This window comes from Microchirus variegatus, assembly GCF_963457635.1.
Source record: "Microchirus variegatus genome assembly, chromosome: 17".
Lineage (NCBI taxonomy): Eukaryota > Metazoa > Chordata > Actinopteri > Pleuronectiformes > Soleidae > Microchirus > Microchirus variegatus.
In genome coordinates this window covers 12,655,213-12,727,301 of record NC_139818.1, presented here as the reverse complement: position 1 = coordinate 12,727,301, position 72,089 = coordinate 12,655,213, and the positions used below count along the sequence as shown (strand labels likewise).

General features: G+C 40.5%; 1 protein-coding gene across 1 annotated transcript; it reads left to right on the top strand.

The window, feature by feature from the left end:
• The first annotated feature begins 33,145 nt into the window (after positions 1 to 33,145).
• On the top strand, positions 33,146 to 71,790 carry LOC310938922 (carbohydrate sulfotransferase 15-like). The gene is made up of 8 exons (XM_083903556.1): positions 33,146 to 33,341; positions 57,243 to 57,798; positions 58,615 to 58,954; positions 61,982 to 62,113; positions 64,506 to 64,632; positions 65,616 to 65,772; positions 66,879 to 67,026; positions 68,379 to 71,790. The coding sequence occupies exons 2-8, from the start codon at positions 57,367 to 57,369 to the stop codon at positions 68,570 to 68,572; spliced, it is 1,530 nt and encodes a 509-aa protein (XP_083759682.1). The 5' UTR covers positions 33,146 to 33,341; positions 57,243 to 57,366; the 3' UTR covers positions 68,573 to 71,790.
• Positions 71,791 to 72,089: the final 299 nt, after the last annotated feature.

Sequence of the window (72,089 nt, the reverse complement as noted above, 5' to 3'; positions counted from 1 at the left end):
CTGTGGAATATGGCAGCCATTAAAGTGGAAGGGGTATTTTTTTAATTATTATTATTATTATTGGACAAAGCCAGGATGACTGCAGAGGAAAGGGTGCGGCGGTTTTGTTTTCCTTTTTTTTTTTAGGACCAAGCACATGATAAAATGTGAAAGGCTCTTTATATATGAGAGAGTAAAAGTATAACAAAGGCAGTGGGATCATTTACTTGGATATCTCGCATTGCAATCCGAAAATGAAAGTGTGTTTAATTGAATTAGTGAAACGAAACGCCATTGTAATATGCAGCATATTGATTTTTATGCCTGTGTACTCAGCCCGAATGGCTGTTTGTTTCAAAAAAAAAAAAAAAAAAAACAATACTGAGAAAACAGAGCTGGTACTGCCACAACTCACAAAGACAGAGCTGAGCTGTTTGATTACAGCTGCAGGCAAAAAGATAGTTTGTCTGATTGATCTTCAAGCTTTGGATATGGCTGAGTCACATGCAGCGTGCTCTCATTACTTAAAAATGGCATTAACTCACTCATCTGATCGACATCAGAGCACCAATCAGAAGTGGGGAGAATGACAATGAAAGTCATACTGTGAAGAGTGTAGTAGCTGCGTAAGTGATTCGTAAGACTTCACACTTCTGGCCTTTTACGAACAAAAAACGAGTATTGGATTGGACACCAACAGTGCTGACTTCTGTAACATTAACAGACAAGTGTTATTTAATAGGATAACACAGTGAAAAGAGTTACGTCTGAAAGTGCTCTGCACGTCTCAGCTATTTGCACTTTCATGCCACTTATTCTCATCGGCCTTGATGTGCAGAGGCCTTTACTTGTTACTGGGGAAACAAATTATTCCTAAGACATGAGGACGTTTAGTCAAAGTGCAACTCTTAGGCTCAATGTGTTGCCTTCCAGACGCCTCGGGTCATGAATACTGCATTTATTTCAACCTCTGAGGCTGACATTATTTATAAAGGCAATCATCTTCAGCCGTGAAGTGAACCCTGTCTGACTGCACCGTGCAGCCGACCTCCAACGGTCTCCTCCTCTATAAAACAGGGGTTTGTTGTGGGTTTAGTGCAACACAGATCTAATCAAGACATCACTATTTACTTCCAAATTTGTTACAGTGTCAGTTGATCGCACCTCCTCGGGTGTTTTTAACGAGCTGCAAAATATAAACATTTACCCATCATGCACAGCTGTGTTATCGTGTTTCTCTTCCTGCCCTGTCACTTCCCTCAGCGATCTGGCGAATATTTCAACTCTTCCTTCCAGACCGTCCCTGGATTTTTCACGTGGGGTTGAGGAAGCTGTCAGAGGAGCAGTCTGTCGCCAGTATGATGTGATGAGACGAGGGCAATGATTGACAGGTCAGTCAGTCGCACCTGCAAACCAAGATAAAGTGAGAATACTGTATGTGTGAGTGAGACTAAAACTGCAGGTACCCGTCTTTGTCTGAATCCTCATAAATCCTTTCGGAGAACAATTAAAGTCCTTAAAGGTGCATTATGTGATAAATCTAAAGCAACTGGCCATAAAATCCTCCTAATATGTCACAGAGACTCAGGAATAATATTAATATAACAAACTGAACTCACCAACAACAACAGTACAGCCAAAATATTCACATTAAAAAAAATATTTTGCAGACTGCAAAATCATGTTTATGTTTTGAAATCATGTTTTGGCATGTGGCACCACCTACCACCATTTACCAATCATTGCAGTCAGTAGAGTCTCAGCTGCCGAGCAACCACGGGTTACCAGTTACGTCTGAGCTACAATGGCGGAGAAAACGAAACCTAAAAGACCTCGGTATTTTGAAATTGAGTGCAGTAACTGTTTTTGGCCACATTCTTACATATGGCGCCTTTAAACTACATAATTCAAATAATGCACCATCAGTTATGGCTGCAGAGATATTGAAAGTGATTACATACATATCGCGATCATCTATTTTGATAATAATGGTGATGATGATCGTAATAGGACGCAAACAATAGGGCCGTCATTATTAGGGATGTCCTGATACCACTTTTTGTGTCCGATATTATTCCGATACAGTCATTTTAAATGGCTTGTAAGGGAAAATAACAGAGTGGAGCTGAGGACATTGGTTGGTGTGAAACGATGAAAAGAAGAGCGAGTTCAACACAGTGTGACTCATTATGAGTGGTGAGGTGGTCGGCAAACTGGCTTCCTGTGTCAATAATGAAGGAGGGAGGGAATCTGTGAAGAGCTGTCACGAAGAGAACGACGAATTATCACAGTCACAGCAGCTCACGAGGAAACCTAAAGAGAAGGCTCTCCCTTTAACAGAGGTGGGAGCGATGAGCTCGAAGGTTACGATGAATTCCAGTTAATTTCCACATCTTGAAAGCAACACACGCACACTCACAGACACACAAAACATCTGCCTCAACCTTCCGTATTGACTTTAGGCGGTTAAAGTGCCACACTCGCTTTCACTGAGAATAGCCCAGTAGGGCCGAATGCCTTTTCCTAATGAGCTGCTGCACCACCGTCAGCGCCACAGCACATGTTTGATGGCAAACATTGTAATGCATTATTCTGTTCAAGTGAGAAACAACAAACAATATGCAGAAGGGGAGGGCAAAAAAAACAACAACAACAGTGGAGGACACACAATCAGAAGCTGGCAAATCCAAAGCATGAATAAAACATTAACGGAGAAACAGGGAAGCGTTTCTCTGTGGACATTTACAAACTCTGGCTGCCACAAGGTGATAATGCACAATGGGAGACTTTATAGACAGTTTATTTTTTCCTCTGCAGGTATATATCGCGCTATACATGCAGACTCGGCACGTGAGTTTGGAGACCCTAAATATAGAGCATTACAGATTTTATGTCTAAGCTTCACAGCCTACGGTGTGTGTTCTTCCTTTTTCTCCAGGCCCCAGAGAACCAATTTCCTCTGCCAGGGATCCCACGTACATGAAACCAACACATGCTGCCAAAGTTACAACAGTTTAGGTTACATCACATGAGAGATTTCTATATTTATCTGTTTCATCTGTGCTTTTCTCACTGCTTTGGAGAGAGAGAATCGATCTCCTGAAAAATTACACACTTTGTCAGGAAAATTCTATCTCATGGAGAAACGCATCAGTTATTCGGATAAGAAAAATGCAAGCACATTATTTATATTTTATAGAAGTGCAAGTGCAAATTCGGATAAGAAAATCAAAACGTGGTTCTATTGTTTTTTTTCTTATCCGAATATCTGATGCGTTTCTCCATGAGATAGAATTTTCATGACTAAGTGTGTCATTTTTCAGGAAATCAATTCTCTCTCTCCAAAGCAGTGAGAAAAGCCCACTTTTCTACTTTGATCTATTTTTCTTATCCGACTTTGCACTTGCACTTCCATAAAATATATATATGTGCTCGCATTACTTTATTATGGAAGAGAATTAGGGCCACATTTTTTTAAAAATGAAATCGAAAAAAGAAAGAATAAAACAGCATGAATTCTGAGATTACAGAATTATGACTTTTTTCTCAGAATTATGACTTTCATCTCAATACCGACTTTTGTCTCAGAATTCTGAATTTATTCTGAATTTTGCAGACTTTAATTTCAGAATTCTGACTTTTTCTCTAATCTCAGAATTCTACCTTTTACTCAGAATACTGACTTTAATCTTAATTCTGACTTTTTTCTCCGAATTCTGACTTTAATCTTAATACTGACTTTAATTTCAGAATTCTGACACTTTGTTTTTAATCTTAGAATTTTACTTTTTTCCCCTCAGAATTCTACCTTTTTCACCAAACTGAGATTTGGAATTCTACTTTTTTCAACAAATTATGAGATTTGGAATTCTGACTTTTTCTTTAATCTCAGAAATCTACCTTTTACTCAGAATACTGACTTTAATCTCAGAATTCCAACTTTAATCTTAATTCTGACTTTTTTCTCAGAATTTCTCCTAATTCTCTAATTCATTCGTCTGTAACTCGTCCACACTGTGGAATCTCAGCAACCATCATCCAAAAATAAACAGAATGAGAATTTTACATATTTCTGTGCGATATAACCTCTTTTACAAGACACTATGAGATGATAGGAATCCACAACATCCTGATATAACATATGACAGTGTAAACACAGCCTGTGGGGACTTTCTGGACTGTAAAGGTTCCATAATTCTATCAGCGATTTTTCCTCAAGCTCCTGTGAAATCACTGGAGAAGTTTTCTTTTCCACTCAGCTCGCCTGCACTGCGGTGACAGGTCTAACCAGAGTTTACATCCATGAGGGGGCCACAGGTTTTCATATTACAACATCAGAAATTCCTGCGGGCCTGTTGCACAGAGCTCTGACTGTTCGAAGCCCATGCCAAGTCCATAGTAACAGACAAGCCTATATTTAGCAGTGTTTATGGGCTGTTGGAAAGTGCTTAAAATAGTGAGGAGGGAAACATTTCTATAATTCTGCCATCATGGGGGTCCATCAGGCTTAGGAATATCAAAACTGCAAAAACATAGCTCTGATTGTTCACATGAACATGGATGTTGTGAATATATTTTTTTGTGGCTGTTGTGAAAATCAAAAGCCTGTGAATTCTGATTGTATGTAGTCCCTAAAAACGGAATTCTTCTGTTTTGCCGGTGGATACAGAAGCTTTTTAGCCTGTGGCCACGGGCTCCACTTCTGTAAGGAATATTATTCATTTAACTGAAGTACAAGTACTGTGCAGCTCTGCTCACCAGATCCTCAATAGTAAAAGGATTGGTTTGAGGGGCCAAAAAAGCTAATCTGTGACTCTTGTGTGTGATGGTGTGAGCTAGAGACAAAGCCCCAAAGTGAAGCCAGAGCCCTCATTGTCTCTCCCTATACGCCCTTTTGGACCCAAATAGCTGTTCCCGTGACGCACCGAGATGCTGATTATGCTGAGCAACGCGTGCTGGAAGAGCACAGATTACCCTGATGTGCCTTTTCCATGTTTGCACATTGTCGAGCAGCACATCGGGCTGCTGTCCCAGGTGTGCACTGTCTGCAGCATGCACGTCCAGCACCGGTGACATGAGAGGTGACTTTGTGTGAAGGAGAAACGATGGAGGGCATAATTGTGACTGTCACATGGGAACGCCATGAATATGAATATGAATATGAATGAATGCGGAGTAAAATTCCCGGTAATGGGATTCATGCAACGGTTGTTAGCCTTCTCTCAAGTCAAAATAATAATGACAGACAAATATCGTCTAATTTATGAAACCGTTTCAGGACAGCAACTAATCATAATTTTCATTACAGATTAAGGCCTTGATTGTTAATTTAGTTTATTTTGACATTTTGACTAATTGTTATACATTAGAAAAAACATACTCTGCGGTCTGAGCTGACATTTCCAGGAGGCTTATTCAATCAATAATTTTCAATGACACTATTAAAAATAGAAAAGAAAAGCAGCATTTCATTTAAAAGAAGGACACACAATAATATTTAAGTTGCACGACTTTCAGGAGACACATTAAAATGATTAACCTCTGTATGCCAGACCTACTGCACATTAGATAAGCTGCCATTTATAAATTAAACAAAAGTCAGATAGAACAAACAACCCTAGGTCTTGAGAATAACTAATGACAAGTGGTTTTATGGAACGCAGCCTTATGTAAGTTCAGCTATGTCTTTTTATGGTCACACGCTCCTGTACACTATCCGATAAAATACGGCGACCACAACCATGACATCTAACACTAAGCAGACCGTATAAATATTTGGGAGTCTTTCCAGGCGCTGCATACAGCATGAGCACAGCACCACCGTGTATAGCAGAGGTGGCAAAATGGCAGCCCACAATTTATTATATGGCTGAGGCTGAGGTGACAGAATGTATTACTAAATACTAACATGAAAGTACATATATAATCTTTTCTGGTGTCTTAATTGACAGTTGTCCAGGTTATCATTTGCTTCATTTTCACTTTTACTTCTGCAAAATATCATCATGAAAATCTATATTGTGATATCATAATGGAACAGTGTTATCTTTTAAAGCTCATATTACCCGCCCACAACTGAAGAGTTGTTTTTTTTCCTCTAGTCTGGCCCCCTCTTGACTAGACTAGATGCTCATTAGCCCCCGGGTCATTTGAGTTTGACACCTCTGGTTTATAGCATGGCACATTCTCTAAAAAAATCTTGGATCTGGAGCAGCAACTCAAAGGTTCAATGTGAAAGAATTAGTGACACCTAATGGTGAGATGGCAAAGTGCAACCAGACGAGGAGGATGTCACCACCTTTTCTCAAGCATATTAGGAAACTATGGTGGCATTTGTATAACAAAAACACTCTTTGCCACTCTTTTCATGTCAGTGGGGCTGTTTTTCGTTTGCGTCAAAACAGCTAATGGCTAAGTGGAAGGGAAATGGGCTTGTAACTTCAAATCCCGCGACAGGTCAAGGATTGAGGTGCCTCTGAGCAAGGTATCTAATCAGCATTGCTCCCGAGGCAAAGGTTTGTGTGTGTGTTCATACTGGTGTGTAAAAAGGCTGGGTTAAATTCAGAGGTCAAATTCATGAATCAATAATTGGCATGTGCACAAATCTTACACGAGGCACGCCTGTCCAAGCTTCTGCAGAAATACAGCTCAAGATGGCCGCCTCCATAAAGCAAGGCCCTTAAAAGGTACACAAACATATTTATAAGTAATATATACATCTCTCAGACGTGAAATTCTGTGAATGACAATGTATCAAAAATTGTACATAAATATAATCCTGCTGCAAGTTCACGCCTCCCGTCCTCTCCATCCTGAGGTCAAAAAGCATTGGCCCAAAGGGAGCTTCTGCAAATGGACTGCAGAACTGACGTGAGTGACAGGAATAAATATATGATGTGGCGTCAGCGCTGTAGCGGCACTCTGACCTTTGAGGTCCTATGTGCTTTTAATAGTCTCAGTGGCACTGAGCTGACGCAGCTCCTCACACTTCTCATAACACCGGATGAAAAAGAGGAGGCAAAATATGCAGAGGCAAGCAAACAGCACTATTTAAATTCAGAATTCGAAAGCGCTATTTATTTATTTATCTGTCTGTGTTGGAGCTGAATGCTAAGCAGTGAGGTAATTGTATTCCAAGTTGTGCATTAAATCACGGCATCAATTTCAGAATAACAGCAAACGGCTTCATCTAATAAATATATTACGTCTGAATGATGATGTGTAGATTAGGATGATGGGAAAAATTGTTCGTCTCACATTTATCTGTGCTTAAGTCATCTAATACAATAAGATGAGTCTGACTTAATGCATTAGTGTAGTGGCTGGGGGAATTATATTATCATTGTATGAAACTGCAGCTCCAGCACAGTATGTTTGAAAGGAGTTTCTATAAAAAAAGGTCTCATATTTCATATATATTATCTCTGCAGGCTGTTCATCTAAAAAATGGGGCACAGCCTCTATCAGATATTTTAGGTGTCGAGTAAGTGAAGCAGGTCCACGTTGCAGGATTCACTTTGCGTTCTAAAGGCAGTGATTTGCTTCTGGGCTTGTTTGGAAAAAATATAAATTACATTTTATGAGGGCTGTTGGAGAAGGTAACAGCCGTGATGCTAGATGGTGGTTTCCCACAGGGATCCAGTCCATAATGCCTCCATCTCACTTCCCAGGTGGAAAAACAATCACTGTGTGAGGTGTGGAGTCCCCAGGGCAAATCTGCCTTCAGCCGTCGAGGCTGCACAAGCGCCACTCTCAACGACAATCAATCAGATCGTGAGCGATAGCACAACCAATCAGCTCACGCGGCATCCATTCGAAGGAGCGAGAGCGCGGCAACGCATATCAACGCTTATCAGCCTGCAAGGCACTCGTCTCTACAATCAGCCTTGAAGGCAGCTAAGGCAACAATGAAAATAGTATGCAATATGAAATCTTCATTAGCCTAATAATCAATTAGGCAATATAATCTGCAAGGATCCTCAGCATCTCCAACCTGCAACGGAGGACCAACCAAGTCGGTGCGGTGGGAGGTAGAGGCAGTGTGCGGCAGACAGGAACCACTCCTGTCGGCAGAAGCTGAACTGGTTCGGGCACGTATGCCGACGCAACAGTCTTGACCATTCTGCAAGGTACGGTAGCTTGAGGGAGGAAACGAGAAAGGCCAAAGAAGACGTGGCTGGATAACATCAAGGAGTGGACTGGCCTGAGCACAGCGTGACTCATCGGGGAAGCCGAGGACAGAACAAGATGGGCATGGATCACTGTTGCTGGCTGTCGTGAAGCACCTACGAAAACTGCGGTCACGGGTCTGAACTGAACTGAACTGAATCTGCATGGCACTACTACAGCTGATACTCCCATTTCACTCAAACAGAACCAAACGCCCCACAACAATAAGAATGAACTGCATGTAAAACAGCAACAATTAAGGGTGCAACACACCAGTCCTTCTAACTCGAATCCTAGTTTGTTTGCTTGGGAAGTCTGGTTCATTTAGGGAGGTGTGAATGTGCAACTGAACTCTGATCTGCACCAAAGAAGCAAACTCTGGTCCACCTAAAAACATAGGTCTTTGGTTCGCTTCAAGTGAACCCGAATGCAGAAAGCGGACTACAACGCAGGGTATTGTGTGTAAACACAACCAAAACATACGTGCGTGTAGAACGGGAGAAATGTCTATCGTCATATGTTTACATGAAACGATAGGATTTGATGCAGCTCCATGTTTTGCTCTCATGTGGAGGAAACGGAAGTTGTCCTGCAGATAACCAACAGATGAGTTTTCTTGTTCATTGTTTGTCTTGTCCTCTCCTACAGTAATTTTTGATGCAGCGCCGCCTCAGAAGAGGAGGGGAATGCGTTATTCAAAAGGTTTGGTTTGTTTCACTAAAGTACAGTGTGAAAACAAAGTCTCTCCCCCAGAGTCTAGCGTTGACTTCTAGGTGTGAAAACGACCCAACTCTTCCAAAATGAAAAAGCACAAAAAATATAATAATGTGGATCAAATAACCACTTTTAAAGCAGACAATACAGTATGTAGTGGCCATGCTGATTGAATCACACCACTGAAGCTTCCGCTGTTTTTGTTCGGTCTTATTATTTGGGGCTTTGTGGTTCGTGACAGTGACGCAGCACAGAGATACACGACAATGAGAATATGAAAAATGTTCCCACAAGCCTTTAGTGAGTGTTTTAACTTTTTTTTCATGTGGCAGTTTTTTTTCACACACTAAGTGACAAATCCCTCCAGAGTTCAAGACTGGAACAGAAAAACATGCAGAGTTTTCCATTGCAGTTTTCTTTGATTTTAGACAAAGAACCACTGTACTTTGGATAAATAAAATGAGTCAATAATAGTCTGTTCATGTGTGAGTTTACCAATAGTTCATCCTATAACATCTATATATTTCTATGCAGCTATGCATTTAAATTGTATATACCTCCGAGTTGTTTTTCCAGCTTTTGATTGTACTATATGTAGAGTTTTTTCTTTCTGCAAGTGACAATTATTTGCAGAATCAATTCATCTGTTGTTTGACCTATCAACTACTATAATTTGGTGTCAGAAGAAGACTATAGAACCAGAAACATCCCTGCTGTGTCTCATTAAAACTGTAATAAATGAAGCTACAATGTGTGAAACTCTTTTTTTCCTCCCTCACGTAACACCACCTATTTTTGTTTCACAGGATGATCTGCGACTACATCGACCACACTTTACTATTTATTTCTCTGAATTGATCACGGCCTGTTATCGCCTGTTTTTGCTGGAGCTTCATTGAGAAGTGTGCGATTTTACTCTCCGCGTGGTGATCAAAACGTCAAATAAAGCACCAGGAAAGTGTGAAATATGGGGCTTTTAAACGTGAACCGCAACATCTGAAGAATGTGAAACAAGGCAGGGTCTGAGCTCATGACGAAGCCGCTCTGCTGCTTCAAGCGGGTAATAAACAAAACAAACAATTCTATGTTTTAATTTAGGTTACAGCATTAATCAATTGGTTTGATTTAACATTTCAGCTTAGGAGTGCGAGGCCTATTGGTGATTGATGATATTTTTAATGGTCGAAGAAGAAAAATCCCATGTGTAGCATTTAACTGTAAATGGAATACACAAGTACAAGTAATGAGCCACAATGAAGGGTACAGCTCATGAATATTCATAAGCAGAGGTTGCCAGTGGAAGACAGTCTTGAGTCTTTATCGGCTCTGTGCAGATACTTACCTGGGGCTTTGTAAGGACTTCAGAAGTCTCTTTTGATCCTCTGCAGTATCTCCTCATTAATCTTTCCTCAGTGATTCCTGTGGCAGATTAGCGAGTCCCTTTTGTACAGTCAACAAACTTGGGACCTTTTTTGAATAAGTGCCTACCTCAGGTAATGTATGTATGAACAACCCTTACGAGACTCACTTAAGTATATACTCCTCCACACACTTCTCCTTTTCCCAAAGAGTGACAGGGAACACTGGTGGCCTTTGTTAGGAGCCCCAGACACGACATGGGGAAAAAAAACTCTCTAATTTGTGGCTACGAAATAGGTGAAACGTGCGCACAATATTCTAATTTGTGGACACAAAATATGTAAAACGTATGCACGAAATACTAATTAGTTCCCACAAAAAAGGTATAATGTGCGCATGAAATACTAATTTGTGGACACAAAATATGTAAAACGTATGCACGAAATACTATTTAGTTCCCACTAAATAGATAAGACGTGCACAAAATACACATTTGTGGACACAAAATATGTCAAATGTATTCACGAAATACTAATTAGTTCCCACAAAATAGGTAAAATGTGTGCACGAAATACTAATTTGTGGACACAAAATAGGTAAAACGTATGCACGAAATACTAATTAGTTCCCACGAAATAGGTATAATGTGGGCATGAAATTAATATTAGTAACATTCTCATGAATTACCTGGAGAGCTGCACAAGTAAAGAGAGCAAAGAGGGCTGAAGCTTCGGGATGGACAGAGATGGTGTGATTCACTGTTATTTAAGTTGGGAATTACTAACGAACTAACTAATTAATTAAGATATTCTGGCAAGGAGGCCTGGCATTGCAAGTGTCATGCCTATGTAGTTATCCCTGACAGGATTTTTATTCCATGCTGCGGGAGAGTAACGTGGCTCTTAATATTCTGTTTATATGCCTCTCGCTAATAATGATTCCTTCCTTGCAATGCCGACTATCACCCTATGTCAGCTGAGACTGGCACAGTGCCCCCCGCGACCCTCATGTGTAGGATAAATCGGTAGAGGATGGATGGACATTATATCTATTTTGTGGGAACAAATTAGTATTCATGGCCACAGTTTTTATTCCCCCTTGTCCTGTATGGGGCTAAGCTTTTGCATCAAAACTCAAAACTCATGCTCTGGCTGGTTTGTCCATTCAAGCTGCTGTGGAAACATGGTGGTGCAAGATGGTGCCTCTGCATATTCTAAGGCTGGTTTCACACTGTATGCGGGTGCGGTATGTTCCGGCTGCAGTGTATGCATACAGTATGTAAACTAATGAGATGAGATGAGATGGTGCATCTCCCATGAGTGAGTCACATTGATCTTTTTTGGGAACAGACCTCTCGCCTGTTTTTCATGCAAACAACTCACTGCATAAATATACAGTGAAAATAATCTTCCGCCACAGTTTCAGCCTCTATAGCGGTCTCATATGTCACAAATACAGCACGTCCTTTTTTTGCTTCAAAGTAAAAGCATTCTACCATTTTCAGTTCACTGATTCCATTCATTTTTACCCCCCAAACAAAGTTTTATTATTAAAAATATGTGCAGCACTGGCATTTATACAGAGTACAGAGGAGTATTTAAAAGGTTGTATTATGATTTCCAAAGGCAAACCTCTATGTAGAGCATTATAGAAGCTGCACAGAAGCTCCACAGCAGGTGAGCAGGTGACTCGCTCGCGCCCGATGTGGAAGACAGATGCATAACAAGATGCTGCAGATCGGCACTGCTGCATTCACGCACGTGCATCCAGCCTCAGGCAATTACACACTTTTGCAAACATACGTAGGTAGTATATTGAACTTCTGCTGCTTGCAGCCTCCACACCTCCAAACCACTCTGTTTTTCAACAAGAAGCTGGGCAAAAGAAGTCAAAGACGCCAACATATTCAACAAAACAAGCAAGTCTGTCCAGCCTGACATTTGCCTCCTCCTCAAAGTACTTCCTCTGTCACATCCCACAACTTTATTTTTTTTAGAGATGGACATGCGGGGGGAGTTGCCGCTGCATAACACGCCGTTGACCTTTTGTAAGGGCGAAATGGCCGGAAACTCTGCGTAGATGTTTGGAGACACTCTGTACCGACTGCTCAAAAACTTGGCGACCTAAGAGGGCATCAAGTGCTGACCAGAAAGCAGTTTCCAGTGCAATGTGGCCTTCATACTTTCCACATTAAAGAAACATGAGCATAATGAATGTTCAGATCCACACACAGAAAAAAATTGCACTGACAGGCAGAGAGAGAGCCTGTCATATGTTTAACATACAGACCCATAATGCTTTTTTCCATGAATGTGCCATTATGGGGACCAATGCAGTGCAGTTGATCAATCCCTGATGTAGAGAACTGTGATGGAACGATCATCATACAACTTAATACAGCTTTAACAGACAACTTAAGCTGCCCCCAAGGACAATTCACCCACAACTGTCCCCAAGATAATGTGATTTCTGTAACTCAATTTCTGTAGCCGTATGTAGACATCAAGTATAGGTTGGGTTTGAAATACAAACTCAGATCAGGTTAATGTTTGTCTCATTTCTCGCACATCGATGTTCTAAACACTTTGAACTGAACAGAAACATAATGACGAAGGAAACAAGCAACTGGTGAGTTGACCATTATTGGAAAACTATTCAACAATAACACTTTAACTACATTAGTGTCAACTAAAGCATGAATTCACAAGGAAAGAATTAGTGCATTAAACTTACATACAAAAACACTGAAGAGTATTTTCATGTGGACTCAGCAGTAGCCAATACAAACTCCATGACAAAGAAAACCCTATAAAACAGGTGCTATACTGTGACTTTTCCTTTTTAACGTCATCACCAGACAGCAAGCATAATACCGACCATACAGTTGTACAATATCTCTGTGCAAGTTTTACGATGTTTCTGAAAGGTTTTTATAATGTTAGTAACCTGAAATAAGTTGTAAAAAGCAATGAGTTTATGAAGTGGCCATTTCCTTCTCAGCAGTGTACTTTGCTTTATGAGCTTGAGCAGTTCTAAAATCACAACAGAGAGAAGCTGCTTGTGGGTTTGTTCAAATCATACTTTTTATCTGCACTGATCTGAAACATGGGCCTCTCTGGTATCGAGAGAATCCTATTGTAGCAACAACACACTTTAAGCCTTACATTTTTCCCCCAGTGGAAGCTACACACCAGGATAAGAAAATCAGGCAGATCAACTGCTGAGCATACTGTGAAATTGAAAACTGAAACAGTCGGTGATAGACGGTAAACAAAGAGGGATGCACGACACATCTTGTTGCAATTTGTCAGGTTATAGTAGACGTATTATCAGAAGAATAATCACTCCACTTCAACTCACTAAACCCTGACAAACCAGCTTTAAAGCAAGACTATGCATCTGTTGGGCTGAATGGTTAAGCCGTTGTCATGAACAGAAATCAAAGCCTATCAATCGCTTGACTAGAGCTCTGACCACCTACAGTCCCATTCAATGAGACATGGGTGATCACCACCTTCCACAAACCACCGATGCCATTTTTTTTGTTGTTGAGTATTTTAACCATAAAAGCGCCAGAAAATTTACTGTGAGTCAGTGCTGTATAAATCATATTTAAAGCTCCCATTGAGTGGTCCTATTGCACATATGTGAGTTATGGAGGTCTACTTACATACATTAACTTGTTTTTATGGTCATAAACCTCCTAGTTGCTGCAAACGAGCCGATCCAAACCTCTCCTCACTGAAGCTCTCGTCAGACGTCTCGAAATCTCACCCCCAGAAGATGGACTGTGTTGTGATTGGCCAGGTACCTGGAAGTGACATAATTACCACGTCAGCTCCCCCTCTGGAACATTGGATGTACTGCTACTCATTATCAAAACATTGTTTTAAGAGTGTTTAAAAATGGCTTCTTCACGACTCCCCGCCGCAGTCCCTTTTACGCCTTTGACACGGAGTCAGACCCAGAGTCAGAAGTCACTGTCGCAAGTGAAACACCGCAGATACACACTAAAGAACAGCGTTAATTGGAACTTCCGGTCTATGGGAGCTTTAAAGTAACATTTGTTTGAGTATTTGTGTCAATGTCCCAAAAAACAGGCCAAAAATGGAAACTATGCTGAGGTGTTTTTCCAACTCTCCTCTCTGGTGACATCGACGCTGATTCACCTACTTCCTGCAACAACAGGGAATTAACGTAATAACCACGTTGGCTTTGACTTGCAACTTCTCAGCTTCCATTAACCGTTGCATAACGGTTGCTTGCGCAAACGTGTGATCTGCGATACGTTCGGTGTTAAAGAATGAAAGGTTTTCTCAGACAAACACCATTTCTTCTGTTTAACTGATCCAGTTCTATAGGCCTAATTCCGGCACATTCAGCTCTAAACCTCTCTGGGGTGATTTTACCCACTCTCTAAAGTTACGTAGTGCATGAACAGGTGGATAGTGGCACAGAGTGAGAATGAAAGAAGGCATTGTACCATCAAAAATGATTTTGAAGCTGTTATTTCAAAATAAAAATGTTCCATGGTGTTGATTTAATGTGCATGTAAACTCAGTCGCTCCTGCAGGCAAAAAGTGAGTCAGTTGAGCGCACTGAATCAGTGTTGTGGGACACAGAGCTGAGCCCACTTTGAACTTTATGTCCCAGTTTCTCACAGCCAAACACAGCAGGAATTTTCCCAATGCTCCCTTCATGAAAGCGGCTTGGACCAGCCATTATCCACCAATAAAGCCTTTGGCTATGCTGTGTGGTGGCCAAAGCTCTGGGGGATGAGATAAGACATGAGGGTGAATTTGGCTCTCAAAGCTGTGAATCTTTTTTACATGCCCTCCTCTTGGCTTATGTTGGAGACTGTTGCTGTCTGAGCTAATTGGATGAAAGGACTCACTATGAAAAGGAAATGAGTGGCAGAATCCAATTGGCGTTGCCGCCACATACAAGACTCCAGAAAATGACAAAGGGCGGGTAAATTAATGAAAATGGATGACCAGAGAAATGGATCATATCATTAAGGCAATGCTTCAGCATTGGGGGAAATGGGGTTGTTAAATTTCTTTCAGAGAAATAAATTAAAACCATACAAATTTTTAAACCGTTCATAATGTGAGCTGAAAAGAGTCTAGCAGCCACATTTCTGAAAATAAATTGAGGTTAAAGTGTGGCCTTGGTTTAATCATAACATAACATTTCCCCTGCTGACTGAAAGTTATGACATTTAGAATCTTTTACCATCAAGTGGTCCATTCACCAGACTTCTTATTTAAATTGTTTCATACAAAACATAAACGCACAAGAAGAAAAAAGCACTTTCAAATTTCAAGCTTTGTTAGAAATATTACAAAAGTGTTAAAGCAATTTTGAAAATCGGCGTCGCCAACAGGATTTGGCATTCAAACTTCTCATTACCGTAACTCCTAGACCATTTGTGATATTCAAAAACTATGGACTGGCGATCTGTCCAGGGTGTGACCCCGCATTTCGCCCTACGTCAGCTGAGATTGGCACAGCACCTTGTGACCCTCATGTGGAGGATAAAGCGGTAGAAGATGGATGGAGCCCACGGTTGGTGTAGTGGACTCTTGCCTTTGCAGCAAGAAGACCCGTGTTCCTGGGTTTGAGCCCCGCTTGGAACAACTTCTGAACAAGGGCCTTTCTGCAAGGAGTTTGCATGTTCTCCCCCTGTGTGCCTGGGTTTTCTCCGGCTTCCTCCCACAGTCCAAAAACATGCGATATGGGGATGAGGTGAATTGGGCACTCTAAATTAACCGTAGGTGTAAGAGTGTGGTTGTTTGTCTCTATATGTGGCCCTGCGATGGACTGGCGAACTGTCCAGGGTGTACCCCTCCTATCGCCCAATGTCAGCTGAGATAGGCACAGCACCCCTCGCGGTAGATGATTGATGGATGGATGGATGGATGGATGGAAGAGGGATGTATGGATAACAGAAGCAAATAGAAATTTGCATCCATTTACTTGTCATTACGGTAGCCCTCAGGACTTCCGCGGAACGACCGTCCAATCAAAGACGAGATTCACAGCTTCTCAGCATCATAATTCCTTAACAGTTGAATAACTGCCAGATATCGAAAGTGAAAGTTAGCACTCACTCACTGAACTTTTTTTCGACAATACTACAGCCATAAAATGAAAATAAATCCTCATTATCTTGATGGTCATAGGAGGGTTAAGTGTTGTACTGATACATACACAGTAGTGACTTTGCACGCATGCAGAAATCTTGAAAACATGGTTGAAAATGGGGACACAAGGAATAACAGATTTTAACCACCGGAAACAGGGAAGTTGTCTACACCTTCATTAGATTTGTGAAGCTGACTGTCGGATGTGGGAGACGTTCCCAATTATGAAGTATGGGAAAGGCTGACAGAGAAGAGTTTCTTTGCCAAATCCGCAACCAAGCATTTAAACACCAAAGTCACAAAATAACACATTTTGTTTCTGGTGGAGGCAGCAGTGGATCTAAAACTATGTGCTGTGATGTAGAAGGTAAATTGGACACTCTAAATTGACCGTAGATGTAAGTGCGAGTGTGGGTGGTTGTTTGTCTCTATGTGTCCCTGTGATGGACTGGCGATCTGTCGAGGGTGCGACTCCGCCTATCGCCCTATGTCAGCTGAGATTGGGGCAGCTGCAGCCGCGACCCTCATGTAGAGGATAAAGCGGTAGAAGATTGATGGATGGCTGGACCTTTTTGTTTTGTGGCTCAAATCTGTTTTTCCTTATGACCATCTGAGGTTATGGCAGCACACTGACTGCACACAGATACGTCAGCACTGACCACAGAACTATCCCTTATTTGTTCGTTATTTCGAAAAATAAAACAACAACTCAAGTGTGCAAGAACAATGTGTTTGGGAAAACAGTGGCTTGGAAGGGAATAATGACTTTGGACATGTGCCCAAGTCTGTGTCCGTGTCAGCAGGCTGCGTGCTGCTGCTGTGAGCGCTGCGGCTACAACACCTGAATTAGTGTGAAACAACAAGCTACACACAAAGATACTCAAGAGAGTAAAGGTGTGTGTGTGTGTGTTAGCAGAGGATGGGGAGCATTGATTTGAAGGTTACAGCACAGTCCAGAGTATTCATGAGTCTCACCTCTCCATTGCCCAACCTTAATTCAAAATTAGCAAACATGTCACGATGAATAAAGACCTGGCGTTTTTGATGACGTGAAGCTGATGCACCCTGATGTGACGCTTCCTAATTTGAGCGTTTTTTAATTATCATACCCGTGGGGGAGTCGCATCTGTCTGAGGGGTCGACGTCTCACAAAAAAAAAAAGGGGGAACTGATCGGACATTCAGGATTAGTCATTCAGAAAGATAAACCAAACTTAAAATGTTAAATCTGGGGGGAGACAACATCTTTATATATTCACAGTTAATCAATAATGGATGAGATGGAGAGATTGTTCCGCATCATCTGTCCCAGATAAAGTGTTTGTGTCCGTGCTCATGTGGTGGGATGGGCTCCGGACTGAGATACGAGATCCCAACATATTAGCATTCAACAGCCTGGGGATGAGACTTTATTTTTCTCGAGTGATCTTACCTACTGCTGATATAAATATGTTGACAGTAATTAAGAAAATATTACATTTTCTTTTCCTGACAATGGGAATTGAAAGTTGTTCTGTGTACCAATTATATGGAATTAGATTTGAGTCCGTATTTTTCAAGCAACACCTTAAGAAGCAAACAACACTTTATGAATTGAGCAAACAAAAATGATCCACAAAATCAAAATACACAAATTGCAAATATAATATCGATTAATTTACCCAAAAATATTGTGTTTTATTTGTTTAAGAATACACTTTTTGGTTGCAATGATCAGAATTTACTTTGCGCTCCCCGATTTGTTCTTTGCACTGTTTTTTTTTGTTTGCGATTCTGATCATAGACAGGCCTTAGGAAGCTGCTTGCTGATTGGCTACTGAGTTTTGAAGCTTGGAGGCTCGGTGTCACTGTCGGTGTGTAACTCGTTCCCCAAGTTTTCCCCATCGACAGCCGACAAAATAATAAGTAAGTATCTAATGTTTACAATCTGACAAATATAAGATACTTACAACTTACAACAGACTCCAAGCCTACTTCCGGTCCATAGATACCGCCCTCTCTCAGCTCCCATCCCCTCCTCTCACTAGTTCTCTGACAATATCAACATGGCAAGCATGCGCGGAAAACAGCGAGAGTGCTATTACAGGAAAAAACGTGCGACACATGGATCAAGCCGAACAGTGCCGAACTGTAGATCCGTTAAAAAGACTTATCAATCCTAAAAACGTGGGTTCATCCCCCCGACAATCACCAGGCAAATGTCTAAAATCTCAATATTCAACAGAGGAGTCTGGTCCGCGACCGGTATCACACTGGCCCTGTATTTCAGTTCAGAGACTGTGTGTGTGCATGTGTGTAAAACTTAATTCATTTGCACATAGTACCCCACATGAATAATTATTTTGTCTTTATTTAAAAAAAAAAAAAATATATATATAATAATTATTGATTATAATCGAAAATCGTATCTGATATTTTACAAATTCGGGGATTTTCATTTTAGGCCATATTATCGCCCAGCCCTACTTAACCCTAAACTCAACCTGCTCCTCAGAAATTAGGTTCTGCCTCATTAGGACCAGGTTTTGGTACCGGTCCTGACAAGTTTGCTCAATTCATAAAGTGTTCTAAAACTTCTTAAAAAGTGTTGCTTGAAAGTATTGACAAAAATCTAATTCCATACTTTTATATATAAGGTCTATTTACATTCAACCCATTGTCAAATGAGTTCATACAATGATGTTTAAGGCTATCAGCGTGTGTTTCTCTTATAGCGGTGTTTAGATTTAGCACAGAGGCAATTGCAACGTTGCTCAAGTAAAGCGAGGCGACTGCAGTTGCAGCATGACTGAAAACGCTGAAAAGTACAAAGAGTGAATTCTACTGCTCAAAAAACCGTCTTCAGGCAAAGAATGCAGCACACAAATAATGTTTCTGTTCACAAAGGCCAAAACGATGACAGAATCACAAAAACAACATAAATCAGAAGTTGTGGACTATGAAATTTCTTTGGATGAACAATAATAAAATAACCTTGGGCTGAATTGATGGGGTTTTTGTGCTACTTGACAGGATGAAAAACTCATCAATGGCAAACTTATCAAAAGATGAAGCGGCTCAATCTTTCCTCAGTCAGAAGTGTCCTGGGACTGAGCAGCATTTTCCATTTTACAGGTGAAAGTGAGCACAATATGTTCTGCCTTTTTATTTTTGTCGACTTTCCATTTCCTTCTCTCTCTTAACTCTTGCATGATCCTGCCATTCCTTCAGCTCGATTATATTCTTTCGCTTGTGAATGAATGGAGCCTCAGTGTTAACGGAGGATGTGAAGTCACCCTCTTGGCACAGTGGCAAAGGTTGGCACCTGGATGGAGCAGCTGTGTCGCCGCCTGTGACTGACAGATTGCAGCTTGTGAAACCTGGACAAACAGGCACACAGTCGTGCAGACAGGGGGGCTGGAGACAGGCCACTTAATTAATCTCAAACACCATCAAGCCTCAAATACCATTTTGACTGGACCACCGCTCCTGTGCAGGTTTACTCACCTGTGCTCCAAATCCAGACCAGTGGAGTAGAAACAGATGCACGTCCAAATGATTTCAACAATTTAGTTTGAGTGCTAAACTCAAACTAATACTAATACTGTAGCTGCGTGTCTCATTAATAAAGCAGATGGACAGGCCTCATAAGTGAAGTCCAGCAGGAAATGTGTGTCTTCTGTAATATGATCAAATAAGCTGTTGCCCAGAGGTTGATTTTGGATCTTTCATGCAAACTATTGGCCCGAATTTTCATTTTTAGAGTTTCTAAGCCTTTTTCTTGGAGTCCAAACTTGTTTCAAGGTTTCAAATTGCTGTTCCAGGTAATTTTTTTTTTATCTTTCTCGGCACCCTCGATTCAAATGCTGAACTTGGATGATGACGTGGGTTTAGTTTTCGGCACAGATTATACAGAACTGAAACAAATTAATCGGAGACTGATAAAGAAATTTATTCTGTGGTTTAAGAAATGTATCAGTGCAAATTTACATTAGCTATCTATATTCCTATATTTATATATACGTGTATACGTATATATATGAATATATGTATATATAAATACACACATATATATATATATATATATGTGTGTATATTTTACACACATTTATATATATATATATATATATATATTTATATTACTCATTATTGTAAACTGAATGTTTGGGTTTTGAAAGTTTTTTTTTTACTTCACATGTATTCCATTTTTCAATAAATATATTGATTTTAGACATTATATGGACATAATTCACCAAAGCAGTTGCGTAACTATGGTAACACCAGTGCTGTGGTGGATAAAAAAGTGGACGCTGTGGTGATGCCATGTATGTGAGTTGTGAGCTAAAAACATGCTGTTTAGTTTATTCTCATAACTCCTGCAATATAAATGATTGGATATAGAAGATTTTAGTTCTGCTTAACAACAGGGGGGAAAAAGTAAGTATCGCTTTTAAAAAAAAAAAACCTGCAACCTGTTAGGCATTTTGTAGCGTGGTTCCAGTGAAAATGTCAGAGACTGTTTACTTTACAGTGTATTCATTTATTAATTAAAATGTCAATATTTGCCCTTCTGTATCAATTATATTGCACAAAGGACAATGATATATCACCAAATCCATATTCTGACCCACGCCTAGCCTGCACTGTATGTTAACCCACCTGAACCATGTTAATTTCTCTCCATGGTTAATGCACGATGCAAATCCTCAACATTAAACCAATTATCTCTGTTAAATCTATGAACAGAGCACCGGAGAGGTCATGTGCCTGTGAAATCAGCTTTTAATCACTCTCCCTTGCATGGAAATTGATATTGACTGAAGTTAAAACAGCCACTGAAAACATTTCTCAGTGATGTCTTGTTCTGTGCCCTCGGTGAAATCAACAATCACAGGATAAAAATGTGGTTCTAAAGCTAAAAAAACCCCGCAAAACAACAAAGAGTGTAGATCCTGCATACCCACCAGCAGGATGAAGGTATGCAAAGGCGGGGATATCAAAAAGCAGATACACTATCAAACTGTTTCACTTGAAGCAGAAGAAATGTGATTCCCGTAGAGCACACTTTGAAATACAGAGCTTAAGATTTAAAGTGAGACGAATGAAAAATAACACGTGCAACAGTGCTCTGGCACAGAGCGCCGTCATGCAGAATTCAAAACTTGGCGTCATTTCAAAAGCCTCTATGTGGTCTCCATCTCCTCAGACATTAAAGTCCCTCCTCGAGCGACTGAGGAAGCGAAATATTGAAGCAATGCCAGAAAAATGCACCGGTTTGACTGACAGGTTTTTATTACTCTGATAATTACTTCATCACAACCCTCTTAGAGTCCACTGTTTATTTACATGCCAGTGCCATTCAAAAATCTCATTAAATCCCAGCCAATGGTATGGACTTCTATTAACCTCCAACCATTCATGTTTGCGTCTCGATCGCTATTTGAATTCCTAAGTTGGCTCATTAGTCTTCATTACCACACACACAAGGTTTATTTCCTGGCATTTGGCATGTTTAGAATTTCATCGACATCGGGGTACTGGGGGATATATCAAGAATATCTTGTCCTCTTAATAGTTTTTATTCCTAATTATAGAGAAATGTGTACATTTCCTCCTGCAGCAAGCAGATATACTAGCTCCAGCAGTAGCCTGCAGAAATGTTGCTGATTATTATGGGATCATAATTATATATATGAAGTACTGTGACAGTGGCAGAATGTAAATGTATTTATAACCATGGAAACTAATGATAAACACAGGTCGAGTCTGTCAAAGAGCATCCAAGAAGCAGGAAAATGTAATTTTTTCGTTGCTAATGAAGTCAACATCAGTGCATTCGTGCCATCTGAAAACCCCTTTGTCTTCTTTCATAGGAAAAACATTGGAGAAATGAGAGAAACAGAATGAGCTCAAGGTTAAGACGGAGGGCCTTTAAAATACATCAGTCCGCATTGACACGTGCATAAGGGGACCTTTAAGAATACTTTTCTAAAGTGAAGGAACACATTCAGAGGGAAGATATTTTGGCTCTGTGATATATCTGAAGAGTGAGAGGATGTGTGTGGGTGTGTAGGGGACATCGAAAACAGATGATGTGCCGAAGAATCCCGAAGGATTAGAACTTTCCCTAGCGATTAACCAACCAGAAAGCAGTGATATAATTATTGTTTAGTTTATCAGTATTTCATAACATGGCACATGTCCCAGCGCCTAAAACCACCTCTTTGTATTTCTTGTTGTTTGTTCTGTCTGACCAAACACAACATTTAAATCATCCATCATCGTCCATCTATCCTATGTATCCAATTCAGCAGATCATGTAACACAACACTGAAATAAACTGATAGCATTGAGATTAAAACGTTTGTTTTGTTCACTCTGAGGGAGTGTGTCTGTGTGTTTGTGTGTATTGTTATTAGGAAAAGGGTGTTGACCCTGTCTGGTGAACTGATGCATGGCGTCCCTGTCCAACATTAACAGGATTGGACTCAATTCTCGCTCATTTTTCCCCCCACGAGACACGGGCAGCCTCACATAAATCAAACATGTATTTAATGGAGAAAATTGTTTTCGCTTCCCCTCCAGTGACACTCGGAGCCTCCGCTTAGTTGACAGCGTGCCGTGATTAACTGACTCTATCGAGTATTGCAACAGATATATTTAATTTTTCACTCCAGCCACTGAGCTGTGAGAAGAGCAGCCTCCAAAGCACAGAGGTATGACACAGACGATGGAGTGTGACAGGTTCGATCGAAAGCCCCTGCTTTGCCGAAGCGCTGAGGCAGCACTGTTCTCTGTGGAGGCAGGTGCCGCTATCTACATCTGATTGTTGAATCCAATAATTTACGACAGATTACGCTGGATTAACACAACCCATAATGCTTCCCTTTATGATCTGGACCTGGAATGCCATCGTGCCTTCATTGGACCAACTTTGCAGATTGCATCATGAATGTAATCTTTTTTAGAATGAATGTCAGCCATTCTGCTAATACACAACAAATGACACATTTCCATCCATTCATCTTCTACCGCTTTATCCTCCACACGAGGGTCGAGCTGTGCCGATCTCAGCTGAAATAGTGCGGTAGGTGAGGTCCCACCCCGGACAGGTCTCCAGTCCATCACAGGGACACAGAGACAAACAACCATCCACTCTCACACTTATGGTCAATTTTGTGTGTCCAATTAACCTAATCCCCATATTACATGTTTTTGGACTGTGGGAGGATTCAAGGATCTTCTTGCCTCAAAGGCAAGAGTGATAACCACTACACCAACCGCATGTTGGTGTTTTTTTAAACAAGCTAAAAAGATGATGGGTCCCAAAAGGCACCAGTGTATGGGCCAATTCCAATTCCTATCTTAACCTTCAAGCTCAACCCTTAATCTTAACTGGCCCTCAAAACCAGTTGAGGGTGTTGAGGGTTATATTGTCACTTAGAAATGGGACACCCCTTAAATGCAGATACGTCTTCAGACTGTGAATAACGCGCAAGCTGCGTCCAGTCTGTCAACTCCAAAAAGGAAGAAGAACACATTTACGTCACGATTATTTATTACGATCCATTTGTCAGTCAAGTTATTAGGTTGTCAGTTAGTTATAAGGTGATAATCATCGATACAGCCCTTAAACTTGGCCCTCAACTTAATTTTTCTAAGAATCGGGACAGCACTTGCAGTAGCGGGAGCACAGATTTTTGAGATTGAGGGTTAAGATTGAGGGTTAAGCAAAGAATTGGAATTCACCCCATGTCTGAACTTTTAACACCGACTACTAAGCACACACCAGCATTAGTCATTTGAGCTCTGTATGTATCTCTGTCCTACATCAGGCCACATGAATTTTTCATTTTTGGTTTCAATTGATCTTAGTCTACATTGAAAAAGTTGCAGTTGTATCTAAATCCTCCACCATGTCTGTGGATTAAGTTGTCCAACAAAAACTTCCAAAAGGATTTTCATTGCAGACAAGTGACTTATATTTTTCTTACCATTTACAAATAACACCAGAAATCACTGTTCTACTATTCCAAGTTAAGCCATGCAGAGTATATGTAGTGCATGGTGCTGTCCATATGATGTGCATCATTGAGTTCAGATAACAAAATACTTTGTTTACTTTGCTCGAGTGTCCTATGAAAAACTTTTGAATTGTTGTGCAGAGTTTCATTTTCAAATCACACACACGACGAAGCAGAAACAGAGTTTTCTTTTTTTTTTTCTCTCGGTTGCTTCATTGGCAACTACATCATCAACAATGCGACCTGAAAACGGGCCGTTAGGTTACAGATCCGTGTGTATAATGCGAAGAGGAGCAAATCAATCCTCAAACCACAAGCATCGAGCAGGTGTAAGGATCTCTCGTAAGCTCATTTGTAGCTAAATCTACAGCTCCAGATGTATTTCTCCAATATTAAACTTGTTGATTTCAGCAAGTCAGAGGGAGCAGTGATGGACACTGAAGTGTTGGCGTTCACTTTTGTCTTTCCAAATATAAAACCAAGCCTCCACACTTTTTTCACCTGCTGTAAATGTAACCATAGAAAATATTACAAAGTACTAAGCTACAAGAGTGCATATTGTGGAGAAGCAATGTGCAATATAATATTTAACCTTCTGCATGATTTAATGAGGTTTGGTCCAAGTGGTACAGTGCATCTCTCTCTCTATTTCATATTTCTACAGGTACTACTACTATCTTTATGATTTCACTAAGTGCTCAATAGAAATTAACTTTCACAGTTAAAATTATATGGGAAACTAATTTAAGTACCTAAAATGCATACCTGAGTAAAAGTACAGATAATGACTTTGGTAGAAGCTAAATTCACAGTTAGGATAGAGCCATGGTGGCTCAGTAGGTATGGCGAGTTGTCTTTCAACTGGAAGGTTGTGGGTTCAATTCTTGGCTCTGTTAGTCTATCATAATGTCCTTGAGCAAGACAATTAACCCCGTGTGAATGGGTATGAAAGATGTGTGAATGGCTGAATGGCAAAACTCTAGTGTAAAAGCAGCTCATCAAAAAGCCCTATAATACCAACTCTTCTTCTGATTTTATCTGGTCGTAACGACTAACAAAGATAGTTAAACCATAAAATCCTCCTAATATGTCACAGAGACTCAGGAATAATAGTCATATAACAAACTGAACTCACCAACAACAACAGTACAGCCAAAATATTCACAAAATGAAATTCTGCAGACCTCAAATCATGTTTATTTTTTTGAAATCATGTTTTAGCATGTGGCGCCACCTTCTGCCGTCTACCAATCATTTCAGTCAGTAGAGTGTCAGCTGCCGAGCAACCACGGGTTGCCAGTTACGTCTGAGCTACAATGGTGGAGAAAACGAAACCTAAAATACCTCAGTATTTTGAATTTGAGCGCAATAACCGCTTTTGGCCACATTCTTACATATGGCGCCTTTAAGAGTAAATGTAGTGGAGTAAAAGTGAAAGCTGTTAGAAATACAAATAAATTGAAGTACAAATACGTAAATTTTGGACTAGAGTACAGTAACAATGTATTTGTAAAACATTGCTTCTTTCAAACTGTTTTGTTCTCAGTTTCACGCCTCACACATCTAATAAGTTGTATTACAGTAGCTGGGAGGTCTCCGTGCCTTTAAAAGGTGTTTGATAAAGCTTAAGTGGGATTCTCTTTTTTCCCTGATTACTTAAAAAAAGGTCCTATTTCGAGGATCTAGAGGCTTGTAATTATCTCTGCGGTCCAGTAGCTGCTTATAAAACCACATTTGCTGGGCTAGTTTACCCCCGCATTAACACATAGTCACAGAAATTCAAAGGTGAACTTTCGAGCCCTCACTTGCGACTCACTCACTGGTGGCACTGACATCACTTTTAAAAGGCGAGTATAAACCACGGTTTATCCTTTTAATGGCAGCTGGCAAGACTTGACAGCCTGACTAGACAGCCTGACAACAGTATATATTATATACTGTTGTCAGGCTGAATGTTCAGGTTTTTATTGAATTGTTAAGATGAAAATGATCAAAAACATTCTGATAATCTTCATGCATCTTGATACACCAAGCTTTCTCCTGCATCTTCATTTTCAAGACAGATCTTGTTAGTATTGATCTCTAGGCAGAGACGGCCAGTTTTATTTCAATGGTGTAAGGAAAATAAAGCAAATTTTCCCCACTCGAAATGTATTCCATGGTCTTTGTTTAGCCCTTACACCAGCACAGAGGAGTTTCTACAAATATCATTAAGGTCAGACTGTAATCACCGTCCAGCCTTGACACACACAACATGGAATGAAAGAGATGAGTAATGCCCAGGCAGCACTAGAACCACAAAGCAGCAGCTGCTTTAGCTCCTGCGAGTTCAAACCGGCCCTAACAACAAACACATTTTCACAAAAGACAAAATAGAGACATGTTCATCTCATTTCAATGGAAACAGTGAATCATAATGAGGTCAGTGTTCATTCTTTCCTCAGACGTCCGCAGAAATGATTTTATCGGACACCTAACCCAGCCCCCACTCACTCACTGACATCTGTAAAAGTTATTAATTCTCAGTCGACTGCCCTCCTGTGTTTTTTGGAAACTTTTTATCTTCTCTCATTATGCAGGAAACTCACAGAAGCTGTAGTAAAAATTGAGATTGGTGCTCAGTTCATAAAAATACTCTCTGACAAAGCCAACTGTGGGGGTCACGCTCGGCCAACGCATATATTGTGATGGAGACATTTTCTAACCGTCAATCCAGGGAAGGTGGAAAATAAAATATCTCAAAACACAGAAATGATTATGTTCGCTACAACTACAAATAAAAGCCTTTGAATTTCAAGGGCATATGATGCTGTGAACAGCCAAAACTTTTGCGACCTACTTAAAAATCCAGTAGTTTGATGGAAAAACACCAAACTACTAAGATTTCTTGTCCGCCACCACTGTGCATTAATGACACTGACATATCACTGCCAATTGTTAACACTTTGAAGGTTTGGCATGCCACTTTTAAACATCAGCACTACTGGAGTGTGTGTGACTAAACGAGCCATCATAAGACACAGCCAAGTAGAATTACAGGAGGTTCAGGTCCAAATATTGAGCAATTTACTTCTCTGGAATTGGAAAAACACTTAAAATACAAGGGTCCCGGCAACAAGCACACACATACCGACATGTATTTCCCCTCATCGCCTACCTCATGTGTGATGAAATGCAATTTCTGAGCTCAGAACACACAAAAAAAGATGAGACATCACAACCCCCACATTTGTTTCCTTTTCAGTAATTTCCACTGGGCTTTAATGGAGACAGAGGCTAAGACAGGCGGTTGTTGGGAGGCATGTCTGACTGCAGATATGGGGCTGCCTGCAGGCAGAGTGACTCATAACTGAATGACTTGCTGAAGAGACAAACAGCCATTACACGATCACTTCATCATCAGTGTTGTGTTGCCATCAGAGGTAAACGGTCTTACACACACACGCACTCAAAAACATTGCTATCATCTACGAATGACAGACGAGGAGCAGCTGCAAAAAAATTCACACCGTGTGTGAGGATGAAACTCCTGAAATCTATAAGCTCTAGCGGGGTGAGTTACTGCAGTAAATGAAAGGAGATAAACTGACAACAATAGATAATGGGAGGATTTTTTAAACCAGCATCTGGGAAAAAGAAAAGCAGAATTTTAATGAGAGCCACTCAGAAGCTTGTGGCAATTATGATGACGGTAGTGGGGATGACAAAGACCAACTGTGCTGCTGTAGCAATGACCAACACATTCTATAGCCCCATTAGGGAAACCCACCCCCAGCCCACCCCCCACCTCAGTCTTGCTGACGGAACTGCGTCGGCATGTGGTGCCACCACGGTCAAGCTTTGATACATTCTAGCTGCTGAATGGTTGTAATGTATCAGGGTGAATCATTTCTGGTCCACATGCAGCTCCCAGCTGGCCTTCATTAAGCAGGAGACTGAAACACCAACAGTTGAATCCACACATTCTCAAATCGATGGGAGATTATTGACCTTTACTCACTTCCCCCGGGTAATTGGTATGGGTTCTGTGATAAACAACCAATATAAAATCTCTCATTTAGACCTCGGGCAGTTACTATTTATTTATTTCATAGCGAAAGAAATAAAACCTTACAAACATACAGACATAATATGGTCGTCTATACATCGTTCTTTGTTGGTGTGACTTAAGCAGCAGCTGTCTGGCTTCCCTCTCTCTCTCCCCTCCCCCACTGACACCCCCTTTAACCAAGCCCCACAATAATCCACTGATGGTCCAATAGAGACTTGGGATAATGGTGTTCTTGTATTACATTTTATTTCTCTGCAGAGATCTATATCTGCTTTAGTGCACCAGGTTTAATATGAGATCAGTCATTGCAGAGCCTTAAGGGTGAGTTCACCTAAATTACACAATTGTATTTTCTCATACACCTCGATGAAGCCACGCAGATAGCTTTAGCCGATGTCTTACAGTTTTCCGACTCATGGGATTTCTGTCCTCAGTGGACATGAATGAAACATTGGTGCTTCGCATTGCTTTGGAACATTACTCCTCCCAAGCTATGCCAAATGACTGTCCATTTCTCAAGGTCAAGTGAAAAGAACAAGACCAAAAGTGCATGTTAGTCTCTCTTTTCCTTAGTCTTGAATTGTTGTGGAGAAAATAATTGACAATGCAGACAGACGTGAAGTACTTACAGACGAAGCAATCTATCGCAATATATCGCGATGACCAATCAGCGTTGAGATTCCTCCGAATGACATCGCATACGAGCCGGCGGCCAGACTCCACTCAGGGAAACTTATTATTTTTGTGTGAGGACACTCGGGGTAGTACAACACTTTATCTCCTGTGAAAATGTCTGCAGAGAAGAAAACTCGTCTTTTGTGGTTTCACAACATACCACACGGAGCCAGACACAACCTGGCGAGCTCCAGACACAACCTTGGAGCTCCCAAATTTAATGGTGAAACTCGTCACGTTGTGTCAGGCTCCGTAAGGTGAAGTTTCTTCTCTGCAGACATTGTGCCAAGAGAGAGTGCAACAATGCCTTTGTTGACGGTGAAAAGAAATGCGACAAATCGCGAGAGGCTTCCGCTTGGCTGCTTGAGTCGCTGTTTTTTGGGGGGTTCTTCTTACACAGAAATACACTGTAAATGTTGTAAACACAACAAACGGGGCAGTATTTCTTCCGAGCAAATAAACAGGAGCACGCTGAGCTAGCGAGGACTCTTTCTGTGACGTAGTAAAGTGAAATACGATGTGGTGTCTTTTATTCTGAAAAGTAAGTAAACCGGATGCTTTATTTTCCTACTTCCTCTCCTGCTCGTGCTGAATTCCGCTGAATTTATGCACTGAATTTACGTGGCTCTGCTGTAGCATCCGCCAGAGAAATGCTGATATTGGGGACGACGGTTGGTGACGTAGAAACGGGAAAGTGACGATAGCCTGGTAAGAGCCAGCTAATACGTAAATTCAAATTTAATGGGTAGTGTTAGCCAGGGAAGGCAGTACATACACCAATTTTAACACAAAATGTAATTTAAATACTTTACACAAAACTACCAAGAGTTGGACCTGGATCACTAAATAATGTTACCAATGCTGGGCATGTTAACGCGTTTCCATGACGACTGATTGGAAAAAGATGTGCGTGACATCATGTTTGCGTGACTCCCAATTGTTAAAATGAGTCCAATGCTAGTAACGCTGGACTTTAAAAACAGCGCCGTTATCGCGACTGTAAAGAAGCTAACGCAGCTAGACTGGTAAACAGTGCCTGGACTCAAAACATGGCGTCGCATGCGTCCAGTCAGTCATCATGGAACGTTAACGCCGTTAACTTGCAGTGGAGCAACAGTCAAATAGCCTCTCTTGATCGTCAATGATGGTGCACCCGTGTATGTGCGTCGCATTAGTTTGTGCATGTGCGTGTGTGTGAGAGAGGATGTGTGTGTGTATTATTTGGAATTCCTCCTTATTCTCGGAAAAAAAACATGTTGCATAACCGTTTCCTGGCTACCAAACCTTGTGATATAAAAAACAGCACGTTGGGTCATCCAAAAGTCTTGGACAACAGCTCAGTTCACCTTCAACCTGTTAGCCAATAATATAATTTATAGTAAGAAGGCTCATTAGTTGGAGTCAAACACATCCAGTCCCCAAAATCTCAATCTGATATTTTCACCAAATTGTTCAGCACTAGTTGCAAGAGGACAAAAAAAAGTCCGGGTTTTGTCACAAGAGTCTCATAAAACAGGGATGTAACGGTTTGATAAATTTTATCAAACCGTTACATCCCTGTTTTATGAGACACAGGTCCACACCAGTATCCTCTGCAATTAAATTGCAGAGGATACTGGTGTGGACCTGTGATGGTATCAAACAGCAGGGGAATACGAGTAATATGAGAAGCTGCTTGGCAAATCGTCACCCAGAAAAGAGGAAAAGAATCTAGCAAATCCAAATGACCCTAGGGGCCGTTCACATGCAGTGTCTTTTGCACAAGCCAGAGTGACGGTGTAGGACGTTGCAATGTGCCTGTTTTTTTGTGACACCAAGATGAAAACAAACGGTCCCGTGTTGGATTTTGGGTTATATAAACCCATAAATACTACATATTGTACCTTTAACTTGCAGAAACTTCACTCAACTCAAACCCCCCTGGTTTTGATGCTGGGTAATGAAGGGATGTTAAAGACGCCCAACCCCACAAGCGCTTTTGGTTAAAAACACTCTTCGGGGCAGCGGTGGCTCAGTTGGTAGAGCACCTGCCCCATATGCTGAGGCTGAGTCCTCGCTGCAGGCGACCCTGGTTCGAATCCCGCACCAAGCGGTCTTTCCTGCGTGTCATTCCCCCCATCTCTCTGCCTCCCGTTTCCTGTCACTCTATACTATGCTATCATTAAAAGGCAAAAATGCCCAAAAAAATATTAAAAAAAAAAACACTCTTCCACACATTTTTCAAGCATTATCAGACAATGGGGTTACCTGGGGTAAAAATGACCCCAAGTAATACTAATCCCATGTGAATAGACCAGCAGTAAATATGTGGAGAAATATTCCGTCATATCCTGTTAACAAGCAAGTTTTACGCTAATTTTCAAAATGGCGTTTTCGGCACACAATGGACACCATTCCAAACCAATAAAAGGTCAAAAGCACTTGCCAGAGGTACGGGACTTCTGATTGCTTTAGGTAAATAAATATCTTCCCAAATGGTGAATTTACCGACAATGCCCCAGATACGATATCAAGGCTTGAGGTTCCCAGGGATGATGGACTCAACAGCAGGGCATTTCATGGCGGAGAGGGTCGTCTCCATCTGCCACCCAGCCAAACTCCACTCACCCTCAGAGGGTGGAGAGGAGTGCACTGGAGCGCCTGGCTGGCTCCGAGTCTCATAATTTTCTGGATTTTGGTCTTTTGGCTGACCCTAGCTTGGTACTCTATCCTGTTATATGCAGTACAAAGTTAACCCTTGCACTCAAAAGGCTTTCAAAACCTCCCAAGGCAGCCTCCAATCGTCTTTAAAAGAGGTAGAGAAAAGGTGCAAAGAAAACACCTGATCCCTTTATATCACAATATTTTATATCATTTTTACTTTAGAAATGATGGACACATGGATGATCACAGATACCTTCCACAAGTATTACATATCCCAAGAGAGAGCCCCAGGAAATACTAATCCTGAGTGCATAGGGGTTAAGTATAAAACCCTTTACTTCTCGTACTGAGGCTACATTTACACCAGCTGGATATTTTTATAAACGGATATTTTCTTCCCTCCGTTTTTTCCAAAATAACTTTCTAAATTCTAAATAACTTTCCTACCAAAAAGTTTCTGTTTATACTAACCCGCATAAATATGCTGTCGAAAACCATCATAACTACGCCAAGCCTGTGGGCGGCAGTGTAGGAAGAAGGAGAAAACCATACAAGCCAATCAGAATCCTCAACGACAACAACAACGACGACTGACCTCTCACCCTCGATATATGAACTTAACTATTCAAGTGACAGAGTGACAGCAGCAATGAATTCTAAAATTCTCACGCCACTCCTCCGGGACCTCATTAATAACCTCATTCTCAGTCTGCCAAGGTCGGACCCAAAACCGGCGATGCCGACGGTGACGCGGTCTGGCTCACCTCCGAGCCCTGATACGTCTCTGCTCCTCTATGTAATATAGGAGCTGTATTTGCAAATGCAAACATGTAAAAATGATCATAACCAAATGTAAAAAGGTCGCATTTTTGGAGCGTAGATTGCCCTTAAACTCTTTCTCCATTTACATGCAAACGCGAAAACTGAGTTTTCCAAAATTGTTTTCGCCGTTTGTGTGTAAACGCAGGGGAAAGTCGCCCTTTTTAAAAATACCCGTGCTAGTGTAAACGTAGCCTGAGATAATGTTGTTTTCAGATGATGATTTCACTGTAGGATTACATTACGAGCCACAAATTAAATTCTGTTAGACTGAGTCAGAAATCTACAACCTGATACATTAGATCTAAAAATCTGAAGTAGAGGATTTTTTTTTTTTTTTTTTTTTTAAAGAAAAAATATTATAATTAGAATGAACTGGCCCTTTAAAGGCGTTTATTACCCACTTGATTAGGGGGCATATATAAATAGCCTGTAGTCTCATATAGACAGACCTCCTCACCCTCAACATTAGCACCCCAGAGAGAGAGAGAGAGAGAGAGAGAGAGAGAGAGAGAGAGAGAGAGAGAGTCTGACTCCCACTCGTCACATCGGGAGCTTGAGAGAGAGAGAGAGAGAGGCAGAAGCTGTAACAGAGCAGAGCGCACAACTTAAAGCGCACGTAGAATCCACAGTTACTTGTACATAAAGCAGTGATAAATACACGGATTTACAAGTGCCCACTGGTCAGTGAGCGGCGGCGGCGACGGGGATGGAAACACGGTGAGAAGTTGCCGGATGCGGGTGGTCGTGCGAGCGCAGCCGGCACCGACAGTGAAGACTCGTGGTAGGTTTTATTTTTGTTGTATTTCCACGCGTTCCATGTGTGATTTTTCTTCACTTAAATATACACGGTTTGATTTCTGTGCGTGCTTTATCATCATTATCATCATTATTATTATTATTTATTTTTTTTAAATGATGGACAATCTTATACTGACTGTGCGCCCGTCTCTGTGTCGCTGAAGTTCGTGCCATCGGTGCGTGGAGCGAGTGGGCACAGAAATGGAAAAGTTTTTTTGTGTGATTAGACTGTGTGTGTGTGTGTGTGTGTGTGTGTGTGCTCTGCCTGTATAAAAGCGCAGACGCCGCCAACATAACGGGCTCCTTTGAGCGGAGCTGCTCCCGCTGCCCGTGCACAGAATGAATGGCTCACTCTCTCTCATCCACAGCCCACGAGTTGACTCAGTTTTCCTCGCATGTAAGCGCGAGAGACACCGATGCTCTGTTTAGAACACGCACCGCTTGTGACGTCCCGCATCAAATAACGCGTCCATTATTATCGTAAATCTGAAAAGGATTGCATTTATTCTCAACAGTAACCAGATCGTATGCGGGGATTTTTCTTTTTCTTTGTCCCTGCGCGTGGATGTCTGGTTTCCCACTCATGAGAGACACGAGCTGCGGTTGTTGGGGTTGTTGTGGTTCTTGAACCGTGAGAGTCAAAACAAAAGGATTTTCTGCTGGCCAATAGGAGCAGGAGCAGCCTCAGAAGGGATGGAGTGGTCCTCTCTTTCTCTTTGTCCTCTACCTGAGACACCAGACCCTGCTCAGACTGTCAGAAAAAAAAAATCCATAATATGATGAGAATAAAGTCTCAAGAATCTCAAGAAAAAAGTCGGAATATTTTTAGGATAAAGTCGTGATCTATCAAAACTAAAGTCTTAATCTTTCGAGAATAAATTCATAATATTATGAGAGTAAAGGTGTCATTTTCCAAGAATAAAGTCGTAATCTTTCGAGAATAAAGTCGTAATCTTATGAAAATAAAGTTGTAATCTTTCGAGAATAAAGTCGTAATCTTATGAAAATAAAGTTGTAATTTTATGAGAATAAAGCCGTAATATAAAGTTATAATATTATGAGAATTAAGTCGTAATGTTCCAAGATAAAATTGTAATGTTCCGAGAATAAAGTCGTAATATTTTGAGAATAAAGTCGCAATCGATTGAAATAAATGTGTAATATTTTGAGAATTAAGTTGCAATCTATCAAGAATAAAGTCGTAATCTTTCGAGAATAAAGTCGTAATATTATGAGAATAAAGTCGTAATATTTTGAGGATAAAGTCGCAATCTATAAAATTAAAGTTGTACTCTTTTGAGAATAGAGTCGCAATCTATCGAGGATAATGTCGTAATCTTTCGAGAATAAAGTCTGAATATTACGCAAATAAAGTTGGAATATTATGCGATTAAAGGCGTAATCTTTCGAGCATTTTGTGACGTTATATCCACAAATAAAGAAATACTTTGGAAGAAAGAATCACACAGACTCTCTTTTGTGGACTGGAGGAGGAAATGGCTGGTATTGGTCAAATATTACAACTTTTCCTCTTCAGTTTGTCCCTAATACTGCGTCCTAATATTCAGATTTCAGAAACAAATGAAATCATATTTGAAGGTGATTACAATGGGAATCAAATTAGATTTAAATATCGGATTTAACAACTTCTCTGCACACTGTTGCAGAGAAGTGTGATGATTACAGTGCATCATAAAAAGTAAAGTCTTCTGAGTTGCTGAGATCTTTTTCTTGAGAGATGGATAGGTTTAACACGGAGTATTGACGAGGCGGTTGTTTGGAGGGGTTTTCATCCGTCTGTGTTTGATAGCTGAGCGACATGTGTGTACGTTTACGTTGTTGCCAACACAACATATGCAGGTGGGTTGGTTATGATTTACTGTCGTTGTACAGGCTGCTTCTGTGATGCAAATCATAGAATCATAGGTGACGCCTGCGCTTATATAAAAGCTATAGGAATTCTAATAAAATCAAATATGACCGCTCTCAGAAACGTCACATGTTCTAGATAGGTGCTACATCTGGTCGAGAAACTCATATTAAAGTGACACAAATATTATTCGAAAATCGGAATTGGTGATTGGATTTTTTGTGGCCAGAGCCCTGGAAGAAAGAAAAAAAATCAGACCAAGTTAAATCTGATTCATTCTGTCTAGCAATCTGAACACAGCTAATGAGATATTGGTTTGTTCAGGATCTGTGGAGCCATCAAAGCATCTGCAACCTAAACTCCTCACACACACACACACAACATCCCTCTTCCATAACACTTTACATTAGAAGCCTTCCTCAATACAGACTCTGTTGCATCCCAACACTTAAGCATCCTCAGTGCTGCAGCTGCTGAAACAGGGATCATGTGAGGGCTGACAGCTTTGGGATAATCGCTGAGACGTGGCCTCGGGGTGAAATCACTCTAACCTCCCAGTCCCATCTCCTCTTCACATTCAACTTGAATAAGTCAATGTGCAGACTGCAGAGCAATACAATGCCTTTTAATTACATGTACCTGAGTTTTCAATTAAGCACGTGGTGGCTTCATTATCACGGTCATAGGAAAAAGAAGTGAGGAGAAAGCTGAAGCAGGGATGGCTCTGGCCTTAATAATATTAGATCTTAATATCACAACAAAGAGCATCCACTAATACTAATATATTAGTCTTTGTGCTGATGCGTTTACCACCTACTCTAATCATTGTTTTGGTCACAATGCCAGGGATGGAAGTCTTTCTTTCCAACACGCTGCCTGGTGAAGGATTTATGTGACATGTAAAGCTGAAATTGGGCTTGGTCATGCCAAACTGTCTGACAGGGTTTTCTGAGCAGTAGAATTTTTTTTAAAAAATCACGTTTTTTCATCCTTCTTTGTGTTTACCATCTGGCTTTCATCGCACAGTGCTGCCGTTGCCTCCATTTGTCTTGACATAAATTGAATTACTTGCACAGGATTATTGTAGCTGGATTAAATGAGATCTCAACACCGCTATGAACTCTTTTTGACAGTGGCTTCAATATAACGGGTGTCTGTTTATATTTGAAAGTTACTCACTTTTGTTTAAGGGTGTGCAGACCATGGGTGAATTCCAATTCCTTGCTTAACCCTCAATCTCAAAAATGTGCACTCCCGCTATAGTGCAAGTGCTGTCCCTATTCTCAGAAAATTTAAGTTGAGGGGCGAGTTTAAGGGCTGTATCGCCCTCAATATTTCGAAAGCAGCAAAGCGAGTGCGATACAAATTAAGTATTTTCTTTGTTAATAGAGATATAAAAATTATGAAAACCATTGTATTATTTTAGTTTAGGCCCATATAATGGATTACTGACGTCATTGTTGCGTAACATTTATTTTTATTTTACGATCTTTTGTCAATAGCCGGCGCGCACACGCACACGCAATCGTTACGTGGTTGTGGTATTTGTATGAGTATCATCTTATAACTAACTGACAACCTAATAACTTGACTGAAATAAAATAATAAATAAATAATCGTGACGTAAATGTGTTCTTCTTCTTCTTTTTTTGAGTCGACAGACTGGACGCAGCTTTCACGTTATTCTGCCCCCCACAGTCTGAAGACGTATCTGCATTTAAGGGGTGTCCCATTTCTAAGTGACAAAAAAACCCTCAACACTTGGTTTTGAGGGCCAGTTAAGATTAAGGGTTGAGCTTGAGGGTTAAGATAGGAATTGGAATTGACCCCATATCTGATTTGACCCCCTCCATATCAGAGCCATGTAATTGGGATCAGTATCTTCACTGAGTCTCACTTGGATCGATAATCGATCATTAATTCTCCCCCACGATCGATTAATAAAATTTTAATTGAATGCTCATCCCTAATTGTAACCCTTCTTTTACCGGACAAGATTTGGCATGCGTCTCATTACCGTAACTCCTGGACCATTTGCGATATCTTGAAATAACAGAAACGATAGACTGACAATCTGCCCAGGGTGTGACCCTGCCTTTCGCCCCATGTCGGCTGAGATTGGCACAGCGCGTCACGCATTCGAGTCAGCTCTTCTCGTTCGCTACAAAGAACCAGCTCTCAGAGGCGGCTCGTTCACAAACGACACTCCACTATCGGACTGAGAGCTAAAAGAGGGTATCAGATCAGATTATCATAGCAGTGCAGAGGTGGTGGGAATTTTGTCAGGAGTTAATTAATTAATCTCCGGCTTCCTCCCACAGTCCAAAAACATGCGATATGGGGATTAGGTAAATTGGTCACTCTAAATTGACCGTAGGTGTGAGAGTGAGTGGTTGTTGGTCTCTACATGCGACCCTGTGATGGACTGCTGAACTGTCCAGGGCGTGACCCCGCCTATCGCCCTATGTCAGCTGAGATTGGCACACCCCTCCCCGTTGACCTTCCTGTGGAGGATAAAACGGTAGAAAATGGATGGATGGATTAATTAGTGGGAATTTACGCGCAATATATTTAACCACCCGAAAAGGAAACTACCGCTAAAACAATTATTACTTGCAGCCGTTTAAGAGCACAAAGTTGCGCATTACTGTCATGGTTCGGCAGGCACACACTGTGTCTGTGTGTGCTGGCTTAGTGTAGCTGTTTGCTTGCAAGTTGACAGAGAGCGCGTGTGGGAAGCTGCAATGTAGGTGTCATTTAAGTGGTGGGGATCCTCTTTCACACTGCGATATATTATTATGCAGCGAGTGGGACGCATGATTAGAATGATTTAAATGACACGACTGGGTGTAAGCGTACACAGCCCCTCGCACACACGCCGTCGTGTTTTGAGCTCACATCATCTCCCCCATCGCACATTTCTGCGGAGCGACTGAGGCACTTTGATGAATCACTCCGTCTCAGATAGGTTGAGCTATAATATTTCCGGCTGATTGTGCTTGATATAGATGCAGCATTAACTCGGTTCTTTATAGACGCCTGATGAAGGATTAATTTAAAAGGACTTAAAGTACATAAACAATAAATCAGGCCGACACACATCTTTGAATCTGCACACAAACGACTGCTCAACATAAGTGTGCATGCAGAAAGAGGGTGAACTCTGAGAAGGATGTTGTCAAGCAGACACTGATTGCATGTTCAAGTTCAGTGTTAGCAGGAAGTGCTGCTTTTTCATCATTGGCTTTTATGAGCGATTCCACTGATAAGGTCTCTTTCAGTTTGTCGAGCAGCTGCAGATTCTCAGTTGTTGCAACACAGGCAAAGGAGATAATGTTTAGTCTGTGTTGAAATCTTTGTTGGAAATTTTCTCCAGGGGAAAGATTTTCACTTTTTAAATTTTCTCTCCTACTTTATCATGAAAACTGGGGGAGAATTTTTGGCAGCAAACAAACACAAGGCCTGTCGCCCTTTTCAAATTCACGGATTTAAGTTCATAAAATACCGCCTGTGATAAAAACACATTCCCATATTTGGGCAAATGTTGATCCACAGACTGGATTAGTGCCAGTTCAAATGAAACAAGATTGGCTTTGCTTGAGAATCAGCTGGTATTATTTGACGTATTTGCCTTTTTCCTGTGTTAGATCGGTGTAATTTGCAAGAACATGCACAGTGCTCATTGTACACGGGAGTGGAAGATTAGGACTTTCATTTGAATTGTTCTTGCCATCATGTACTTAATGTCACAGAGATTCCACATGCTGGTGCTCTTGTTTGTTCACCCAGTATTTATTTCCAAAAAAGGAGATCACCATAAATCATAGGAAACGTACTGCTTTGCATCGAGATTTATTCCCCGACAAGGCTCTGACTGAATTATTATTTATCAGAGGTGGTAAACATTGTGCAACTCGACCTGACTCTTTGCCAGCTGTCCCAGACAGACGTCTGGGACATTTTGCACCAAACAGAGCAACTGACTCTCCCATATCTCACCCCCACAACAAAACTCTTGACCAGTTATTTAGACAACCCGCGTTCCTTCCTCCCAGTGACTTACAGACTCTGGCTCTGCTCTGATAACTCTGACACATTTTTTCTCCTTCTTTGGGATTCATCTCCGTCTTGCAACCCTAAGAGCCTGAAGCAGCAGTCTGTGTTTCTCAAATGAAGCATGTGACCTATCTTTCAGGGGTCTTTTATTTTAGTCACTGCAGCAGGAAGCACAGTGTCGAGCGTACATCAGGGGCCACTGCGTGTGCAGCCTGCCGGTGCTCCTCTGGGGCCCAGGGGACACAGGCTGTCCATATGGACCCTCAACACAGCACGGGCAACATTTGCACAAGACAAGGTCAGCTCACATTCCAAAAAAGCATGTCCCCCTTTCGAGACTCCATTGAGAAGAGACTCTTCTTTTGTTTGACCTACTACATGTTGATGCTCTAACAAACAACAGGCGTCCATAAATTCAGTTGTAAATGGTAATAATTGTCAGATAGAATAACTATTCATTGGTGCTTTAAGGCTGCAATGTGTAACGTGTGCTGCTGGTGGTGTTTATATTCTCAAGATGTGTTTATCCCTTCAAATAAAGTTTTTTATTCACATCTGAAACTTTTCATGGGCTCTTGTTTCTCTTTTCACGAGCCAATCTCGCAAGAGTCATGTGTAGCCTTTGGGTTTAATCAGCAATGTGTGAACTTGTTGAAGTTGACAATGGTTCGAATTCAACAGGCCTCTGTTTAGATTTAAAAGTTGCACGCTACAGTTAGACAAAGCTTTCAAAATGTGCCGCTCGATTAGCTGTTTTTCCTCCAGTAACCACTGTACACTTTACAGTTTAAGAGTGTTTTGCCTCAATATAAACAGACTATCCGGTCAGCTGTCATTTTGTTCTGCATCTCTATCTTGAAAAAGTTAATCGGAGGCTATTCAGCATCCTCTCAAAGCACGGCAGCCCTTGAAGATGCCATCTTAAGCTTCACGCCTGTCATCACTCACCCCCATCATTTGAATATTTCATATTATATTTCAATATTTATATATTTTTTTGTGTGCGCAGCTCACATCTAAAACGAGTGAGTGATCTATAGAGAGGACGGCATGTGTCTGCTTTACTGCTCTGCAGGAGTGTGGGAAACTTGACAGCAGGACTTTGAAAATAATGGTGCATTCAAGGGTCTAGTGATAGATTGATCCTCCAATGAAGTTATGGTATATATTCCTGATAGGAGTGGTGGATCACCGGGCAGGATTTATGTGGCTGAGGAGGAGCAACCACTCCTGAAGATGCCGTCTGTCTGAGGCAGTGGTCTAAGGCTATTTATCCTTGAGATTAATGACTGTCTCCTGATAAAGCCTACATGGCAACAGACATTAATCTGCTTTATCTTGTGAATGACTTGCAAAGTTCCCTTCTCTATTGTTCTTGCCTCTAGTAAACTAAGGGTGGAGTCATTTTAGGGAGCATGCTGTAATGGAGACGTTTTTTTAAAAATGGTGTCTCAAAATTACAATTCAATATGTAATGGTCCCACACAGCTACAGTGAGAAGCCATAACACAGGGTGGAAAAAAAACAATCAATGGAAAATTAAGGGTTTTCTTTTGAAAGAATAAAAGGTTTTCATGAACGTGTGAGACTGAGCCTGTGTGTGTGTGTGTAATGTGCACATGATGCTGGGACTTTGAGGTGATGAGTAAGAAGGTAAATCTGGCGTCCCAGAGTTGCTGTGCGCTGCTGCTGCCAAGCTGAGGGTCATTGCTTGTATTAATGACATGTGGGGACCAAACCAGCTTTTATTTCCCTCACCATCTGCACCCAGTTGTGGCAAATAGATGGTGAACGAGAACAACCTCCTTACGCAGCGACTACTGGTGTGGGTTTCATTTTTATTTAAGCAGAGAGCACACTGCACTTTTACCATTATGTGCATATCTCCATTTACCCTGTGAATCTCTTCTTATTGAAATTAAAAGTGAAAATGTAAGATTAACTTTTGCATGACATTTATTGACAGGGCTGATTGGTTTAAAGCAGAGATTTTCAGACTGTGAGGTATGTGTCCAGGGGGGCTGTGACAGATTTGAATTTGAAGTAGAGCGGGGCGAGAACAAAATGCTTTGTGATGTGAAAGGCAATGAAGGTCCTTTCAACCATTAACACGCTCATTCCACAATTTGTGTCAACATTCATACTTCATCCAGAGTCATGCCTCAGTGGCACTGATACTTTCTCAACGCATACCTCTTGAACATTGACAAAGTTTGAGTGAGTAAAAAAGTGTTCTCACAGCAGTTGTTGCTCGGGAAACAAAGCCTTTATTACCACCATCAGTGTAATCCAGTGATAGTTGACTGCACATCCATGGGTATGCTAGGATTTAAAGCTGCTACAGTTAATGCTGTAAGAGGCAGGATCACGGGGAAAAACTGTTGACCGTTGCGTTTTAACTCCCGTCCTTAAATACTAATGTCTTTGATTGAGGCTCTCTGTTCCAAGCTCCTCTCACCAGATAAACACGGACAGATGCACACGCTTCATATGCAACAGATAAACTGAGGAAAACATACACACCACACATACACATTTAATTGTATGTGTGGTGGTTTTTTTTGTTTTTTTTTGCTATTTTAGGTTACTACTTAGCATACACAGCTGTTGCTAATGCCGGAGCATGCAGCTGCTAAGTACAACAGCCAATAGGAGCACCATCTCTCTCTGAACTATCCTGTGAATCAAAGTCTCTCACCATGAACCAGATTTGCCAACAGAGATCTTGTTCTCTCTCGGATTACTTGATTTACCTCACGCTAAAAAGATTATTATGGAATTATTGATCGATAAACGGCCCAAGACCATAAGGATTCTCCAACCAGCCAAGTTGCAGTAAGTCGTACAAGGTCATACAACATGATTTTGACCCCAACATTTCATTCCACTGTGTGTACAGCAGTTGACATGAATTTGCAGAGCAACCCATCAAAACAACTGTATCACATGGTTTAACAGTAGAATTGTTGTTATTGTGTATTACTAAAAATATATTCATGATTCTGCATGTGAGCATATGACTTAAAATCTATATTTACACCGCCACTGTGTGCTTTAATGTGCCGCGTTGGGAGTCCTTTAGTTACGGGTTATTATTTAAGGTTAGGTTAGCAGAAAGACCCAGTATTAGTGGTTGTGTGCAACTCTAGTATCTGGCCTCCAGATGTCACTCAGCATGGACCTGAGAGGGTCCACAATTACTCCTTTTAAAGAAGCAACTCGCAGCATCACTGGCATTTTGTTGTGTTTTTCCGCATGCCCAGCAAACCACTGAGAGCGATTGATGTTTCACACAGTTCGCGTCTCATCACTGAACTGCAGACAATCTCCGTTACGCTGTCTTCTGAGGAATTTAAGTGCATGTGTGGTTAAGGTTGTGATTTAAGTGCAAGCAGCAGCCCCGAGGATCATTCAACCCGAACAACAACTCCAGTAAACAACAAACTCGCACGCATTTGCCACTTAGCTGTACGTCTGTTCCAGTTCAAAGGTCAACATCGAGTTCCGTTTACCAGTCAGCCTTGAAATGTGCAGCCAGTGCGTTAGGCGCATCTGCAGGGCTGTTTGTATTTTCGCAGTAAAGAGACACACTCAGACCTGCATGGCCAAGTGTTCAAGGAATTTGTCGAAGTTATTCTTGTCGCTGCACCTATCGTTTTGTGAGTTAATCCCCGAGAAGTTAATTTGGAGCTGGAGTTTCATATCTGTGCAGGCAGCCGCTGCCACGGGGAACCTTTTGGTGAACTAGGGACGTTTTCCACATGACAAGATAGATGTGCTGTTTTAGTTAGAAACACCTTAGCATTTCCCTCCATTTATCAAGAAGTGGTCAAGCAAGTAGAATTGTGATTTAACTTTTTGCAAAGCATATCAGTATATTATTGTAATTTACCTGTCACTCTAATTCCGGTGCAAGTAATCCCTCGCGACATATTGGCAGTCTTAAAAATTAAGATACCGTGCATTTAATCCTCCATATTAAGTGGATATTTCTTTATTCTGAGCCTTATTTGGGGGAATTAACCTGCCTGCCTGTGTGTTAAGCCTGGACAGTTTGTCCAAGCCTTCATTATTGTGGAGTCACATGTATGATGTAGCAGGGAGACGAAAAAGTATCTTATACATAAAAAAAATCCACATGCTTAGTTAATATTATGGATCCTCTGGGATGTGCTCGAGCAGCCTTCCTGAAACTGTGTCCATCAGGCTCACTCTCAAGTGGTAAGCACTAAGCCAAGCGACTTGCTGGTAGTCCATGTTTGGTCAGTTCACACATTTCACAGCGGTCACAGGCCCACACTCAATCCACATGCACATATCTGTATCTGTCAGGAGGTTCAGCACAGTCGCAGATAAAACTCCAACTGTTAACTAGGTGTGAAAGACCTCTGCACAAGATTACTACACATCTCCTGCAGAACAGTACGAAGCAGGGAGTAAGAGGCAAAGCTGCTCTGAAAACATCAAAGCCTCTGGAGCCTCAACTCATTATCTCAGCGACAGAAGTCGCAGGTGCAGAAGCGTCGCCTTTAATAACATTGCTTACTTGTGGAGACGGCGCTTTCCTGGGTGCCAACCGTCTCCTAAGAAAATCTATCTGACTTTGCCAAGTTATTCCAGGAATTCTCACAACTGCGGGTTTTGTGTACTCAGACTGAGGTCATGTTAGAAACTTAACTTTCTTATGCCGATTTATTTTTGAACAAGTAGCTAACTGGAGTTACTTGTGAAAACGTTTAAAAATGGAGCCGACACTTTCCTCCATCTTTCGTTGCCTGATGACAAACAAGTTTATTTGATTGAATAAAAGTTGAATTCAAGCTTCATTAAACAAACGAGTGCCTTACAGTTTCCTTACTTGATGGTCCAATGAATCTGAGGGGATTTCAGCTTCGAGTCAGGATCACCCTTTTCGTCTGTCCAGCTAGACAGGGATATAAATAAAATTCTTCTTTGGTGAGAACAATGCTACATGACAAATCCCAAGGCTCCTATTATTCAGTAGTGATAAATGAAGCACTTTAAATCCTTTACACATGACAAATCTCTCACAAAATCTTTGCGGCGAGCCAAGTCGTGGTGACGTGTAGCATCTAATTTTATATAGTGACACAGTTGGCTGCTAACAAGCAGAAATGTGTTTGTTAATTGAGCTTAAGTGTGACAGATGGTAAACAACAAAGTTATGATTTAATTTAAGCTCCCGAGCTGGAGCCACGGAATACTCAGTCACAATTACATATTTTAACTACATGCTGTGAGGTGAAATCCTAACTCTGCTCGACAACTATCATTTCTTCACTTGATGATGTATTTTTTTTTACCCTTACTTCATACAGGTTAGATAAACTACATGAGCACAGAACTTAAAATGTTTTTCATCGGTCATATAGTGGATCCTGATATGGTGATGTCGACAGGTTTTCATTGTAGCAAGTCCCACTTGTGGTGATTTAAATGGGTCCCCATAAAATTAGAGCTGCAATTAACGATTATTTTCATCATCGATTAATCTGTCGATTATGTCCTCGATCAATCGAGTAATCGTTTGGTCCAAAAAATTTCAGAAAATGTTGATCAGTGTTTGTCAAATCTGGAACAGATGATGTTCTCGGATGTCTTGCTTTGTCCACAAACCAAAGTTATTCACTTTTAGTCATTTTTTGTTCTGTGGAGCAAAGAAACCAGAAAACATTCACATTTAAGAAGCTAAAACAATCAATATTATATATATTTACGGTGTTTCCCATAGGGATTTTTTGGTCATGGGTGGGGCAGAATTTAAAAAGTTTTGGTTATACATGTATATGCTCATCTTGATGATAATACTAATAATAATGTGTTCATAACATACAATAAATTTGTCTGAGTCCACCATAATTTTGGACAGGTCTGTGGGACACATGGACAGCGAGTTTGATGTGTCCTTTTAGATTTGAATGCGTCAGTTGCTGGTGATATGATGGTCAGGACATCAGAGATGTTCTACTGACTGTTATATTCTGTCATATATTGACTCAGCAGTTGCTCCCAAAATGTGGAACATATTGAGACGTGTTGTGACTCCAGGCCACCAATAAATACCAAGTAAGAAGTTTTTGAGGCAGCACCGCAATCAACTGGATAGCTTTGTTTATAAAAAATTAAATCACCCCAGCCTTCAAATCACATTATCGGAGGTCTTAAAACCGTAAACTCTGTATTTGAATGTGGGTTGTTTCACTGTGAACAGATTCCAAGTTGGGAGTATGGTGATACCACATCGAGTGCTTTTGTTGTTTTTTTTACCAATCAGCTGTGCGTCAAAGAGAAACACATGGCTACTGTACTGCATATGTAGCCGCTCCTGCGTAGGCTTGTTACTGTTATTATTAATTTATTAATGCATCATTGAATGAAGATGGACAAGGAAAAAACGCATTGCAGAAGAACTAAACCGTGATCTTTGGCTGTATTTACGAAGACAGGTGCCGATCTCACTTCTGCTATGCGGTAGAAGAAGAAGCCGCAATGCGTAGCCGCAAAACTTTCTCCCAGAGCTTATGTACAACATACGGATGGATTATTTAGTGGCCGAAAGAGAGTGGCAGGACATGAGAATAATGAGTTTCTTTGAGACCAATTAACTTCTCACACTTAAATATTTGTAACATTTGTTTGCACTTTCCTTGAATAATTCCTAAATTCCAGTGTTTGTTTTGTCTCACCTCTAGTCATAAGTCAAAAACATTTGGAAGCCTTGCCTCACAGATGCAAGATGATCACCTAACAGTAGTTTGGCAAACGACAGCCAATAAATGCCTTGCAGTTGAAAACACACTGAGATAAATAACTGGTTTAAGTGTTCTATGCTCATAAAGAAGATTAACAGCACAATTAATAGCTTACTTCACATTTCACCCAGGGGCAAAACTAAATAATGAATTATCGCACATTTATTGAGATAATTATTGACAGACTGGATTGTAGAGCTGCATCTAACGATTATTTTGCGTAATTGATTAATCTGTTGATTATTTTCTTGATTAAACGATGAATCGTTCGGTCCATAAAATGTCAGAACATGTTAAAAAACGTTGATCAGTGTTTGTCAAACCTGGAAACGACGATGTTCTCGAAAGTCTCGTTTTGTCCACAAACCAAAATGATTCAGTTTGAATCATTTCTTTATGTGGAGCAAAGAAACAAAGAAAATATTCACATTCAAGAAGCTAAAACAAACAGAAATCTTGTTTTAATCATGAATAAAGCTTCAAACAGATTATCAAAAATAGTTGATCATTAATTTGGTCAACGATTAATAATTGATTAATTGTTTCTTGCTCGGTTTACTATTTTTTTTATAGCAACAACATCTTTGTCCGACATCCATGAGCTGTAGTTTTTGAAGGGAACAAATATTCAGAGTTTCTTGTCTTGATTGGCTCTCATTATAGTGCCATCGAGTGTTTGCAAATATATCCAGTGTATTTATACGTTGCACAGATGTGCCATCAAGTAAGTAGCGGTTCACCAAGTTAAAATGCAGAGTGACTCCAGAAGACCGAGAACAGGGTTTGTTTACAAATATGTCCGATAAATCTCCAGAGCAGTGGGAAACAGTGCGTCGATGGAAAAGTACATGTATGCTGCAACAGTGTTTTAAATGTAAGGTTCCCACCTACAACATTTTTCTTATTATAATTAAACCAAAGAGAAGAGAAAGACATTTTTTAAAAACAGTATTTTACTGTGATCTTATTTTTCTCTCGTCATGGTTTTTTTCCCCGTGAGCTCACAGGCATTCCACTGCATGCATCAGTTTACATTCCCATTGGATTAATTACAACTGCCTCCCCCTGTGGGGGACACATTGGTCTGCTTTTTATCCAAAAGATCGCTCGTAGAGAGACTGCCTGTCAGATTTTGTTAAGAGAGAGGAGTTGAGCAGGAGCAGGTGTTGGTTTGCTGGGCAAACGAAAAGGCCTATGTCCAAAGGAAGAGGTCAGAATAACTAAAAACAAGGGTGTACATCTCTCTATTGCATTTTGATGTGTATCTAGATTAGAGCTAAAACAATTATGTGATTAATCGATTACTAGATAAATCGTCAACTAAGCTTTTTTCATGATTAAAACAAGATTTCTGTTTGTTTTAGCTTCTTATGTGAATATTTTCTAGTTTATTTGCTCCATATACACAAAGAAATAATTTAAACTGTGGACAAAACAGGACATTCGAGGGACATCATCGTTTACAGATTTGACCAACGCTGATCAACACTTTTTAACGTTTTCAGACATTTTTTGGAAATAGTCGACAGATTTATCGATTATGAAAATAGTCGTTAGTTGCAGTTCTCGTCTAGATACAAGGGCTACGATATGATTCAGGGAAGATTTTTTTTTTCCATTTTATGACCTGTCATTGTGTTTACTCGACAAAAGACATGAGGCCTAATGAACAAACGTGTTGGACATTGTAAATTATTGGAAACTCAGACTTCAACATATAAAGAATAACAGTTAATGTGTCAGCTTAGTGTGCAAGCTTTTGAGGTAAATGTATCCAATTAAAACAGCATTTCAGAAACGTCCTTTTTCTCAGTTTACAAAGTCTTTAGCGCTTTAGCCGAATAACTGGGACTTCAGAAGTCATGTAATCCGACAGTAGGATAAAGATAAAACACCAAATCTCGTGTGTTGGGCGTTTGAAGATGCAGTCAGGACGTAAGAGCATTCATTACAGCTTCATTAAACCAGATTCTCAATCAGATGGGAAAGTAGATGGGACTTTGATCACATTTTGATGGATGTATTTCCAACTTTTGCTTTTCCTTTATAACCTATTGAATCGGTTAAGCATGGCAAATATAGCTCAGTGGTACAGCGAGCGTTGCACACTATTGGCGATACAACTTTAATAAATCGACAAAACATCCAGTTCCACTTCACAGCTCTCCACGAATGAGTGGTAGATCACCACTTCTCATCCACTTGGCAGTTTTCCCTCTCTGTCAGTCAGCAGTCTGTAAGTCTCCTCTCTCTCTGCCATCTTTCACCATCTTTCAGCGAGACGGATTCATATCAACATCAAGAGACACAAACATCTGACCGCTGACAGAAAAAGATGACATGGAGACGCACAAATCAAAGTGCCACGATCACAGAAAATGTCAGAAAATGTTAAAAAACGTTGATCAGTGTTCATCAAGCCTGGAAATTACGATGTTCTTGAATGTCTTGTTTTTGTCCACAAACCAAAATTATTCAGTTTTAATGATTGTAGAGTAAAGAAACGAAGAAAATATTCCCATTTAAGAAGCTAAAACAATCAGAAATCTTGTTTTAATCATGAAAAAAGCTTAAAACCGATTATCGATTATCAAAATAGTTGACGATTAAATTAATAATCGATTCATCGTTTCAGCTCTATTGCCATGGCTTATTCATAATTTGATGTAAAGTGTGTGGGCTCTTGTCTGAGAGAATGAACTTGTATCCCATTTTAACTTTATTCTGTGATGTCTGTTAGGAGCAGCCATGTTCGCAACATTTCCACTTCTAAAGTCAATTGTTTGAAAAGGCCTCCATTCCCCCCCCCCCCCAACACCCTTACATGAGCTTGTCACGGGCTTCAGAATGCTTGCTCTTCTCTCTCTGTTGCTACAAACAGAAAGTTTTAGGGAGCACCACATGCCACGTGCAACGTATTTATCCTTAAATGCTGTGAGTTTCTCCAAGGCTGTGTTGATAATTTGACCCGGCAGCACCTTGTTAAGGTCACGGCCAGGTCCTGGTCTCTTGGAAGTGAGATGCTTCGGTATTTCTTGGAGATGAAATGATTTGTGTTGTGCTTGTGTTGTGATTTATGCTAGTGGAAATATGGATATGGCTGAATATGACAGGAAGTGACATCACAGGTCATTGCACTTTGATTAAGCTTACTTTAAATCAGGGCTCTGTGGTAAACTCTAGACATGTAGCACAATGCAATCCTATTCCCAGATGTTTCTCTTGTACTCCTTAGCCATTGCTAGGATTAGAATTATTTCATGTCCCATCAAAATAATCTTGGAGACATTATTTGAAGGTTAAAATCCTACAATGCGTGCAGAGGCAAGTTTTCTTATGGCCCTTTTCCAGGTTGCGTTTCCACTACAAAAAAGTACCTACTCAACGCGGGTGGAGACATCACTGCACGGCTGCATGAAATAGCGGTGGACTTTGTTTTAGACATGTGTCACAGACGAGGAGTCTTTTCAACTGATCTACTGCATTGTTCCGCTTGATTCTTGTGGGACGTCTCTTGCTGTGATGGCACTCTGACCAATCAGTGGCTGGTAGTCAAGCTGGTGAAAACACATCATTAGTGTTTTTATTTCATGAACAGGATGAAATAGATCAAGACCAAACACAGTCCTTTCAATGGGCTCTGGTATGTGCAGTTTGAAATCAGATCACTATTGTTTTTGACCGACATCTTCATTAAAAATGGTGCAATTTGGTCCGGCTGTGCTCTAAACTGAAATGCCTGCTGCTCGTAACACATCTAATGATCCCCTGGTAAATTAAAATAGCCTTCATAGTGAGGGGGCAGTGTCAGTGTCATCAGCTCTATACATCACCAGCCCTATTCAACCAATCATAAGGTTGCCACGGCGTCACATGTCAGGCTGATTTCATGGCCGCAGCTCCCTGGCAGTGGCCCCATGATGAACTTTAATTACTGTGAGTGGCTTGGTGGGAAAACATTTTTCTCTGGCTGACACAGTAGTGACACCCCCTTTGTTTTTCTCTCTGACGGCTTCTGTCATGCTCCTCTTGCCCTGAGAGAACATCCTGTGTTGTTTCTGGACTTCAACCACAATCCACTTCCTGTCTTTCGGTAACATTAAGAGGTCACTGACTGCAGGGAGTACGAGCAGATGTTTTCTGAGAAGTAAACATACAGCACAGACATTGCATGTTTACAGCCCTATAGCTCGTTTTGGCTTTTACAGTCAGCTCATTAGCCGTTTGTGGAAAATAAGCCATGATGGGAAACTGCTCTAGTCTGCAGGCAGTGCTGATATTCTGCTTACACCGAGTCATTAGCAGTGTGCACTATTCTTCATGTGTTTGCTTATTTGCTTTAGAGGATCCATAAATGGTCCCCTCATAACACTGAGTGGAAGGGCTTCTTTCTGAATGATAAACAGCAACTTCAGAACGACAGTGAGTGGTTGAAATCAGTTTTTGAAAATCGGCTGAGAACCCTCCTGGGCAGCTGCACACAAAATAATGGAGGAAAAAATGTGCGGCTTCATTCTCAAGGTCTCTCAAGTCTCTTCATCCCATGGTTTTTCAGTCCACCCTGTCATTTTGTGCTCATCTTTTATATTCTCCTCCTGTCTCTGGGCGAAGCAAAAGTATCAAGCTGGCTTGCTTTTGTCTCTAGGTTGTTGAAGGCAGGCTTAAGCAGAAGATTATGCTTAGTGCATCTTCCACATCACACATGCTAATGTTTTTTTTATCTACCACAGTCATTGATAAAAAGCACAAACATATTTACAGGCATAGTCTAAAATGTTTCTGGCAATATCAGGAGGCAAGAGTATCATATTACTGTATACACCTGCACAATAAATCAGGGATAATCCCTTGGTTTTTTTTTTATCAGTAGTATTATGGCTAGAGCTGAAACAGTTGCTCGATTATTAATCGATCACTAAAATAATCATCAACTATTTTGATCGATTAATCGGTTTGAGGTCTTTTTCATTATTAAAACAAGATTTCTGATTGCTTCAGCTTCTTAATGTGAATATTTTCTTAATTGATTTGCTGCATAAAACAAAGAAATCAATAAAAACAATCATTTTGGCTTGTGGACGAAAAAAAGACATTTGAGAACATCATTTCCACATTTGACAAACACGACTCAACGATTACTAGATTATGAAAATAATTGTTAGGGCGCTTTCACACCACTAGTTCGATTATTTGATCCGCACCATGCAATACAATTGTTATTATGTAACATATGACTCCAGTGTGGTCCGCTTTCACACCAGCAAACGAACCAAAATTGGCCCGATTGACGTTTCATCAATGTGTATATATCTTCCGGTAGAAAAGCGCCACTTTTGACTCACTATGGAGCAACACGTTCGCACATTGCTACTTGCTCTGATCTTCGTTTATTACATTCTCTGTATTGGGCATTTTTGGTAAAATATCCAATTTGAGAATGAGTCACGGCTGCGTCCGGAGAACAATCAGCTGATGCGCTGGAGTCGGCGAAGACAAAATGACACTGCACAGTGTCGACACAGAAATCAAACCCAACAAATGTAGATTGGTTCAAAAATTCTGAAAACAAGGAAATGTCTAAAAACCTCAATTTTTAAAAGAGGATATTTAGTAAAAGTACTGCTGAAAGCCGGTGGTTGCGACATAGCATGTATTTGAGTTCAGTGACTGTGTCAGACACAGTCTGTGCTCTGGTCACGCAGGAAGTACTGAACAAAGTTGTGTATAAAACAACGTCACAACAGTTTCATGCACTTCCATGACTAACGTTGAGGATAGTAATGGAAAACCGAGTCATTTTTTTCCCACCCACAGTAAATGGCTTAATTGTGGTCAACAAAAATAGGCTTCCAACTGGTGCTTATATTAAGTACACACACAAAAAAAGGAAAAAAAGATTATCGGTCCATTTACACATGCAGCTTATATCATAAATAATCAATCCTGCTGTACTGTCTGGCCGGGGTGAACACAAAGAATGCAACAGTTAACCACTTCTTCCCTGATCCTCTTTTTGGAGTCCCTGCTCGAAAATGACATGCCAAAACTAAATAGAGTAAACCTCTGCAGTTACAAGCTCAATGTGGATTATCTTGGTATTAAAATAAATATAACACTTGTGAGATTCCACCAGAGGTGTAAGTTTCACTGTAGATGCCACTGTGTCAGAGTAAATGTACATGGAACACAGCATAACTGAAGGATTTTTTTCTCTCGCCTAAAAAAATATTGCATTTTAAAGCAAATATCACCTTTAAAACATGCAGTAGGAGCTTAAAAACACATGGAGGTCATGTAAAAACATGTGGACATGAGCTGTGCAAAGTCTTATGCTGCTGAAATGAAGCAGAGTGAAATTACAGGTTTTAGTAAAGAGATGTCTGGGCGTTCTCATTTGGCACAGCGTGGCACCATCTGTGCCATTTGAGATTTCTTAGGTACCAAATTATTAACCCATTTAATTTTATTTATATGTCAATACAGGTCTAAAAATAAAAAAATAAAAAAAAGTATGATAACTCGCTGTAAATCGGTGCTCCCTGTGCGGTGCGTAATAACTCTTTGGCCCTGGCTGCAGCGTCTTCAGTGACGCAGCGCCATAGCCCTGGCTTACCTTGGTCAATTAGGGTGGTTGACAGCTCGTAAACCTTTAAACCCGGTCTCCAAATGCGTGAGAATCACATTCGCCCTTCTCTAATCAGCACGATCTAATGTCGCTCTGTAATGATCAATCAGACCGGGTTTTGTTCCGGTGGAAATAACTTGTTTTGATAAACAGCAAAGGTAAGACAACATTTCTGCTTGTATTTCTTGAAAGTCAGTTGTTGTTTTGCTCTTATTATGGGGCTGGATCCGTGAATCTTGGTCGTAGAGGGATAAAAATGGTACCGCTGGAATCTGTAGATTCGCAGCTGTCCAGTCGACACGTGTATTTTTTGTTTACATAATCACGTTTACGCTCCGGTGCCGCTTTTAAATGTGTGCGCTGTAACGTTTTTTTCCGCTCCTGCTGTTTTATCCATCGGTGTTTTAACTGTGTTTGGTGAACATAAGAATGGTTTATATGAGCTTTTAGCTGAGTTTCTGACCTTTCTGTGGGCATGCAGCATGTCTGTGTTTGTTAAAGTTAGATATGGTTTTATGCGCTTTTGTCGGTGCGTCTTTTTCACGGTTGCACCCCCGATCCCGGGGGCAATCGTGAAGAAGAAGTTAAGTGAAGTAGTAAGAGTAAACAAGAGAACAGCAATTAGCTGCTAGTGTGGAGGACAGGCTACATTATCCAGAGCATGATATAGAGAGATGGAAAACAGATCTTAGATAAACAAACCTCCCCGATTGGCTTATTTCATGTATCAATCTTAAAATAACAGTCCACTCTCATCCGAAATGTCTTTTTTTTGCCATTGAAATCAAATATTGTCACAGAGTGTTCTGTCTCTCAAATATTTTGCCCTTAAGGCATTTATTGCACTTTTTGGTATTTTTCTTGTAGTAGATTAATTTAATTTATGTTTCCAAATGATAACTGAATAGTTTTTGGGGGGCATTCCCATGAATATGAGAGGACATGTAGGAAATTTGCAGATTATAGGAACCATCTTCGTTTCAACCTGAGATACAGGCAACAGAACATCATCCCCAACAGCCTTCACCTGGGTTCAACAGTAAAGGGACACAGCTATAAAATTGGAAAGTTGTGTTCAAAATAATAGCAGTCCAACATGCCTAACCAGATCAATCACCGTTTTTGGTAGAAATGATATTACTACATGGCAGATAATTCACCAGTCGGTGTAGTAGAGTCATAGAAAACCAACAGACCCAACATTCATGATATGCATGCTCCTGAGTCTGTGTAGCTGAATAATGAATTGAAAGGGCCATGTTCAATTAGTGAGGTAATTCAGTCTGAAAAAAACAGGTGGCCCTTATTTAAGGATGACGCCAGCACCTGTTGCGCATACATTGTTTAGATGAACAGCCTATTTGATTAAAACATTGATTGGACAGGGGAAAACGTAGAAAGAATTGCAGAAAAGGATAGACTGCTTGGCCAAAATGATCTCCAATGCTTTAAAATGGAAAGCAAAACCAGAGATATGGACGAAAACGGAAGACTACTATTCGACTGGATTGAAGATTAGCCACAATGGCAAAGACTCAGCCAATGATCAGGGCCAGGGAGATCAAAGACGGTCTGAAGTTTCCTCCGAGTACTGTGCAATTAGTCAATTTTTTCTGAGGCAAAATAATTTGTGGAATGTTATGAAATCAGCCTGGACCGCAAATACCTGTTCACAGGTGCAACAAGTTGGTCGACTCCATGCAACACGGATGTGAAGCAGTTCTCAGAAACAGTGGTTATACAACTAACTATTAATTAAGTGATTCACAGGGATGCTAAATCCAAAAGATTTTTCAGTTTATACAGAAAATATTTGAGTTTGTAAAGAAAAATGCAGACACTACCTTTTTGAACAGACCAATAGTCCGTTATTTAAAAAAACATACATTTTTCTTCAATGTTATGATTTAGAATAGTATGTGCAGTGTTCCCAATGCATGGAAATACAAACTATTATAAGGATTTTGTGCTTTACTCACGTTTTTAAACAATGCTATTATTTTGAACACAACTGTACATGTGTTACTAACTTACTAGAGGCTTTACATTAGTCAAACTTGGAAATACAAATGTTTCTTGAATTGATGCAGGATTGCTGAGCAACAATTCATGTTAGAGCCATCTGCAGTGAGGAGAACGTTAAATCCACACTTTCTATTCACTGCTATGGCTTTGAAGGTTTATCAGCTAAAAAGGTGGATGACGCAACCTTGTGTCCTCTTTGTCCAATGCCCCGCAGCCATATTTCTCCTCCAGCAATGCCATTTCATCATGTTTGATGGACAGGAGCAATGTATTTGCTTTATGAACAGAGTAGGACTGTCAAGCTGCCAGTCATCCACTGCTATGGTTAGCCGATTGATTTAGTTGCCGGGTCCCTTGAGGGTGGCATTCCTCGTCAATGACAAAAACCAGTTCCACTTCTCTTAATCTCCCTATACTCTCTCTCTTATTTAAAAGAAAAACATTTCTCCATCCTTCCATCTTTAAATCTCATGCCCTCTTCTTTCCTCCCTCTATCTTAAATAGCCTTGAGCACAAGCAAGCACCCCAATGACAGCCTTGGTAAAGGACGCAGACAGTCGATAAGTGCTAATGGCATGACGACTACAGATGAGAGCAAGCACTGGAGTCGTTTCCAAAGAACGGCCCTGAAAATGCCAGTTTTAGTCCTTTGATTATACTCTGGGACGGAGAAGGACAGCAGAGCTGCTGTGATTAATGTTAAAATCAATGCTCTCAGTTACTTCTTATTTTGGAAAATATGGACACTTGTGATCAAATTAAGCCACTCATGTATTCAAATATGAAGAGAAAACACTGATATGCTGTCCACAGTGCATTTTTTTTTTCTGGATTAGGCCAATCCTGCTACCGAAGATTGGTTCATGTACTGAAAGGTAGACATTTCAATGTGTACCTTTTATTTTGATTAATGTAATTGTAATGTCTTGCTTTTATTCTATGTGTTTCTTAAAGGAGACATATTATGCAAAATCAACTTTTTAAATCCTTTTAATACTTATATATGGGACTTTGGAGGCCCTATGAGTAGGCAAAGTGTGAAAAAAGATGACTCACTCGTGTTTTTGTGGTCTGTAGTAATACTGATTTACTGTTATTAACAAGTCAAGGTGTGTACATTTCTCATAAATTAACTCTAAAACATATACTTTATAATGTAAATTAGTGAGTTTAAACTACACAACATACTGGCTGAAAGTGAAAACATATCTGACTGGGATCTCAGCTTTTGTCATGAATACTTTTTTCTCTTTCGCGCTCTCATTTTCTCTGTCTGAAGTTGCAGCCAGACGAGCATAAAATTGGTGTTTTAGAACAAATCAGTGTCTGGTCTTTCCCTTCACTTGGGTCTTAATGGGGGCCCAGCTGGGAGAAAATGACACTGCTCGAGCCGAGCAGCTCTTCAGCTGACTCGTATCAGTTCTGCAAATACAGAGTTGTCCAATGTTTTTGTGCAATGAGTGGTGGGGTACAGACAACATCAGCTGGTCTGAGGTGGAGCATAAACCCATTATCATATCATAGTGAGCTGCGCAGGTTGCAGGTATTAAATACATAAAACCTCACAGCTGTGTCCAAGAGGTTTTACATATGAAAGCCCCTTAGCTGTGTTGACTTTTTTCATGACGTATAGAATTCTGCCACTGTGCTACTTGGCAGAGCTCCAAACACAAAATATACCCTACCTCTCAAGGATAAAACCAGACGTCACTGTTGCTGGAGCATTATCATTTAGGGTCCCCGATTCTTCACCCTTTAGACACTGGCCTCTCTTTTATCTGTAGGCACTGTGCGACTTCAGAGTGAGAAATACAATTTTCTGATAATATAATCCCTTCTTCGGCCTGAACCAGGTATCTCTCATGTTTGTGTCTCTGCCCAGGAGAGTCTGACATGCAGCCACGTAGTTACTAGGCTGAATGCATCCCTCATCCTTATCACTCCCTCCATATTGTGACTCTGGTGAGCAGGGAGGATGGAAGATGGACTGTGAGGTTGGGGAGGGTGTTGCTGTGCTGTCTCATTAAAAAGAAGTGTGACAAAGTCTGTGATTTTAATTTTAACCTTGCTGCATTACATGATTTTTTTTTTGTCACGTTAAAAACTGAATCAGCAGAGACTGTGGAAATAGTGACGTATGAAAGCATGTCATCATTTTCAGGATGCGGTTACTTGATCCAGCTCATCTATATTCAGAGTGGTCACTGTTTTTTCTCTGCTATCAATGTTCAGCCTAAGGTTATATTGCAACAACTCCATGAACAGAGCAGGGTAATGGTTGAACAGTTCTATAAAGCAGCATTACTATGTCATTGGAGACAATGTGGACACATGCTCTGGGGGTGTAGGAATTACACTCAAAATGAAAAGAACAGCTCAGGCCTTGGTGGTCAACTAGTTCCCAAATGACACAAAATGCAAGTCAGCATTTGAACAGGATGTGACTATGAGGCAGTCTGATTCTTTGTCACAGCATTGCATAAAATCCAAGAACTGTGAGTCATTTTTTGAAAGAAGGTTTGTCTTTCTCACTAGGAATGCCTGACAACCCATCATAAAGCATCAACCTCACCCAAAAAACCCATCTGGCTGGCCCCTGCTCCATAACGTGACCCTCTGTCTGAGCTGTGACAAGTGGGGCTGACAGACTGCTGCCACAATGACGCCAATGGACTGCAAATACAGCCTACTGGGCTCAGCAGTGGACGACTACCGCAAGAGGCCCCTGCACGTGCAGATGGAGGACGAGCCCGTGAACCCGTTTGCCGTCACGGAGGTGAAACGGAAACTGCAGAGCTGGATGACCAAAAGCTGCTTCACTAAGATCCATCTCTATGGCTTCATAGTCGGACTTGTCGTCACATTCCTCATCATGACTTCATACCTTCTGACAGGAGACAAGAAGGGCCTCTTCCTCACCCCGTCACCTTACAGCAGCCTTGTCAGCCCCGACCCTTTTGCCTTTAACCTCTCCTCAGTCAAAGACTACGCACACATCAAACTGGTGGTCAAGTCTATCACATCCAAGTTGGAGTTTCAGAGCAGTCGACAGATCCCAGAGATTAAGGCGCTGGTTAATAGTGAGCCACATGTGAGTACCCAAGAAACACTGTATATCCATCTTAATTCTTATTTAATGTACTCAAATACATCTTACTGATGCCAATATTCCAAAAATGTAATAGTCTTATCAGATTAATTTAGTAATGACTACTTCAGAGTCTAATCTCCATTTCTCAACATCATACAGCAGCATGATAATATCTCTCTTTTAACTGACAATCACAGATATGTCATATGCTGTAAATGAATGTGCAGTGAAAAGAGGATTCAAATCTGTATTCCTGTCTGTACACACTGTACATACGGTTCAATATGGCCCACAGGCTGCAGTTTCTAATTCAATTTATAAAAAGATAAAGCTGCTCTGAAAACCTTGTGAAACACCAGATAATTTCAGAGATGTCTCTATTTTTTTCTGAAGGGATTTATAGTTAAGGTAATTGCACAGGCAGTAGTATACAGTCGTATATGACTCCGAAATGTGTTTAACTTTGGGTAATACATAAAACATGACAACAATGGTGTCATCTTGTGGTAATTGAAGCACAGCAAATAAGGTAGTCATTAGATGACTTGTTATCCCGGTGTTTCCTCTACGTTCATTTAGGAGTGGCGGGTCGCCATTTCAGCTACCTTTAAATGCTTCAACCTGTCGTCATTCTATCAGCCTATTGATCACCATCGGTTGACCTCTAATTTTGAGTATAATGTTTTATTAGTAACCAAATTACTACAAGTCTACTCCTTGAGAGATTTGCACCCTTGTACAAACTTGACATGATTATTTATGGTTTTTGGTAAGTATGTTGAAGTTTGATGCAGCTGTCTTTCTTTGCCGACACAGATATTTTCCGTCATCCCCCAAAAATTCCTTCCTGGTGTCAAGAACCCCTGTTGGTATGAGGAATACACTGAGAATGTCACTTTGGACCCATACAGGGCTAACCTGTATGGACGCTACATGAGGCGCCGCCAAACTGAGTTTCAGCAATTGAGAATCACTTTCAAAGAGCACTTGTTGCATCGCAATGGGAAACTCTACCGCATGCGATGCCTTCCCTATTTCTATATCATTGGCCAACCAAAGTGTGGCACAACAGACCTGTATGCGAGACTCCGTCTGCACCCGGACATCCAGTTTACCACATTTAAAGAGCCGCACTGGTGGACCCGCAGGAGGTTTGGTGAGTAGAGACAACTATAATTTGCTGTGGTAAAAGACCTCTAGGCTGGTATACAATAATGAGAGCCCAAGGGTATTGAAAGTGTGAAATGTGACCTTCTACAGTATGTCATTTTGACAGAGCCATACCTCAGTGAGCTTCAGAATAAGTGAAACACATTGGAAAGGGTGTCACTTTCCAAGCATAATTCAATCCATCTCCTGTATTTTTACTGTTTTGTTGTAGTGTTAAATTGGGTGAAAGGTCCTGAAGGTACTGACTAACAAGTTTCTCTACATTAAAGGACACGAAGCTGTGGAAGCTACAGCTGGATATGTGGGACAGATAAATTCACACTGATATTTAATCTCCCAATGCAATTAATGGATAAATTAATATTCAGGAGCCACCCTGAGCTGAAGCTTACAAGCAGTGTTCCTACCCGAGAGTTGTTACCCTACATTTATCGCTCTAATGTTCTGACATAGTTTTATCTCTGTGGTTATTATCACTTGGAAAGAACATGTGACAGCCTCCTCACAGGCTTTTAACCCACATATGTGGGTGCACCGTTTCCTTTACTTGCTTACTTGATATTAATGCTGCAGAGGTTCCTTATGGCACATCCACTAACAACAGACTTCCCCTGTCAGATTGTAGTTTTTTGCATTTTATAAAGCTTTCTTTTTCACTCTTTAAAAAAAAAGGAACTGAGATTTGGTCAAGACAGGAAAATATTTTTTATGAGCACTTGTATGTTTCATAAATTCTTAGAGCTAGAAAAATACATGTGCCACTTTTGACATGAGCATTATCAATAACCACTTCATCTCAGTTTACTTAAAAGAAAAAAAAAAAAATTGGTGTTGGCTTTTGCTGGGATTCTTTGAACAGGTGGCGATATGCAATTTCCCCACACAAAGGAATAAACCCTTGAGATGTAGGAGCTGCCTGACATCTGGTACTATGATGGTTCTGTCATTAAAAAGTCTGGATGCCATTGTGCATTTCCATTCACCATGTCTATCTGTGATGTTAAAAGAACTACTACATCACCGCAGATGGGATTGAAAACCATGTGAAATCTGGGAGGGAGACTGAATATGCCCAGAATGAACTCAAACGGCGTACAACACACATTCGAGCCTTACTTAACTTGCAAATGATTTAGCTGCAGTGTTGCCTTATCGTCACTGTGAGTCTTTTAATATCTCAAAGATGATTAAAATCAATAGTAGCTGAAAGACGTTTTCATAAATAGAAAACTAAAATCTCTAAAATTGAAATGCTGCTACTGAAACAGTCAGTGAGGCTTATGAATAATCGAGAATCTTCAGCAGCTGAAGAGGCGAGCATAAAAGGCTGAGACAGTGTGTGTGTGTGTGTCATTATTGTGTGTCTGAATTTGTGAAGATGGTGGTTAAAAAAAAATAAAAAATTTGCTCTCAGCAAAAAAAAGAGTGGCAGTTAGAGTAAAGAGCACCAATGTGCCTGACTTCTCTGTTTAAATGTAGCCAAGCACCTGGAATCAAAAAGCAAAAAGCAGATTAGATAATAACTATAGTGATCTGTAAGAAGTGTTCATAAAGTGTGCAGATAAAACGCAGCAGCCAAAGCATCACATTGGTGTAGAATGGAGACTCAGTGATCATCCAGCTGCTGACTAACTAATCCCACTGAAGCTCACACACCTATTTTGTCTGCATGCAAAGCTAATGTCTGCAGTGCTTGGTTTAAGACATCCTTTGAGAACACTCTAAATTCTAACAGTCTTGTTTTGTAGTTGTTGATTTCATTCCCCCATTCCACTCGGACGATGTTGTGAGAAGGTAATTTGATGCTATCCAAGCTCTAACTTTTCTTAGAGAAGAGTTTGAATCTCAAGCAGATGTTATAATCTACCCATCAAGAGACATTTGAAAACTGTGTGACACTTCATTCATATCAAAGGAATGATGCTGCAGGCTGGCTGTTTGGGGAGTTCACCAGAGATTTTAAATCAGATTTCCCTGCTTAACAGAGAAAGGTTTTCTACTGCAACACCATCAAAGCATCACTGAATGTTACAGATGCCCGAGTTTCCTCATTACCCTTATGCTGCATAGACCCTCCAAAGTCCTACACTGTATCTCCACAACTGCCAAGTAAATTGTAATTATACTGTCAACCACATCAGCCTAGATGGGAAACACATTGTGCTGTCTTACATTAAAGCATTAACTTGACATTGTCCCTTAATTGGAAACACTGAAAACTAAACAGAGCCAGTGTTCCCTGCTGAACTGAACTTAGATTTTATTAGGTCATACAGCAATAAGGACGATGCAGAAACCCCTGAGGCATGTAGGCATGCATGACATTAGAAAATAACTAATTACAGTATTACTATGTCTACAATCTGACCTTTAAAATACATGTAAACACGTTAATCTGACTAGAATGACACTACATCGGCAGATGATGTTGATTGCCGTGCAGTGCGTGTAAACCAGCACCGAAGATGGTAGAATAAGTTTGTTGATAATAAATACTAAGCTCTTGGTGGGTACGGTCGTCTGGTGTAATTTGTAGGCGACATTGGCGTGACAGTGCTCACACTTTAAGAGTTACTAGTTACTTTTAACTTTTTTTAACAAAGTTGAGTGACTTTATTGAAGGTTTTTTCTTGATCTCGCAGAAGTGTCTATCGCGATACATACCGTATCATTATCGTTTTATTGCTCAGCTCTATACTGTTGCGATACTATGTCAGCTGAAGGGCCAGCCACTGAACAGCCTGTGGAAAGATCCTGCTAATACAGCAGCTAAGGAATGTGACCACATATGTCCTCAAACCACCTCCAAATGTGCTTTCCATGATTCTGTGGCCATTAAGACGTGATCTGGACTTGATCAGATCACTCAGAAGAGACGTTCTCCATCTAATCTTAGTATTGTAGCATCAGAAAATAAAAACCAAGCAAAAAATTAAAAATATGCACCAGTCAATGATTCACATTAGTGTAGCCTACTGAGTGTGTTTATGATCTGTGTTCTTTCACCAACCAGGTGTTGCTATGAACTCTGATCCCTGCCCAGTGGAGAGCTACCTGGACTTGTTCGATAAAGCTGCTAACCAAATCCAGGGCAAACTCATGGCAAACTCCAGTGGAAGACCCAGCCAGCCCAACATCATCACAGGTAGGCGTCATTTGTTTAAAATAAAAAAAATTGCCATCAGCCACCATCTGTGTAGAGAATGATCTCGAATCATTAACATAGTGAAAAATTGGTGCCTTAGATTTCATGGCCGACATCTCTCATCTCATGTACAGTACATATTTAAACATTCTATAATGACAGATCCTAGTGTAGAATGTCTCAGTACGAGTTTAAAGGGATGCCAATGAATGAACAGATCAAAGCATGACTTAAAGAAATAGACCTTCCCCAACCTCCCTCATTGTCTTCAAGAGTTAGGTCAGACTTGAAGAATGAAAAGCAAAAGAAAGTTTTATCAAGCTCAGTCTGTCAGGCCAAAAAGGAAAGCGACTGATGCGAAAGCAAGATTAGAGTGTTGCTTTAGTTACCTCATCAGTGTGCATCTTGTCCATGAATAAAATATCTCAGTCTCCTCTGTCGTTGTTTTGGCCAGAGCCCAGAACGCTCTCTTGCATTTGCCACGGGTCCCTGCAGGCATGAGCATACTGATGTGGCTGCAGTTTTGTAACGACCACACATGTCCTTAAGAAGAAGTGCTTATAGAATTAATGTTTAGCCCCTTTAAGAGAAACCTGATCCTGGACCTGGACTTTGGAACAAAAACTGAGGTTCCAGTGACCTTCAATGACCATCCCGATACAATCTATCCATTCTTATAAAATATAAATCAAAACACAGCCTTTCACTAAGCAGATGATATTTGAGTTATCATGTAAAACACCATCCACCATTGTGTTATAAGAAATCTCTTAGCAGATTTAGTTGCACAGACATTTCCTGGTCAGTTTCCCCGCCTCGTTGAACGATATTAATTACTCGGGTCATGCATCAGCGCTGTGATCAGGGTGTTGAACTTGAGTGACAGAACCCTGTGGCCTCATCCGGCTGCAGCCAATAGCCACTTGCCAGGAACTTCACTTGTAATCTTGGCTCTAATATTACAAAGCTGCTAGTAAAGCAGCAGATAGCGAGGCTGAAGCAGAGTGCTGCTCTGTAGCGAGCGAGAGTGGTGGTGATTTTTTTTGAAAGAGCTGGGGACTCTACAGAGAGATCTAACAGCTTAATAATACTGGACTTCCTTCTGCTTCACTTATCCACATCACTGAAGGGCCATAGAAAAGAATCATTGTTTTTGTGTCCAGGACAGCAATAATGTCCACAGTGGGTTGGAGAAGTTTTATAAACCCCCTTCCTCTATCTGCATATCGTGCTTCCAGTCCCTCTTGCTTTCATCCATCTCTGTCATCTCCCCCTCATCCAAATGTGATCTGAAAGGACTGCTCAGCTGCGAAGAAGAACTGATTTAATTTCAACAATAGCCTTTTCACACTGGACTGAGTTGGTGCATTGGGTGCAGCTTAGCCTGCCGCCCCGTTTTGTCTCCCTCTTAAAATAAATAATCCTTGTAAAGGGGGTGGGAGTGTGCCAAAGTCCCGTTCAGTATTCACACCATGCCCTTGGAGAGCCCAGCAAGGCCTGTGGCCAGATTCGGGGGCTTCTGCCTCTCTGAAACCACCAGCCAAGACCAAGCTGCTGTAAAACACCAGAGGCACCGTCATCCTGGCTCCTCCATTTGTTTGCCCTATTATAGCCTCTCCCCATGGACCAAAATAAGCTCTTTTAATGGACATAGAGAGAGTGGAGACCTTTAAGTAGACTTGATCACAGTGTGTATCAATTAGCCAGAAAGGAACTAGCAGTCGTCTGGTTTTGCCATGGTCATCACAGGATATGGGTCCTGGCTATCATCCCTTTCTCTCAGAAAATGAGGCAGACAAGGCCTGCTTTATAGTATGACTAGATACACCACAGCTTCACAGTTAAGATAATAATGAAGGCTCAGCTCAGCCGGATTCAAGTTTCTGCTGTTAAACCGTTGGAGAAAAGATTGTCCAACTATGAAAATTGAACACTCATATTGTCACTGTGTTGGTTGCATTCATTCCACATTTTTGTGCACAGCTGGACACATAATTATGCTGTTTTTGTTTTTACTGTCTGAGTGTTAGTTACACTCTCAAATGAGGAGATTTATGAACACATTAAAAATGTCATGCATTTGCAGCTTATTGCAGTACCCCCTTGTTTTTAGTTGTTTTTAAATAAAGAAAGCCTGATGAGACAATCAATATGAAACAAGGGGTAAATTAGATCGAACAAATAACTTTTGCTGTGAAAATGTGCGGCAGTTAATCAACTATTTATTTTCTTGAATGTGCTCAAGGTGTTTGAGGCATAATTGGCAAAATTAATAGGTTTTCTCCCCACTTTTTTGCCATTTCAATATCACAATTGAATCATATGGCCAACATTTAATTATACTTCTTAAGCAGTCAATATACTTTACTAATTATCAATCTGTATCTTGCAGGAGAAGCCAGTGCATCCACCATGTGGGATAACAAATACTCGGGGAATGACGTCCTTCCCCAGGACTTCATTCACGCCCTGCAGCCCGATGCCCGCTTCATTGTTATGCTCAGGGAACCAGGGGAAAGGTGGGAGCAAAAAGTTTCAGTGCCCTCTCATACAAACCTGCTTTAAAATACCCACATTGACAAACCTGACACATACTGCCATCGTTGTGGCTCCACCATGACGGTTTATACTGCAGATACAGGAAGATACTTTATTTGTTTATAGGCAACAACAGAGCTGTTGCCTTTTACACAGTCTGGTTGTCACATGATGACACCTTTATTAGACGCATGGATCGCTTACTGCCTGAAGCAATCGGTCTAAACTGGGATCACTTCATGCAGTTAATGTTGATTTTTACTTAAGAGAATGTCTGAACATGTGCTCTATAATTGCCTTTGTCTGTCAAATCCCGAAAGCTTTGAGAGGAAATTAATTTTTATTATGCATGGCTTGTTTACAACCTCGGCATCTCCTCAGATACAGATGCCATATAATCTCATACTGAATTGTATTGTAGAAACAATTATATGGTTCATGCATCTCCTGTATTATTTTTCCCATATAAGCCAATAATAATAATAAGATAATGCTTGCAAATGGGTTGGCCTTTGTTTTATGAGAGACACATGAATCATAAGCAGCAGTCAGTCAACTTTACTGCCAAAACAAATTGTCCGTAAATGAATTGCTATTTCTTTTTCTTCCATTTCCTTTATGCCAAGAAAAGGTTTCATTCAAGTACAGTAGTTCATAGTTTAATGGCATATCATTATTATACACATTTTATAACAGCAAATACTGATCTGAAGCTTGACTATAATCCTTTACCCAAATTGTTCAGCCCTATTGTTGACCCTACTGTCTCAGTTGCATGTTGTTTTATATGCATTAAGATAGATCTTTCTTTAGCAGCATGAAATATTGTCAGTTTGCAAAAAAGTTAGAGCCAGAAACACAATGAATAGCCTTGCAGTCTGTGTGCAGATCAAATGTAAATTGTTGTAATCATTGTCCAACTAATGATCAAATGTGTTTACTGACCGTTTCTGTTGTCTTACAGGTTATACTCCGACTACCTTTATTTTACTAAAACCAACAAGTCTGCAGAGGATTTCCATGTGAAGGTGTCAGAATCACTGCAGATATTTGAGCGGTGCCTTACAGATAACACAATGCACTGGTGTGTGTACAACAGTACTGTCTTCAAGTCAATGCCAGTGAGTGTACCCTCCCTCCTACTTTTGTCTCAGAACTTGCAGAAAAAAAGGGCATTAGCAACTAGCATGTTAGCTGGTGGAAAGAAACATGGTGAAAAGGATTGATAAAGACAAATGGAGTGAAATTCACACCTCATTAAAGCATTTTACAGCTTGCAGGGCCTATTCCATGAAAAGGATTGGTAGGACTATTGAGCCACTGAGAAGTGCAGCAGCTATCGCCTCTCTTTGTGCTTAAAAACCTGGTTTACCAGTGGACCAGCCAGTTCAGGGCCCTAGTGTAGGGCCCCTGGCCAGCTTTTCCCACAGTGCCTTTAGTTGAAGGGGAGGAGGAGTGTGGACCGTCCTCTTTTGGCCTCCCCCTCCAGGCTGCCTTCTATTAAAAAGTCCTCTTCTCCAAATGCCAGTGATGAGCTTTATGGCCCTGTGGGAGCATGCTTACTCTCTGCTGCTGGCCTAATTGCCCATCCACTAATTTCTCCTCAGAGTTATTAGACCATGTGAAAAGCATTCCAGCTGTCCTCGATAAAAGTTTTAGAGCTCAGATTAGAGAATAAAAACATATCCATTGGCTGTTATACCAAATTGAATTAAGCAGGCAAGAGTTACTTGGGTTGTAATCCTCTACTCTGAAGGGCCTTTCAGATTTACTAAAGAGGGGAAAGGACATGGAGGTAATACCTTTCCCAGTAACAAGCATTTATGCCAAAACATTGCTCTGCCGTCATAAGTCACAGGAGAATTCAACAACCTAATAAGAGTGATGCTACAAATGTTTCAGTGAAATCTTGGAAAGAGATCAGTGGTCAATGTATGCAACTAAATATTATATTATATTAAATTAAATGTATATTATTATCAAAGTAGAACTACAGAATGTTAATCAATTTTGCTTTACAAAGTTATTACTAATGAGAGACAAGTAAAGGTGATAAAGCCATGTGGGGGAAATGAGGTTTCTGGTACATTGTTTATGATGCAGGTTTGTAACAATTGTGAATCTCTTGTATTCTTCATTGTTCTCTGTTTTGACATTAGCACATGTTCACACTAACTTGGAGAGTGCCTGATTACCTCCCACTGATTGTTTTTGCTTGTGTGCTCAGGTCAGATTGACCATTGGCCTGTACATAGTGTACTTAATGGACTGGCTGACTCTCTTCAGCAAGAAGCAGATTCTGGTTCTGAGGTTGGAAGACCATTCATCCAATATGAAATACACAATGCACAAAATCTTTGATTTTCTTAACCTGGGTGAGTGACCAACACGTCCTAACATGTGACAAGTTACTTTCCTGTACTCCTATTTAGTACGATATAAAATTGATCACTGTAGATTATAAATTGAGTAGTATTTAATGCAGTAAACCATATGCTGGTTAAACTTTACTGATGTGGGAAATTTATCTAACAATTTCATACAGGCTAGGGCTGCACGATTCTGTAAAAAATGTGTATCACGATTTGTTTTGCTTAGAATTGAGATCACGATTCTCTGGCTCATGAACAAAGGAATAGAAACATTCAATTCAAGTAAAGTGCCAAACAGTGTGATTTCTTTAGGCTCTGAACATGGCCCTGCATAATGGGCCTATGGTTATTATTATTGCATAAGGCTATGTGGCGTGTTCCCACTAGCTCAACTCGTGATGTCATAACCGGGGAAAATGCGTGACATCGTCAGGGTGCAGTCACAGGAAGAGGCAAAAAAAATCAAACCGAACAATGCCGAACTGTAAATCTGTTAAAAGGAATCCTGAAAATGTGGGTTAACATCCGACATTTAGCAAAGGAAATGTCTAAAATCTCATTATTCAACAGAGGAGTCCGGCGTATTTACTGACAGCCCTGCTGAAAGCCTGCAATCGTGGGCCAAATGCGAACCTTTTTTCGGCACAAGCTCGGGTCGGGCGGTTGTGCGATTCTTGTCGCTACCACCTGGGTTTGCGTCACCAACCTTAGTACACACTTTAATCCTATGTTCTGCGCTGTACTCACGCTGCTTTTAAACTGCAGACGGGCTTCCGTGTCCACTGAATCACTACAAGGCTGTGTTTGGGGTGAGAAACTCTGCATTGCTTATTTGTGATGCAGCTCATGAAATAAAATGCAGAAGAATCGTTGTCATTTAGAATCGTCACAATTTTTCAACGAATTATCGTGCAGCCCTAACAGACAGATGTGAAAAGTTAAAATCCTAACTGTTTTGTAATATTTCTTTTTTTACATTTGGTTATTTCTTGTGTACCACTGCATTGGATAACTTCTGTTCTTTCTTGTTGCAATCTTGTAAATTCAACCCCCCCCCCCCCCCCCCCCCCATATTTTCAGGATCAGAGGTACTAATATTCTCATCAGATTGCCAATGTGTAAACCCAGTTGTAATCCATTAAATATATCATAATAGGTCATTCCACAGTTCAGTTTTCCAAAAGTCCAGATGTGATCATCACAAAGACTGTCCGTTATGTCAGATTATGGCTGAGTTACATTGAAAGAGTCTTTTACTACTGTACTCTTTCCCATTTGTTTTATGCTGTAGAAAAATCTGAAGTGGTCAATAAAGCAGGGATGTGAAGTGTGCTTTCTTTGCCTGTGTTTTCCAGGGCCAGTGACAAAAGAAGAAGAATCAGAAATCACCTGGAGTCCAGTGTCAAACACCAGGCAGAAGGCTAACAAAGACCTGGGTCCCATGCTGCCCATCACTAGAGAGATCCTGCAAGACTTTTACATGCCGTTCAATGAGAAATTAGCCAAAGTGCTGCAGAACAAGTCCTTCCTCTGGGAGGATAGTCTCTGAAAAAGCCACCTTTCTTTTATTTCATTTAAAAAAGCAGGAAACGAGGACTGATGTGTCAGCCTGCCACTTCATTTAGGGCTCATCTTTCTGAATGTGCCCATGAAAAAAATCAATGTTTTCTATTAAAATCATTTTGTGATCAATGCAGAGATGAACCAAACAGCACAAGAGAATAGTAGATAATAATAATAATAGAGACAAGAATAATAGAAGTAATTTTCCAGTAAGTGTACCACCAGGTGTAAAGAATTCAACAGTGGATTCATACATACAAAACTGACTCACGTGCTACGCTGAAGCTTGGCTTGATCAATTTAAAAATAGAAGTGAAAAGACACCTTATAGTTAATTGTCACCCTTTTTATCCAATACAAGCAGAGCCGTTTGCTGCCTTCACCGCAATCCATTCATTATCCACCACTGCCCTCTACTGGGAAACACATGTAATTGGCTGAAAATCAGCCATGTGTCTGATCACATCTTCACAATGTTTATATTCTGTAAAACAATCGTCACCAACACTGTATAATCAGCAACAACCTTAATGTAAATTAGGGCTCGGGCCTCAACAACAACATCAGTATATATATTGCAATTAGAGCTGGGCGATATATCGATATAAAAAATATATCGATATATTTTTAAATTGGATATGGAATTAGACCATATCGCATATATCAATACAGTTCCTGTTTATTGTTTGAATAGCTGATGACTTATTCATGAACCAGGTGAAGAAAGCTGTGTTTGTTATTTACTCACTTGATTTTCCAACTTTTCACTGAAATAGCCGCTTTCAACAAAGATACTTGTGCCATGTCATATTTGGCTTTGACTGAACATTACATGTCACAGCTCTCGCTTTGCGGAAAAAATATGCAACACACTGAGACCCAAGACATAATTGCTGTGGAGGATTTTGACCAGGGTTTTCTTCTTTTATGTCTGTTAATTAATTTGAAACCTCATTGTTTTCTTCAGTTCTCTCAGAAGCAATACTACATCTTTAACCGTCGGATGTTTTATCACAATAATTAATGAGTAGGGTTGCAAAGGGGTGGAACATTTAAAGTCAATAAAATTTCCATTGGAAGTTAAGCTGGGGAATTTGGGAAATATTCCATATTGGAAGCTTTCCATGGGAATAATGAGAATTTAACGGCATTTATGGGAACTAACTGGGGATATAGGGACACCGTTTAATTCAATTCAAAATTCTACACAGAGTCCATTATTCAAAAGTGAAGTAACACTACATTTTTCCTGAAATTTCACCTTTATGTGATAAATGCGAGTCAACAGAAGCAGATCTGTTGCACAGTTTTGCCATGTGTACCAGATTAGAAGGCTACTGGGTTGATATTTTCAATTTATTCTCAAAAATATTTCAAATACAGATACAACCTGATCCAGTTCTAATAATCCTGGGTATTTCAAACGTGCTGAGATCTTTAAAAGTGTCGCTTCTATTGACATATGGATTGATCACAGCCAAGAAGCTGATTCTGATGTGTTGGAAAGGGAAAGAGGTACCCACACTGAAAAGAGCTGATGGACACCTCTCATCTGGAAAGGATCAATTACTCTATAAAAGTGAACAATTTGAAGGGATCTGGCGACCACTGCTTTCCTTCCTGGTAAAGGAGCAGGCCTCCTGACTTTTAGCGCTTGGGGTTGGACTGGCTGAGGGGTGGTGAGGGTGGAAATGGTTGTTTGGGATATTATGGGGTTTATATGTTTTTTTTTTTTGTTTGTTTTTCCAATGGGGTCTGGTTTTGAATATTGATATGTGTATGCATTGATATGTGCAGCCTTTTATTTTATTTTTTGAAAATCAATAAAAATATATTAAAGAAGAAGAAACTAATGCAGGTTCTGTTTGGTAGTGTGATTGTTTTAAGTGCAGGTGCGTGTGTTATGAAGCAGGGGGAAACAAGATTTCGAGATTTTATTGAAAATTGCCAGTTTATTCCCGTTAACTCCCATGGAAAGTTTCCATCTTGGAAAATTTTGCAACCCTATTAAACAAGTGATTTGCAACTTTGTTATTGTGATACTGTGATGACATTTTATCCATATTGCTCAGCCCTAATTAAAAATGACTGATTGTGACTGTGAGGCCACTACATCTGTTAGATTAATAAAAGTCAATTGAATAAATTAAACTGACTTCACTTTAGGATGAAATATAACCTGGAACAAATCCAGAAAAATTTTATACAACCAGGACTGCACAATATTTACGGGAATGTCAGAATTGTCATGGTGAAATGAGCACAAAGGTAGCATTGCAACAATGATACTGTGATATCAGCAAGTGTGCGAGAGTCCTCTCGTGGTGATTTTGAGTACCTTACATGATTCTCTCCACCAGAGGGCAGACAACACTTATGAATATACTGGGAATTAGGACTGATGACATTCACTAAGTGAGACCAACAGTGGTATAAGGACATCTCACCAGCTTCAACAAGGTTCAGATGATCTGATGAGTTGCCTAAACGCCTGATTTCAATCAAGAAAAAGTCTGGTGAGAAATAAAATTCCACGCACACATGCCTCCGTTTTCTGGCATTCCTCATCAGCCTTTTTCCAAAACATGCACATCCAGACAAACTGACCTAAATATGAGTGGAAAAAACCTCATTCATAATTCGAGGAAACCTGCAATCGTTTTTTTAAAGGACTCGAAACTCTGCAGTTTTCAAAAGTGAATGCAGCTCTTTCACTGTTTCAAATGCCAGCAGCCTTGGATGTATCCTCCTCACTGAAATCAAGACAATCTGACTGAGTGACTGCAAATCATTTGCATATTTAGCTTGGAGTCAGATGGCCTATCTAGTGGGCTGAAGAGGTTACGCTTCAATAAGAGCCTCCGACCAACTTCAATTTCCTTGGAATTCATAAACATTATCTAAGCTTCTTTCAACCCAGTCTGTGCTGAATCAGAGTACAGTAACTGACAGGAAACTGGACCAGTGATGCTGCTGCAAAAACTTACATTAAAGACCCCAAATTAACACATTTCTGTGCACTGCCTCCCTGTTTTACTTTGGTCTCTGCAGGTTCTAGAGACAGATCTACCTATATTTATTTCAAATATATGCAATATGTGTCATTTTTTAACTGTAAAACAATATATTCTAATCACATGGAGCAAAAAAACACAAAAATCAGCCAAATATATCAGCCAAAACATATCAGCATCATACTGTATAACGGCACTGGTTTCTTAAGATCAGCAAAGGCCATACTGTACAGTTGTGTTGGAGCAATTTTTGCAGCAAATGATGAAGTGTTTGCATAAAAATAAGCAGGAAAGGAGGAAGGAGTAGCAGTGCAAAATGAAGAGTACCTCAGACTGAGGATGTGCAGTGTCAATTTCACTCAACCATCCGAACCAAAATGGATGAACCCAGTCAAACATCTTGTATCCAGCAACATATTACAACATGTGACATCCGCAGCACAGATTAACCAACTTCAACTTCACATAAAACAGCAGATTTCATTTGGA

Bases quoted from the DNA above. Each gene is read 5' to 3' on its own strand.
- LOC310938922 (XM_083903556.1), top strand. From the start codon at position 57,367: ATGACGCCAATGGACTGCAAATACAGCCTACTGGGCTCAGCAGTGGAC. The intron at 58,955-61,981 runs GTGAGTAGAGAC...TTCACCAACCAG, and splicing joins GTGGACCCGCAGGAGGTTTG to GTGTTGCTATGAACTCTGAT. The intron at 65,773-66,878 runs GTGAGTGTACCC...TTGTGTGCTCAG, and splicing joins CTGTCTTCAAGTCAATGCCA to GTCAGATTGACCATTGGCCT.